The sequence below is a fragment of the Erinaceus europaeus genome, chromosome 23, assembly GCF_950295315.1.
Source record: "Erinaceus europaeus chromosome 23, mEriEur2.1, whole genome shotgun sequence".
NCBI classification, from domain to species: Eukaryota; Metazoa; Chordata; class Mammalia; order Eulipotyphla; family Erinaceidae; genus Erinaceus; species Erinaceus europaeus.
In genome coordinates this window covers 1,157,009-1,217,956 of record NC_080184.1, presented here as the reverse complement: position 1 = coordinate 1,217,956, position 60,948 = coordinate 1,157,009, and the positions used below count along the sequence as shown (strand labels likewise).

General features: G+C 58.0%; 7 protein-coding genes and 1 long non-coding RNA gene across 13 annotated transcripts; 4 read left to right on the top strand and 4 right to left on the bottom strand.

Annotated features, from left to right (window-relative positions):
* Positions 1–983: 983 nt before the first annotated feature.
* Positions 984–6,481, bottom strand: HMG20B (high mobility group 20B). Of its 2 annotated transcripts, none has more exons than XM_060182047.1 (10): positions 6,382–6,481; positions 6,079–6,134; positions 5,659–5,767; positions 3,969–4,172; positions 3,161–3,281; positions 2,980–3,026; positions 2,777–2,849; positions 2,395–2,610; positions 1,752–1,884; positions 984–1,487 (listed from the first exon to the last, which is right to left on the bottom strand). In XM_060182047.1, the coding sequence occupies exons 2-10, from the start codon at positions 6,114–6,116 to the stop codon at positions 1,460–1,462; spliced, it is 969 nt and encodes a 322-aa protein (XP_060038030.1). In that variant the 5' UTR covers positions 6,117–6,134; positions 6,382–6,481; the 3' UTR covers positions 984–1,459. The 2 variants fall into 2 exon arrangements, with proteins under 2 accessions (XP_060038030.1, XP_016044433.1); XM_016188947.2 differs by having other exon boundaries at positions 984–1,462.
* Positions 6,482–19,967: 13,486 nt separating this feature from the next.
* MFSD12 (major facilitator superfamily domain containing 12) lies at positions 19,968–25,878 on the top strand. 4 transcript variants are annotated; one of them, XM_060182011.1, is made up of 11 exons: positions 19,969–20,308; positions 21,621–21,752; positions 22,492–22,702; positions 23,064–23,202; positions 23,271–23,468; positions 24,251–24,343; positions 24,522–24,548; positions 24,628–24,798; positions 25,128–25,222; positions 25,442–25,572; positions 25,658–25,878. In XM_060182011.1, exons 1-11 carry the CDS (start codon positions 20,032–20,034, stop codon positions 25,678–25,680), a joined length of 1,497 nt encoding a protein of 498 aa, XP_060037994.1. In that variant the 5' UTR covers positions 19,969–20,031; the 3' UTR covers positions 25,681–25,878. The 4 variants fall into 4 exon arrangements, 3 of the variants coding, with proteins under 3 accessions (XP_060037994.1, XP_060037993.1, XP_007524968.1); XM_060182010.1 differs by having other exon boundaries at positions 24,456–24,548; XR_009547349.1 differs by lacking the exon at positions 25,658–25,878 and having other exon boundaries at positions 19,968–20,308; positions 24,494–24,548; positions 25,442–25,484.
* On the bottom strand, positions 20,498–21,627 carry LOC132535581 (uncharacterized). The gene is made up of 2 exons (XR_009547352.1): positions 20,959–21,627; positions 20,498–20,832 (listed from the first exon to the last, which is right to left on the bottom strand). It is a non-coding gene; the product is annotated as an uncharacterized LOC132535581 (long non-coding RNA).
* TEKTIP1 (tektin bundle interacting protein 1) lies at positions 25,877–28,380 on the bottom strand. Its single transcript, XM_007524905.2, has 4 exons — positions 28,174–28,380; positions 27,131–27,369; positions 26,241–26,366; positions 25,877–26,075 (listed from the first exon to the last, which is right to left on the bottom strand). The coding sequence occupies exons 1-4, from the start codon at positions 28,248–28,250 to the stop codon at positions 25,897–25,899; spliced, it is 621 nt and encodes a 206-aa protein (XP_007524967.1). The 5' UTR covers positions 28,251–28,380; the 3' UTR covers positions 25,877–25,896.
* A 352-nt stretch (positions 28,381–28,732) lies between these two features.
* FZR1 (fizzy and cell division cycle 20 related 1) lies at positions 28,733–32,873 on the bottom strand. Its single transcript, XM_007524816.3, has 13 exons — positions 32,781–32,873; positions 32,551–32,676; positions 32,410–32,473; positions 31,424–31,551; positions 31,262–31,344; positions 31,014–31,197; positions 30,869–30,934; positions 30,681–30,783; positions 30,421–30,605; positions 29,862–30,095; positions 29,665–29,769; positions 29,349–29,441; positions 28,733–29,254 (listed from the first exon to the last, which is right to left on the bottom strand). The coding sequence occupies exons 1-13, from the start codon at positions 32,847–32,849 to the stop codon at positions 29,213–29,215; spliced, it is 1,482 nt and encodes a 493-aa protein (XP_007524878.1). The 5' UTR covers positions 32,850–32,873; the 3' UTR covers positions 28,733–29,212.
* A 15,397-nt stretch (positions 32,874–48,270) lies between these two features.
* Positions 48,271–51,464, top strand: DOHH (deoxyhypusine hydroxylase). 2 transcript variants are annotated; one of them, XM_060182051.1, is made up of 5 exons: positions 48,271–48,385; positions 49,440–49,767; positions 50,109–50,185; positions 50,488–50,734; positions 50,912–51,464. In XM_060182051.1, exons 2-5 carry the CDS (start codon positions 49,494–49,496, stop codon positions 51,235–51,237), a joined length of 924 nt encoding a protein of 307 aa, XP_060038034.1. In that variant the 5' UTR covers positions 48,271–48,385; positions 49,440–49,493; the 3' UTR covers positions 51,238–51,464. The 2 variants fall into 2 exon arrangements, with proteins under 2 accessions (XP_060038034.1, XP_007524966.1); XM_007524904.3 differs by having other exon boundaries at positions 48,301–48,447.
* Positions 51,465–54,159: 2,695 nt separating this feature from the next.
* Positions 54,160–55,056, top strand: SMIM44 (small integral membrane protein 44). The gene is made up of 2 exons (XM_060182235.1): positions 54,160–54,352; positions 54,833–55,056. Exons 1-2 carry the CDS (start codon positions 54,163–54,165, stop codon positions 55,054–55,056), a joined length of 414 nt encoding a protein of 137 aa, XP_060038218.1. The 5' UTR covers positions 54,160–54,162.
* Positions 55,057–56,116: 1,060 nt separating this feature from the next.
* Positions 56,117–57,835, top strand: SMIM24 (small integral membrane protein 24). Its single transcript, XM_060182234.1, has 4 exons — positions 56,117–56,183; positions 56,415–56,520; positions 56,687–56,752; positions 57,438–57,835. Exons 1-4 carry the CDS (start codon positions 56,117–56,119, stop codon positions 57,559–57,561), a joined length of 363 nt encoding a protein of 120 aa, XP_060038217.1. The 3' UTR covers positions 57,562–57,835.
* The last annotated feature ends 3,113 nt before the right edge of the window (positions 57,836–60,948 follow it).

Genomic DNA, 60,948 nt, shown 5'->3' with positions numbered 1-60,948 from the left:
CAGAAGAAGCTCCCGTGTGCTGTGGCGTCTTTCCCTGGATCTGAAAGTCAGCCCAACACAGGTCCTGGCGGTGACAAAAAGACTGATTTATTTATGAGAGAGGGAGGGAGGAAGGGAGAGAAGCAGAGCCTCTCTCTGGCACATGCCATGCTAAGACGCACTCAGGACCTCAGGCAGGAGAGTCCAGCTGTACCCACTGCGCCCTCTGCTGTGACACAGAATGAAACACACATGCCCCTAAACTCAGAAGCCCTGTGCAAACAGCGACCCCTTTGGGCACACAGCTCTCAGTGGAGAAATATGCAAACTCCGTCCAGAATGACCAGCCCAGAGCAGGGTGGCACCAGCCAGCAGCACCCAGGTGACAATGTTTGTTGGCACCACCCCTTGGATGGAGCTGCTGTACCCCACAACCTCAGACTCGGGGCAGGAAAGACAGAGGTTTCTCCTCCTCATCTGATCCCCCCTCCCTCTCCTGTTTCCTTCCTGGAGGAGGTGGCCATCGTGGGCATCTCTTCGAGCCCGAGCCCCCTCCCTGTGCTGTCACGTCCAAATCTTCTTATAAGGACACCCGCCCGAGTGTCGGGCTCGGCCCCACCCAGAGCCACATGACTTCATCTTAACTAAGTATATCCACCAGATCCCAGTTTCCAAATAAGGGCGCATCTGGGGCTTGGGTGGGGGTTCAGCCACCCAGAGTTTTTCCTCAAGTCAGAAAACATTGTGACAGGGTGGTGGCCAGTGAGCCGATCTCCCTCGTCATCCTGGGACCCTCCCCACCCCAATTCAGATGAAATTGACCCCACCCACCCTGCAGCTGGGCTTCTAGAAAGAATGAAACAAATGGGAGGCCAGGCCCGGAACCTTCCAGACAGGCCACTCTGGGCAGGAAGTGGACAGATCAGCCCCCCCCCCCCACAGTTGAGACCACCCTCCAAAAAATAAATACACAGACTCACTGCTTAACATTTAAATTCCACTATCTTTTTAAATTTTTATTTAAAAAGTCCGGATTGAGCGAGCGGTGGGTGGGAAGGAGGCACGCACGCCTACCTGGGTCCCTCAGCTGGGGTGGACAGAATCAGCCCCCACCCAGTTCTGGGGCACAGAGAGTGGGCTGCTCTGGCAAGCAGAGGTCTCCACCCCTCAAGGGAGGGTGTCGCTGCTGGGTGACTGCCTGGAGGCTTGTGTCACCTGTTGGAGACCCCAGGGGAGCCCTGGGCCTCACAGCACTGGCTCTTCTCCACTGCACCCCATGTCCTGAGCTCCATACCCCCCCCAGTTCCATGTCCCCACACCCTTGGGTTCTGTGTCTTTCACGCTGCTATGGGGTAGGGTGTCAGGGAAGGTTGAAAGCTGGGGGGGGAGGGGCTGGAGCCCCCAAGGTGCAGAGTCCCAGGGTGGTCCCCAGAGCTGAGTGTCCTCCGGCTCCCTGGGTGGGGGGACCTCTCAGAGATGCTCACTGTGAAAGGAGAGAGGAGGTGGCCCTGAGGGGGACCCCAAGTTCTCAGACCCCACGCCCATTTGGGGAACCCCAGAACCCACCACTCTTGAAGCCTCCAGTTTCCATCTGTGAGAATCTAAGAGCTTCAGAGACCCCGCTGGACTGGTTAAAGGGAATGGGGGGACTGCATGGCGCCCCCCAGTGTCGGCCCACTAGAAGCCCGAGTTCAACAGCCCCATAGGGGAAGGCGTGAATGGTTAGGGCCGCCCCCATCTCCTGGTGGGGGGACCCCCTGTCGGGCACCCACCTAGCGACCTGGGCCAGGATCTCCTTGATGCGGACGATGAGCTTCTCATGCTGCGCTGGGTCTCGCTCGATGGCGCCGTGCAGCCGCGCCATGTAGAAGTCCAGGGTGCTCAGCGTGGGCGTCTCACCGGTGCCTGCGAGGGGACAGGTGGGGAGTCGGAGGTGGGGGCCAGGGAAGGTGGGTCTGGAGGGAGCGGCCAGAGGGGTGTGCCAGTGGTGGGGGGGTCAAGTCACTGGGGCGGGGCCAGCAGGCAGAGACCAGGAGGTGGGGCTGGCAGGATGGGGTGCGGCTAGGGACATGACCCAGGTTAGAATTAGCCAGCAGGATGGGAGGTGGGACTAGCAGGAGGCAAGGTTCGAGACAGGTCCAGGGCCGGATTTGCTGAGCCAGATTGGGAGGTGGAACCAGCAAGAGGGGCCATGGCCAGAGGCAGGGCCCAGGCTGGGATTGGCTGAGCATCCGAGGTGGGACTACCAGGGGGCGTGGCCAGAGATAGGACGAAGGGTGGGACTGGATGGATGAGCAGGCTCGGAGGTGGGGCTAGCAAGAAGGGGCGGGGCCAGGATACCCCGGTTCGGGAGGGTATCTGGCCAGGATACCCGGGAGCATGGCCATCCGCTGGCCCTGGACGGGGCGCCCGCACCTGGCACGGGCAGGGAGGCGAAGCTGGCAGTGAGCGCCTGGCGCACGGCCTGGAGCTGCTGCTGCAGAGCAAGTGTCCGCCGCTCCTCCAGCGCCAGCTCCTGCTCCAGGCGCTCCCGGGCGCTGCTCATGCTCTGCGTGTGCCGCTGCAGCACCGCGTTCTGCTCCTCGAATGCCACGTTCATCTTCCGCAGGCGCCGCAGCTCTGCTTCCCGCGCTGCGGGGCCGGTTTGGGAGGCGGGTCAGGGACCCGCCAAGTCGAGCAGAAGCTGAGTCTCCCTCTCTCCCCAGAGGATTCCCTCCTGACCCCCCCTTCCAGCCACTGGCTCCCCATCACCACCCACAACCCACCGCACCCCCAAACTCTGACCCAGCGCATTCACCTTTGTTTTGGTCCAAAAACTCTTCGGTGAAGATGGGGACGTCGAAAGTGGAGAAGCCATCACAGCCCCCACCCTGGGTCGACAGGACAAAACAGTGATTTTTTTTTCTTTTTAGATAAGGGGGGCTCCCTCCTTCCCAGCAGTCCCTGCCCCCTCCCCCCAGGCTTGGAGGATAGTGTGAAGGAGGGCGTGTGCGCTCTGACCTTGTGTCCGTTTAAGAGGGTGTTCATAAGTCCGGAGCCCGAGTCCTCTGGGGGTGGGGGCGGTAGGGGGAGGGCAGGGTCAATCTCCCAGGTGCCCCACCCGGAAGTAGCACCCCCCATCCCACATGTGGGGGTGTGGCCAGCCGCTGGGGGACGGGCAGGTGTGGCGGCCCCCCCCCACCTTTCTTGATCGTCTTCTCCTGCAACTTCTCGGCGCACATCTTATAGGCTTCCGACTGCTGGTAAGCCCGGAGCTCCTTCATGTACTGCTGCTTCTCGCGCTCCGCCTCGTCCAGGTACCGCTGGGGGCAGGGAGCACCAGGAGGCTCGGGGCTCTCTTCTGCCCCTGCACACAGCTCTGACCCACACACAGGGTGCAACGTGGACGCTTTTGGTTTGTCTCCCCCCACCCCAGCTGTGTTTCCTGAATATTTTGCAGTTTTCTCTTTTACTTTGTTTTGTAAATATTTGTTTATTCCCTTTTGTTGCTCTTGTTTTATTGCTGTAATTATTGTTGTTGTTATTGATGTCGTCATTGTTGGACAGGGTAGAGAGAAATGGAGAGAGGAGGGAAAGAAAGACTCCTGCAGACCTGCTTCACCGCTTCTGAAGCGCCCCCCCCCCCTGCAGGTGGGAGCCAAGGGCTGGAGCCAGGGGCTCGAACCGAGACCCTTACGCTGGGTCCTTGCGCTTTGCGCCATGTGCATCACGTGCGGTTAACTCGCTGCGCCACCGACTCCCCTTTTTTACTTTTTTTGGAGACTTGTGTATGCATGACTTCACTTCCCTAGACCTCTTGTTTTCGCCCCTTCAAATCGAGTGACGGAGGCGGCCAGACAGAGAGGGGAGAGGCCCGAGGCCGCTGCAAACCCCAGCCCAAGGCAAGGTTGGTTGACACTGGCCGGCAGGCTCTGTTCTACCCGGTTTCCTCCGATCTTTGGAGCGGGCTCAGAAGGGACAGTTAACCAGGCAGGGAGGGAACGGCCCACCTGCTTTTCGGCGGGCTGCAGCTTGCTCCACTCGGCCCCCAGCATCTTGGTGATCTCAGGGAACGGCAGGTCCGGGTGGCGAGTGCGGATCTGCTCCCGCCGCTCGTTCAGGAAGCGCACGTAGCCCGTGACCGGGGCCTTGGGCCCATTGGGCAGGATCTTCTTCCGCTTCTTGCCTTTGGGCCAGCCGCGCTTCTTCACCGGCTGTCAATTGGGGAGGTGGGGAGGTGTGAGCAGGGCTCAATGAGTGGGCGGAGTCAGAATACAAGGAGGGGCGGGAGCCGAGGGGGAGTGGGCGAAGTCAGAGTGAGCCAGAATACAGGGGCGGGGCCAGAGAAAGGATGTAGTGATATCTGTGCGGGTTCTCAAGAAAACCAGATCTGTGGGCGGGGCCTGGATGCAAGGGTAAGGCCTAGAGCGAAGTGGGCGGGGCCATAAGGTGATGTGTGGGTGTGGTAAGAATACAGGGAGGGGCGGGGCTCGGAAAGAGGGCGGAGTCTGAGAAAAGACCCATGTGTGGGCAAGGCCTCGAGAAAAACGCTAAGGGGGGGAAGCGGCGTGGCCACAGGGGCTGGATCTTAGTGTGGGCAGGGTCCTGTGCTGAGGCGGGGCCTTGACATGTAGGTGGGGCTGGGCCAGGTGAATAGGTGTGGCCTGCAAGGTGTGAGCAGGGGCGGAGGAGAGAGCCATTAGGAAAATGGGTAGGGGGGGTTGGGCTGTAGCACAGCGGGCTAAGGGCACATGGCACGAAACTCGAGGACCGGCTTAAGGATCCTAGTTCGAGGCCCCCCGCCTCCCCACCTGCAGGGGAGTCGCTTTACAAGTGGTAAAGCAGGTCTGCAGGTGTCTATCTTTCCCCATCTGTGTCTTCCCCTCTTCTCTCCATTTCTCTCTGTCCTATCCGGCAACAATAATAACCACAATAATGATAAGAACAACAAGGGCAACAAAAAAAGGAAAATAAATATTTTTTAAAAAGGAACATGGGGAAGTCGGGCGGTAGCTCATTGGGTTAAGCGCACGTGGCTCAAAGCGCAAGGATCCCGGTTCGAGCCCCCGGCTCCCCACCTGCAGGAGAGTCACTTCATAGGTGGTGAAGCAGGTCTGCAGGTGTCTATCTTTCTCTGCCCCTGTCTTCCCCTCCTCTCTCCATTTCTCTCTGTCCTATACAACAACAGCGACATCAATAACAACAATAATAATTACAACAAAACAACAAGGGCAATAAACGGGAATAAATCAATATTTTTTTTAAAAAGGAAGATGGGTAGAAGCAGGCAGAAGGATGGAGCCTGCGTGCTGTCGGTGGGGCCCCAGGGGCAGGGGTGGAGCCCCGGGACCGCTGGCGGGGCTAGAGGATAGAAGGAACCTGTCCGGGAACCTGGAAAGCTTGGAGTTATTGGTGTTGTCAGGGGGTCAGGACTAGGAGCATAAGATGGGGATCCCAGCAGGTATGAGAGATACTGGGGCTCGGTATTCAGCCCAGGGGTGGGGTTGACTGTCGTGGGCGTCGTCTCTTTCTGAGACAGGATTTAGTGAGTGGGCACCACTGGGGCTTGGCATCTGGTATGGGGAGCGGGCATCTCAGCCTGGGGAGAGATCTGGAGCCTGGGCAGGGCCACCGGGACTCAGACCCAACAAGGGCAGGGTGTCCAGGCAGGGAGGGCGGGGGAGACCCAGGGGCTCTCACCTCTTCCTCGTGCGACCCCTTCTCGCCGGCCCGCGGGCCCTCGCCGCGCTCTTGCTTGACAGCCACCACGAAGCCCCCATGCTGGCCCGGGACCTTGGCACCCGCCGGCCTGGGGACCAGATGCCAGAGTCACCGCACCCCGACGGCCAGCCTGGCAGCGAGGGACCCCGAGCGCTGGGAGGAGGGGTACGGGACGGAGGCTCTGGGGTACCCTGCGAAGGACTAGAATCCAGGAACCCCAAGCGCACCCTCACTCCCGAGGTCTGGGACAGGGGTGCTGCGCGGTGCGGCCGCTAGGGGACCCCTGGGAGGTGGGTCATGCCCCAGGTGGGGGGCGGGGGCAGTGAAGACCCTGTGTGTGGGGACCGGATCCCCCCATAGAGTGGGAGGGGCTGGGGGAGGGGAGGAGGCGGCACTCACGCGGCGGCCCCGCCTGGCTGCCTGGGGCCGTGGGACATGGCCGATCCCGGCCGCACCTGGAAGGCAGACGCGTAAAGGGGCGCCCCCAGGTGGGAGAGGGGAGCACCGAATGGGAGGGATCGGTGGCGGGAGGGGGGCTGGGAGGGACGGCGCCCCAGGGATCCTTTGTTGCGCGATCGTCCTCCCCCCCCCCCGGGAGGCCCGGGTCTGCACGCCGCTCCGGCCCGGGACGCCCCCCGGCACTCCCCGGACCCCCCTGCGCCCCCGCCCCGCCGCAGCCCCCGAGCCCGGGGCTGCTTTCACCTCCTAAGAAACTTTCCCGGACCTCCGGACCGCCGCGACGCTCCAACCTACCGCCCGTAGCCCGCCCACTCCGCACGGCCCCGCCTCCGCCCCGCCTTCTCCATGCTAATCACGGCCTCGGCCTGCGCTCCCATTGGGGGCCGCCTGTCGCGGGGACGTGGCTATTCAGATGAGGGCCGGCGCGCCGATCGGGGATTGGCTGTTCCCGCTGCGGGACCGCGTGGGAGGCAGGTTAGGGAAGCCCCGCGGCGGTGCGTCAAGTTCGGCTGCGCTTGGCCTCCCTCGTTGGACCAATCAGACTCCTCTTGGACGCCTGAAGGGGCGGAGTCTCGCTTAAAGGACCAGTCGGCACGGTGAGGACTCCTCCTCCTTGGTCTGTAGGAGAGAGGCCCCGCCCTTGCAGGCTCTGGGTACCACAGAGCCCGCCTGCCCCAGTTGCCATGGGGACAGAGCAGGATGATGCTAAGGGAAGAGGCTTAGGTTCTTCCAGGCTAAGCCTGCAGGAACATTTCCTATTTTTTCTACGTTCCTCTTCCTGCTCATTAAATGCAAGATTTTGAGATTCACTTTTTTAAAAAGATATTATTTATTTATTATTTTTTAATATTTATTTTCCCTTTTGTTGCCCTTGTTGTCTTTTATTGTTGTTGTAGTTATTGTTATTGTTGTTGTCGTTGTTAGATAGGACAGAGAGAAGTGGAGAGAGGAGGGGAAGACAGAGTGGGGGAGAGAAAGACACCTGTAGACCTGCTTCACCGCCTGTGAAGCGACTCCCCTGCAGGTGGGGGCTCGAACCGGAATCCTTATGCTGGTCCTTGCGCTTTGCGTCACGTGCACTTAATTATTTATTTATTAATGAGGAAGATAGGAGGAGAGGGAAAGAGCCAGACACCACTCTGGCACATGTGCTGCCGGGGATCGAACTCAGGACCTCATGCTTGAGAGTCCAAAGCTTAATTGCTGTGCAACCTCCCGGACCACTTGAGATTTACTTTTACAGCCATTTGCCATTTGGTGTCAAAACTGCCTTTGCTCTGTGACTATTTTCTTGTGAATGAAGAGTGTCTGCAGGCCCAGCCACCCGGCGTTCAGGCTAATTCACGCCGCATGTGCTCGTGCTCTTCCGGAACCGGGCAGAAACCCCGTTTTCATTTATATGCCCATTGATTTTCTTTTCTTTCCTAGTAATTTTGTCTTAAAGACTCCTAAGGCTTCGTTCATATGTATAGTTTGCAACTAAGTTATATTTGTGTACAGCCCACAGCATCCACCATCAAAATCCCTGTGCCCCTGTGGTTTTAAAAAATATTTATGTGGTCCAGGAGGTGGTATAGTAGATAAAGCATTGGACTCTCAAGCATGAGGTCCTGAGTTCAATTCCTGGCAGCACGTGTACGAGAGTGATGTCTGGTTCTTTCTCTCTCTCCTCCTATCTTTCTCATTAATAAATAAATTCTTTTTAAAAATTTATTTATTTATTCCCTTTTGTTGCCCTTGTTGTTTTATTGTTGTAGTTATTATTGCTATTGTTGTTGGATAGGACAGAGAGAAATGGAGAGAGGAGGGGAAGACAGAGAGGGGGAGAGAAAGACAGACACCTGCAGACCTGCTTCACCACCTGTGAAGCGACTCCCCTGCAGGTGGGGAGCCGGGGGCTTCAACCGGGATCCTTGTACTGGTCCTTGCACTTTGCGTCACCTGCATTTAACCCACTCTGCTACCGTCTGACTCCCTTATTTATAGTTTTAAGACTTGTTTACTTATTAAGAAGTGAGAGAGATTTTCTCTCCTCTCCTATCCTCTCCCGGATCAACTAGGAATACCAAAGGAGACCACCCGGACCGAAACAAGACAGGACTAGAATGACCACAGGAACCCAGTAAATCACCCGTGAGTACAAACACGCGTGGCTGGTGACAGAGAGGAGAGAGGGGCCTAAGGAGAGATTAAGTGACTGCTCACAGTTCAACAGTTTGTCAGTGGAGACACCACCTCCAGTCTGCTCCACCAACAAGGGGACAGCTGAAGGGAGGAAAGGACTCCCCAGAGACTCACCAAGTGCAACTCTGAGTCTCCATTGCTACTACCCTCAGAATCTGGAGCAGCAACAGGGAGGGACACCAGGGCACAGAGATCTAACCGGGAAACTCAGGAGAAGACCTATACCTCTGTGGCATAGCTGAGGGGCTGTGAAAGTCTCTTTGCATAACCACTGGATTATCTCTGCCACACCCTGCTTTATTTCTTGGTCAGGAGTCAGTGATTAAACAAAGAAGCCTATTGATAGTTTAAAAGCCCTCAGGCTCCCATAGCCTACAGGGGGAAAAAAAAAGGCTTTTACACCACTGAACTCCAACTCAGGGATTGAAAAAACTGTTAACTTATATAAAATGGTTAAAACAACAAGAAAAAATATTGGAGACTCGAACCAAGACAAGAGTCCAGCTAAAAGTCCTCCAGAGGGTGAAGCACAAAACAACGAGTTCAACATCCAAACATTAGCCAAGGAAATAATAACAGGAGTGAGTAAAGAATTTGAAAAAATTGTAATCAGAAATGCAGGAACAACAAATGAGAATATGGAAGAAAATTCTAATAATCTCATGGTTATTAGAGAGCTGAAAGCTGAAATCGCTGAGCTAAGAAGGCAACTAGCTGAACAAGCTAAAACAGTATCAGAGCAGGGCAACAAAATAGATGAACTCCAGAAAGCAGTAGAGGGCAGAGAGAATAGAATCAATGAGGCTGAAGACAGAATTAGCAAGATTGAGGATGAATTAGAGACAACTAAAAAAGAAGTAAGAGATCTCAAAAAGAGATTAAGAGATGCTGAAAACAACAATAGAGTCCTATGGGATGACTTCAAAAGAAACAATATACGCATTATTGGCTTACCAGAGGAAGAAAGAGAAGGGGAGGAAGAAAGCATTCTCCAGGCCATAATAGCTGAAAATTTCTCTAGTCTAGACAACACCAAAGACATAAAGATTCAAGAAGCCCAGAGGGTCCCAAACAGAATTAACCCAGACCTAAAGACACCAAGACATGTCATACTTAGATTGGAAAGGAATAAGGATAAAGAAAGGATCCTCAAGGCTGCAAGAGAAAAACAAAGAGTCACCTACAAAGGAAAACCCATAAGATTAGCAGCAGACTTCTCCATACAAACACTACATGCCAGAAGAGAATGGCAAGATATCTATCGAGTGCTCAATGAGAAAGGCTTTCAGCCAAGAATACTATATCCTGCTAGATTGTCATTCAGACTAGATGGAAGCATCAAAACCTTCTCAGACAAGCAACAGTTGAAGGAAGCAACCATCACCAAGCCTGCCTTGAAAGAAGTTCTGAAAGGTTTCCTATAAACAACCAGACCACCACAAATAGAACATATATCAAAACACTCTAAAACTCTACAAGAATGGCGTTAAAATATCTTCAATCTTTGATATCAATAAATGTGAATGGCCTGAATTCACCTATTAAAAGACACAGAGTAGGAAGATGGATCAGAAAACACAACCCAACAATATGTTGTCTACAGGAAACTCACCTAACGTAACAAGACAAACACAGACTTAAAGTGAAAGGATGGAAAACTATCATTCAAGCCAATGGCCCACAAAAAAGGGCAGGAACAGCTATTCTCATATCTGACATGATAGACTTTAAAATAGATAAGATTAAAAAAGATAGGAATGGACACTACTTAATGCTCAGAGGATCAGTCAATCAAGAGGACTTAACAATTATTAATATCTATGCACCCAATGAGAAACCATCTAAATACATCAAACTTCTACTGAAAGAGCTACAGCAATATATTAACAGTAACACAATCATAGTAGGGGACTTCAACACCCCACTCTCTCAACTTGACAGATCATCCAGGAAGAAAATCAGTAAAGACATAAGGGAGCTAAATGAAGAGATAGATAACCTAGAACTATTGGACATTTTCAGAGTCATTCAGAGCAAGTTGTGGTATATATACACAATGGAATACTACTCAGCTGTAAAAAATGGTGACTTCACCGTTTTCAGCCGATCTTGGATGGACCTTGAAAAAATCATGTTGAGTGAAATAAGTCAGAAACAGAAGGATGAATATGGGATGATCTCACTCTCAGGCTGAAGTTGAAAAACAAGATTAGAAAAGAAAACACAAGTCGAACCTGAAATGGAATTGGAGTATTACACCAAAGCAAAAGACTCTGGGGTGGGTGGGTGGGTGGGGTGAATACAGGTCCATGAAAAATGATGAATGAAATAGTGGGGGTTGTATTGCTAAATGGGAATCTGGGGAATGTTATGCATGTAAAAAAAAAAAAAAAAAAGAAGAAGTAGAAACGCAAAGCAGAAATTGACTGAGTTTGGAGTATGGCACCAAAGTAAGAAAGCAGAGGTACACTAGAGTTTGCAGTGAGTACCTCCCTAATACTTCCTCTCCACTTTTCCAAGCTTTGGGTCCATGATTGCTCAACTATTTGTTTGGCTTTGTATGTTAACTCTCTTTTCAGTCACCAGGTTCCAGGTGTCATCAGGATGCCGGCCAGACTTCCCTGGATTGAAGACACCACCAATGTGTCCTGGAGCTCAGCTTCCCCAGAGACCCATCCTACTAGGGAAAGAGAGAGGCAGACTGGGAGTATGGACCGACCAGTCAACGCCCATGTTCAGCGAGGAAGCAATTACAGAAGCCAGACCTTCTACCTTCTGCAACCCTCAATGACCCTGGGTCCATGCTCCCAGAGGGATAGAGAATGGGAAAGCTATTGGGGGAGGGGGTGGGATATGGAGATTGGGCGGTGGGAATTGTGTGGAGTTGTACCCCTCCTACCCTATGGTTTTGTTAATTAATCCTTTCTTAAATAAAAAAATAAATAAATAAATAAATAAAAAAAAAAAAAAAAAGAAGTGAGAGAGAGGGAGTTGGGCGGTAGCACAGTGGGTTAAGCGCATATGGTGCTAAGCGCAAGGACTGGCATAAGGATCCCGGTTGAGTCCTTGGCTCCCCACCTGCAGGGGAGTCACTTCACAGGCGGTGAAGCAGGTCTGCAGATGTCTGTCTTTCTCTCCCCCTCTCTGTCTTCCCCTCCTCTCTCCATTTCTCTCTGTCCTATCCAAAAATGACGACATCAACAATAATAACTACAACAACAATAAAAACAACAAGGGCAACAAAAAGGAAATAAGTAAATAAAATAAATAATTAATTAAAATGAAGTGTGAGAGAAAGAGCCAGAGCATCACTCTACCACATCTGATGCTCAAACTCGGAATCTCATGTTTGAGAGTTCAGTGCCTTATCGATTTCACCATTTCCCAGACACTGTTTATTTATTTAAGATTCCCTTTATTTGGGACCAGATGGTGGCACACCTGGTTCAGAGCACACATTTCAGTGTGTGAGAACCCAGGTTCAAGCCCATACCTGTAGGGGGGAAAGCTTCAAAAATGATGAAGCAGGCCCGAATGTGTCTCTCTCTCCATCTCTATCTTCCCCTTCCCTCTAAATGTATGTCTCTATAAAAATACTTATTTTATGTATGGGGGTGGAAGACCAGAGCTTCACTTAGGTCATTTGTATCACCTTTAGAAGTCCTGAATTCTACCATTCCTTTTAATGTTTAGCTTAGTCACCCTGCAGGAGTCACACACACACCCCATTTTTTTCTTTCTATACTGTCTTTACTTTGCAACAACAGCTCAAAACCAGTGCCTGCGCATCTGGTGAATCAAAGGCAGCTGAAGACCGAGAGCAGAGAGCAGACAGGGAGTAACTGTCCAGCATGAATAACTCCCTGACGCAAGCCTGAATGGAAGTGTGATCTTGAGTTTCTTTTAAACAACTTAGGCTGTGCTCATCAAATTGACTACTGGTGACTACAGAGAGATGACAAGACAACTGGACCCTTCCTCATGCCCAGACCCCCCTTTTTCTATGTCTACAGAATCCTAAGACCACAGAAGGGGAAAGGGGTATAGCAGGCTTTGAGAACCCAAGGCCCCAGGCTCGATCCCCAACACTGCACCCCATAGGGCCAGAGTAGTGCTCTCACTACAACCAAAATGGGTTTTGTCATATAAATAAAATAAATACAGTAAAAAACCCATTGTGGTCTGGGAGGTGGTGCAGTAGCTAAGGCACTAGACTCTCAAGCATGAGGTCCTGAGTTTGATCCCTGGCAGCACATGTACCAGAGTGATGGCTGGTTCTTTCTCTCCTCATATGTTTCTCATGAATAAATAAATAAATTCTTTTTTAAAAAGTTTAAAATAAATAAATAAATAAATAAACCCTTCCTGAGAACATGGTGGTTGCTGGAGATATGTCTCAGCCACCTGCCCCAGTAACCAGCACCTATTCAGACTTGCTTTCTTCTCTCTTAATTGTTGACTATCAAGCACCCTGCACTGGGACTTGGGGCATTTGATGACAGAGTATTCATATTTTATTTTATTTTATGAGAGTCCTGCTCAGCTCTGGACCTCAGAGCCTCAGGAATGAAAAAAAAAAAAAAACCAAGATATTATATACATTTTTGTAAATATGGAGAGAGGAGGGGAAGACAGAGAGGGGGAGAGAAAGATAGACACCTGCAGACCTGCTTCACCGCCTGGGAAGCGAATCCCCTGCAGGTGGGGAGCCGGGGGCTCGAACCGGGATCCGTAAGCTGGTCCTGTACTTCGTGCCATGTGCGCTTAACCCGCTGCGCTACCACCCAACTCCCGTTTTATATATTTATTTATTGGATAGAGACATACAGAAACCAAAGGGTAGGGGGAGATAGACGGATAGGGACATTAGCAGCCGTGCTTCACCACCTGTGAAGCTTCTTCCCTAAGGTGGGACCGGGGGCTTGAACCCAGTTCCTTGTGCACTGTAATGTGTATACTTAACCAGGTACAGCAACACCCAGCCCCATGATGGAATTTTTTTTTTACTTTCAAATATTTTTAAAATTTATTTATTTATTCCCTTTTGTTCCCCTTGTTGTTTTATTGTTGTAGTTATTATTGATGTTATTGATGTTGTTGAATAGGACAGAGAGAAATGGAAAGGGAAGGGGAAGAGAAAGATAGACACCTGCAGACCTGCTTCACCTTTTGTGAGATGATGGAAATCTTTTTACATAACCACTCTGCTATCTTCCTGGTCCCAGTCTTCATATTAAAAACAAAAACAAAAACTTCATTTTACTTATTATTTGTATATATACGTTTCAGTATTTATTTACTAATTGGATAAGGACAAATGAATTAAAAGGGAAATAAAGGGAGAGAGGGCCCATTTGGTGGTGCACCAGGTTCGAGCCCTTGGTCCCCACCTGCAGGGGGAAAGCTTTACAAGTGGTGAAGCAGGGCTGGAGTTGTCTCTCTGTCTCCATCTTCTCTCTGAATTTATTGATGTGTCTAACCAACAAATAAAGATAATAGGGGGTCAGGCGGTAGCACACTGGGTTAAGTGCTCATAGTACGAAGCACCAGGACCCAGGCAAGGATCTGGGTTCTAGTCCCCAGCTCCCCACCTGCAGGGGGGGGTCACTTCACAAGCGGTGAAGCATGTCTTCAGGTGTCTATCTTTCTCTTTCCCTCTCTATCTTCTCCCCTCAAATTCTCTCTTTCCCATCAAAAAAAATTGAAAAAAAAAAAAAAAAAGGCCACTAGAAGCAGTGGATTCGTAGATTACAGGCACCAAACCCCAGCGATAACCCTGGATGCAAAACAATAACAACAATAATAATAATAGAGGGAGAGAGGCAGAGAGACACCTGTAGCCCTGCTTCATCATTGGTGAAGCTTCTCTCCTGTAGTTGGGAAGCAGGGGCTTGAACCTGGATACTTGGCACTATAATGTGTGCACTTAACCAGGTGCACCTTAACCGGCTCCCCTGTCTTCATATTTGTATTAAGAATAGACCCTCCGGTGAACCAGAAGGTGACACAGTGCTAGAAAACCACATTTGCAGACGAGAGTTCTAAGCCAGGAACCAGCCTCTGCTTCTCTTAAGTAATAAATAATAAAGTGTAAAACAACAATGGCCCAGCAGGTGGCGCAGTGGCAGAGCTCAGGCATTACAGGCGTCAGCTCCTCAGCCTGCAGGCTGGCTCCTTCATCTTTCAAGATAGTCACTAAAATAAATCTTTAAACATTTTTTTGGCTTAGTTTTAATTTGTTTTGTTTTTTTAATTTGATTTTTATTTATGAAAAGAAAACATTGACTAAACCATAGAATAAAGAGGGGTACAACTTCACACAATTCCCACCACCAGATCTCCGTATCCCATCCCCTCTCCCTCTGTTTCTCTGTCTCTCTCTGCCTATCTTCTTCATGAGTAAATAAATAAAATATTTAAAGAGAGAGAGAGAGAGAGAGCTAGAAGTTAAGAGGGAAAAGGGTGATAGAGAGGAAGAGAGACAGAGACACCTGCAGCCCTGCTTCACCACTTGCTAAGCTTTCCCCCTGCAGGTGGGGACCAAGGACTCGAACCCGGGTCCTTGCACACTGTAACATGTGCGCTCAACCAGATGCACCACCAACCGGCCCCTCCTGCCTCTCTTTTGCTGAGGTTAATGAATTTGTCATCTTAATGCCATGTTTCAACACAGACTTGTTTATCAGGGAGAGAAGGAGAGAGAGAGAGAGAGAGAGAGTTGCAGAGTGTCAACTTGGGGCTTGTGCTTGAAAGTTCAGTCCTCCATCCAGCGTGCCCCTCCCAGGATGCTCGCTCTAGCTAAAGTAAGAAGTCAGAGACAGGGCTGGGTGGTGGCGCACACATTACCATGGGCAAGGACCCAGGTTCAAGTCCCTGGTCCCCACTTTTGGATCCCTGAAGCAGGGCTGCCGGTGGCTCTCTGTCTCTCACTCTCCTTCTCTAACTCTCCCTTCCCTTTCAATTTCTCTCTGTCTCTATGCAATCAATAAATAGCATAAAATTAAAATCAATCAATAAAGCAGAGAAACCAGGACACAGCTCCGCTGGGCTAGAGCCTCAGCACCACAAGGAGCACCCGAACAGCACTGGGAGAGCTCCCTGGAGACAGTGGAGCGTGTTGGGCTGTCTCTCCTCTCTCTGTTTGTCTCTGAGAGACATTTGGGGTTGTCATGCTTGAGGGTGCTCTGGGACCCACCGGGCTGAGGTCAGTAATACCCAGAGAGCACCCCAGGAAAGGGTGGGGACCTAGACTGCCTTCAGCTGCTGTGTCCCTGCGGCTGCATTTTCCAGAATGGGAAACTGAGGCTCAGGGGCTGATGTCCATCTTGATTGTGCTCCCTCAGCCCCTCCCGGCACACCCTGGAATCTGGGGGATTTTCTCTGGAGCTCCCCTCCCTCCAGAACTGGGATCAGAGTGGATCAAAGACAACACCCCAGGCTGGACAGGAAGGACAGCCCCCTCCACCGTTGACATCTGATCTCTGGGGAGGGGTATGCAGACCTGGCGTCTGGAGCCGCTAGGGACGCTGAGACCTCTCACCTGACCTCCCACCTGTCTGCTTGTCTGTCTGCCTCCAGCCTGTGGGCTAGGCTTCATGTCTCTGTCCCTGCACTCTCCCTGGGGCAGAGGCTCCTCTCAGCTCTCCTCTCCTAGGAATCTGTCCCCCCTCTTTCCTGAGGTTCCTTCCTCTAGGGCCCCAGCCTGAACAGCAGAGGTTTGCCTTGGAGTCACCTGTCCTCACCACCCCCTCTCCATAAGGACTCTGATTCTGACTCCCCACTGCCCTCTCTTAGAACCCTCCGTGGCTCCCCAGGGCCCTCGGGGTAAAGTCCCAGCTTATCTGCTATTCCTGAAAGTACAATGTACTTACTTTTTTATTTTCCTGGCTTATGGTGGTGCAGGGGATTGAACCTGGGACTTTGGAGCCTCAGGTATCAGAGTCTTTTTGCATAACCATTATGCTATCAACACCTGCCCCTTATCTGCTGTTCCTGTCCAGGCTCGCTGTGGGCCCAGCCCTGAGCTGGCAGAGCTGAAGGCTGAGGTGCCCTCCCCCTTCTTGGGGGGACAAGGGAGCACTGTGGCTCTAGCCTGGGCACCAGGTCCCTGGAATGAATGAATGAATGGCCACAGGTCCCAGAGCACAGGAGCTTTCCACAGCGCCCTGGCGCCTCTCATGTGGTGCCTGGGAGCTTGAACCTGAGCTGTGCACGGGGCGAAGGGTATGCTCTACAAAGTGAAGTGTCTCTCCAACCTCCAGTCAAGTACTGTTAAGGGGTGGTGCTTGGTGAAGGAGCTTCCTCGGACAGTGTGCCGCTCTGCCCTGTGCCCGACCCAGGTTTGAGCTCCTCTCCCACCACACTGAAGGAAGCTTCGCTGCTGTGGGCTCTCTCACTTTCTCTGCCTCTCTGTCTCTGTCTAGAGAGAAACCAGGGTATCACCCTGCCACCTGAGACCTCAGACAGGCTAGTCCTACACCCCACTACGGAGCAAACCACCCCCCTCGCCGCCCCCGCTCGAGAGAGCACGTCTGACAGAGAGGAATTGAGGCCGCCCTTATCAGCCCTTATCGCTGACTCTCCCCTACTGAGGACCCATTTATCGCTATCGTTCCCGAGATTTAATATCCCCCAAACTGAACTGGATGCAGCCCAGGGGTGGGGTGGTGCAGTGGACAGGCATGAGGCCCTGGGTGAAAGGAAATGTCCACCAATTCCACAGTGGACAGACAGCCGGTTACTCGCATTTCAGCAAACCTAGGCGACTAAAAATGTAACTAATCAAAGTTAAATCTTTTCTTCTTCTTTTTTTTTTTTTTTTTTTTTTTTTGCAGAAAGTCACCTGATTGTCTTTCACCGTGACTCACGATGTAACCAATCCTGTCACACCTTACTCTTGTACCACACCTGATTGGTGCACCTTGTAACCAAAGTGTAAATTTTCCAAAACCACCCTGTCCACGAGAAGGGAATATAAGCGCCTTTCCAACTCATGCAGACAGTCTAGCGTGGCAGCAAGCTGCCCTCCACGCAGTCCGGGCCTCAGACTCCTTTGGATGTGCTGCACCCTGGAGCTGAAACACCTTGGGGTTGTAACACTCGGAGCTGCACAGCTGATGGCCGATATTTCCATAACATGGGTTCCATGATCACACGGTCCAGAGGGAGGCTCTCCTCTCTTCCTCTCATTAAATTATTAAGTAAAATCTTTAGAAGAAATTGTATGGGATGCAGTTTTAAAAATTAATCTGTCAGGCTGGGGAGTCTCCTGCCTGAGGCTCTTGAGGTCCCAAGTTCCATCCCCAGCACCACCATCAGCCAGAGCTGAGCAGGGCTCTGGGCTGTTTCTCTCTCTCTCTCATTGAAATAAAGAATTTAAAACCGGGAGTCCAGCGGTAGCACAGCGGGTTAAGCTCAGGTGGCCCGAATCGCAAGGACCGGCATAAGGATCCCAATTCGAGCCCCCAGCTCCCCACATGCAGGGGGGTCGCTTCCCAGGCGGTGAAGCAGGTCTGCAGGTGTTCGTCTTTCTCTCCTCCTCTCTGTCTTCCCCTCCTCTCTCCATTTCTCTCTATCCTACCCAACAACGACTACATCAATAACAACAATAACTACAACAACAAGAACAACAAAAGGTAAAATAAATAAATAAAATAAAATAATTTAAAAACCAGGGCAGAGGGTAGATAACATAATGGCTATGCAAAGAGTCTCATGCCTGAGGTTCCAATGCCCCAGGTTCAATCCCCCATACCACCATAAACCAGAGCTGAGCAGTGCTCTGGTAAAAAAGAAAAGAAACAAACAAACAAACAAAAACAAAACAAAAAAACCTAACTTATCACTGTAATAAAAAAATTTTAAACCATAAATTCATCTGGATTTCACATTATTTTATTTTCTTTAATGCACAGCTTGGGAGTGAACCCTAGGCCTTGTGCATTTTTAATATGGCTGAGTGACCTCCCAATATTTATTCGATAAAATTTGGAGGAGGACAGGTGGTGGCGCACCTGGTTGAACGCCTGTGTTACAGTGCCCAAGTGCCCAAGGACCCGGGTCCAAGCCCCGTCCCTGCTTGCAGGGGGAAAGCTTCACGAGTGGTGAAGCAGTACTGTTTTTGTTTGTTTGTTTGTCTGTTTTGTTTTGAGGTTTTAAAACTTTTTATTTGCATATTAAGAAACTGTGCATTCCGATATTTAAAATCATTGAACAAAAAATGGCACTCTGATGTAACTGCATTTTATAGTCTGCAGGCCACCTTAGACCAACTGGATTTTGACTCTAGATTTCACGTGGTCTCCCACCCAGCTTCCTCCTCCACCATGCGAGTTCTTTCCCTTCCCTGCCTGTCACCGGGTGGGAGAGGCAGGCTCGGCCATCGTTGTCAGTAGTTCTTGGATGTGAAAAGGGGCAGCACAGTCATTTAAACTCGATCCAACCTCTGCATCTTACAAAGTTAAACAGCTAAAAGAAGTAAAATAAGAAGGCAATGCTCGTGGGATGTTCAGTGTCCATCTTGGCGACGCCTGCCTCGTTAGGATTCACCGGCTTGCTTCTCCTGTTTAATCGTTTCTTTTGAAGGCAGAGTTTTTTTTTTTTTCTCTTGCGTTTCTGTCTTCAATTTCGATTTAGCGAATTTCTCAATCTCAGCCATATCGGCTTTGTCAGACACGGTTGCGGAGGAGAGCAAGCGAGGCAAGACCTGTGCGGGTGCCTGAGTGTCCTGAAGCAGTACCTGCAGGTGTCTCTCTGTCCCTCTCTCTCTACTTCCCCCTTCCCCTCAGTTCCCGGCTGTGTCTATCCAATAAATAAATAGATAAAACAGCTTGAGGGGAAGACATCACTGCACCTCCCCTCTGAACACAAAGCTCCCCCCTGGCACCTTCCTTGATGCTCCTCCTATGGGGCGCTCTCCTGAGGGAGCCACCGGCCCCCCCGGGTTACAGGCCATAACCAGCTGCTGGAGGAGGCCTGTGGGTGGGGGTGGGGTGGCAGCCCAGTTGGAGGAACTTGAAAGCGCCTCTGGGGTCATGGGGAGCGAGCGGGTGTTGGGCCACCTGCGTCTGCCTCTCTGGGCACCCCCGGCCCAGGCGGTGTCCCCGTGTCCCCCTTTCCAGCCTGCACAGGGGAGGTGGCCAGCCCCGCCCCATCTGCGGTGAGCACCCCACGTGGGCGCGCTCGCTAGTTAAATGCCGGCTGGTGTGATTACGGGGTGAGCCTCATTATAACCCTCAGTCGCTAATTAATTAGAGCTCGTGCACGGTCTGCTGCTCCCTGGGGGCACAGGGGCGGCACGTCGATGGTGGTCCCCAGACCGGGCGAGGAGGGGGGGTTCCTTTAAATCCTCCCCAGAGCACCCCAACCCGCCCCATCTTCCTCGGCCCACATTAAGCCGATGTGCAGGAGGGTTCGGACACTGGAGGTCTGGAAGCGGGGGCCTGGGCAAGCAGGTGAAGAAGACCCCCCCCCCCCATTGCTAGGACCGGCCTGAGGTGGGCGCTAGGACCGCGCGGCGAACCGCGTGCCCGGGAGGCTGAGGCCACGCCCCCGCGTGCTGATTGGCCCGCGGGGCCCTGGGACGCTGTGGCGATTGGAGGGCGCGGCCGCCGCTCTGGTGTGGCCCCGCCCCGCCAGGGTCCCGGGCTGCGGACTGCGGGCCAGGCGGTCGGCGGCGGGCGGGCGGACTGAGCGGACGGGCCGGGCGTCATGGGACCGGGGCCGGGGGCCGGCCGCGCGCTGTCGCCGTGGGCGCGGCTGAGCTTCGCGGTGGGCCACTTCCTCAACGACCTGTGCGCGTCCATGTGGTTCACCTACCTGCTGCTCTACCTGCACTCGGTGCGCGCCTACAGCTCGCGCGGCGCGGGGCTGCTGCTGCTGCTCGGCCAGGTGGCCGACGGGCTCTGCACCCCGCTCGTGGGCGTCGAGGCCGACCGCACCGCCGCCTGCGTCCGCTACGGACCCCGCAAGGCCTGGCACCTGGTCGGTAAGTCGACTGGGCGCTGTCCGTCCGGCTGCCTGTGCCTTGCCTCCCTGTCTGTGTGCCTGCCCCTCCCTGGGCCTGTCTGTCCGTCCCTAGGCCTCTGTCTGTCTGTCTGTCTGTCTGCCTGCCTGTCCCCTCACAGGGCCTCTCTGTCTGTCCGTCTGCCTATCCTTCCCTCGGCCGGTCTGCCTGTCCCTCTCTGGGCCTGCCTGTCAGCCCCTGGCCCTGTCTGTCTGTCTGCCTATCTCTCCCTGGGCATGACTGTCTGTCCCTCCGGCTGTCTGTCCCTGGGCCTCCCTGGTCAGTACCTGTCTGTCCCTGGCCTGCCTGTCTGTCTGCTTGTTCATCCCTGGGTCTGTCTGTCCCCGAGCCTCCTTGTTCACTCCCTGTCTTTCCATCCCAGCTTATCTGTCTGTCTATCCTAGGGTCTCCCTGTCCTGTCTGTCTGTTGGCCTTTGACCCTCCCATTCCGTCTGTCTGTCCCTGGGTCTGCCTGTCAGTCCCTGGGCCTTCCTCTGTCTGTCTGTCTGCCTGTCTCTGGCCCTCCTTGTCTGTCCCATTGCCTGTCTGCCCCTGGGTCTCCTTGTCCTGTCTGTCTGTCCCTGGGCCTGTTCAGCCCCACTCCTTGTTTGGTCCTTCCTGTCTGCCTTTACCGAGGTGGCCTAGGTCTGTCTGTTCGCCCATCTGTCTAGCCACTTGTCTGCACCTCCAAGTCTGTGTGTCTGTCCCTGATTAGGGCCTCCCTCCCTCCTTCCCTGCCTGCCTGCCTGCCTGCCCACCCGCCCTCTGGCCTGGGCCTTTCTGTCTGGGTGTCTGTCTGTCCTTGGCGGCTGGAGTCTTCCCACTCTGTCTGTGTGTCTGTCCACCCTCCCTCCTCCATCTCGGGGCACCCGCCATGCAGAGGACTGGGGAGCTGCCCTGGAGCTGGGGGGAGGGGGCTGCTGAGTCTTCTGTTCCTGGGGCGTCCTGCCCGCCCTGCCCTGCCCGCACTCCCCATGAGGTGCCTTGAGGTTTGCACCCAGCCTTCCCCCAGCAGCACCCTGTCCTGGCCTTGGGGCTCCCCGGAGAACCCCCTCACTGCCAGGGTCTCTGGGGCCACCCCCTGCCCCTGCAGCAGTGATGTGGGTAGGGGTGGGGCAGCCCCAGGGTGGGGGCAGACTTCCAGGGGTCTGCTCCCCGAGTCCTTCCTGGGGGGTCCTTGGGCTGCAGTCCCCCCGGGAAGGGGAGCTGGGAACAGCGGGGACTGTGTTGTGGGGACCCTTGGCCGATGTTGGGGTCCCCCCAGGTGGCCTCCTACTCTTCCTCCCCCCACCAGACCCTGGGGAGGAACCGAGGGGCAGGAAGCCCAGGCAGGCAGCTGATAAGGTGACTCGGGTGAGAGCCGCCTCCCCTACTGCGCCCACTTCTCCATTCCTCACCTCATGCCACCCCGGGGCTGCGGGCAAGGGTGCAGAACTCACTTTTTCCCTCCGCCCTTAGCGCCGGTCAGGGTCAGGGGCTGTTGTCCCTGGGTCCCAGCTGGGGCTGACGGGGGTGTCCAGGGAAGGTCTGCAGGAAGGGGCACTTGAGCTGGGGTTTTGACGCGTGAGTAGGAGCCTGCCGTTCCGAGTGGCCCTCAGGACTTGGCGGCGAGGGGAAAAGGAAGTAGTTCCCAGAGGGGCTCAGGCCAAGGTCTCCCAGGCAGACGGCTCAGGCAATGGTTAACCAGGCCTGGCTTGACAGAACAGCGTCTGTGCCCCACCCCCATCCACCAGGAAGCGCCTCCCCCACCCCACTTCCAGAGAAATCACAGGGTGGGGGGCGGTTTGAGTTTCATTTCCTCAGATCCCAGCCAGGGGTGAGGTCACTTCTTGGCTCTGGGACGAGGAGGGGGAGGAAGCCTGTCCGCTCCAACGGGGTGTCAGGACTCGAACCCAAGTGAGAGAGAGAGAGAGAGAGAGAGAGACTAGCAGACCTGCCTCACTGAAGCTTCCCCCTGCAGGTGGGGAACGGGGCTCAAACCTGGGTCCTAGCACCTGGTAACAGGTGCGCTTAATCGGGTGCACCACCGCCTGGCCTCTCTCCCCCGCCATTCTTCTCACTCTTTCTTCAAAGACTTAATTATTCATGAGAGACACACAGAGAGAGACAGAAGCAGAGGGTCAGGGCTGGAACCTGAGGGTCCCGCATCTTGTCTGTCCGCACAGGCACCATCTGCGTCCTCTTGTCCTTCCCTTTCATCTTCAGCCCCTGCCTGGGGTGTAGCGACACCACCCCCGAGTGGGCCGCCATGCTTTACTACAGCCCGTTCATCGTAGTCTTCCAGTTCGGCTGGGCAGCCACGCAGATCGCCCACCTCAGCCTCATCCCTGTGCTGGTGACCAATGAGCACGAGAAGGTGGAGCTCACGGCACTCAGGTGGGCTTCGGGAGGGAGCTTCCCCCGGTGCTGTGGCATCTCCCCTGTGGTGCCAATGTGGCCGCCTGCCCCCCTCCCCCAGTTCCCTTTTTAGGGGTTACCCAATATCTGGCCCCCAAGGGCCCCGGCTTTTGGCTGTGGGCTGAGCTGGGCCAGCTGAGGGATGCCACGCTCTGGGGTACCCGTTGCCCTCTAGGGAGGGGGGTGCTCCTCTTCCCACTGCCAGAGAGGGAAACTGAGTCCCACAGTCAGGCGGATCATTCCGTTTTCAGACAGAGAGAGGGAGAGCTGCCCCCAGTGCTGTGGTACCTTCCATGTGGTGCCAGGATTCAGAGCTGGACCTTCCACCTCCCACCCGCAGGTACGCCTTCACTGTGGTGGCCAACATCACCGTGTATGGGGCTGCCTGGCTCCTGCTTCACCTGCAGGTCTCCCCCCAAGTGGGGGCCCCCCCGGACCTCAGAGACCAGCTGGGGGTGCAGGACGTGCCTGTCTTCCGGGTGAGTGGGACGGCTGGGGGAAAGGGGCTGACCTGGTGTCGACCTCTGACCTCTGCCCCGCCCCCCAGAACCTGGCCCTGCTGGTGGTGGGCCTGGGCGCCTTCTTCTCTTTCATCTTCCACCTGGGAACCCGGGAGGGCCGCCGACCGCCTGGCACCGGGTCCGAGCTGCCTGCCGAGGATGAGCACAGCCCTCTGCTGGCCCCCGGTGTGGCCCGGCCCCTGCTGCTCTGGAAGGACTGGCTGCGCCAACCCGCCTTCTACCAGGTCTGAGAGATGGCTTCACCCCGTCCCCACATCCCTGGACCCCCATCTCCTACAGCCCCGTCCTCTGTCCCCATCCTGTGCTCAAGTCCCCATCCGTCCCGGGCCCCCTGCCCCCTGCCCACGTCCCTGTCCTGTCCCCGTCTCCATGGCCACATCCTCATGGCCCCCATCCCTATGCCCACCTCCCATGCCCACAGCCCTGACTCTGTACCCACATTCTCATCCTGTTCCCACGTCCCTGTCCTGTCCCCATCCCATGTCCCTGACCTGTCCTCATGCCCACGTCCCTGTCCTGTGCCCATGCCCACGTCCCTGACCCATTCCCATGCCCATATCCCTATCCTGTCCCCATCCCACGTCCCTGTCCTGTCCCCATGCCCACGTTCCTGTCCTACATCCCTGACCCGTTCCCATGCCCACATCCCTGTCCTGTCCCCATCCCACATCCCTGTCCTGTGCCCATGCCCACGTCCCTGTCTCCACCTCACGTCCCTGTCCTGTCCCCATGCCCACGTCCCTCTCCTATGTCCCTGACCCGTTCCCATGCCCATGTCCCTGTCCTGTCCCCATCCCACGTCCCTGTCCTGTCCCCATCCCACGTCCCTGTCCTGTCCCCATCCCACGTCCCTGTCCTGTGCCCATGCCCACGGTCCTGTTCCCATGCCCATGGTCCTGTCCTGTGCCCATCCCACGTCCCTGTCCTGTGCCCATGCCCACGTCCCTGTCCTATGTCCCTGACCTGCTCCCATGCCCACGTCCCGTGCCCTCACCTCTCCCCGCAGGTGGGCATTCTGTACATGAGCACGAGGCTCATCGTCAACCTGTCGCAGACCTACATGGCCATGTACCTCACCTACTCCCTCAGCCTACCCAAGGTGGGGCCCGCGGCGCAGGGACGGGGAGGGCACCGGGGGAGGTCTGGGGACCTGCAGGGGCCGCCGGCGGTGGAGGGCGTCGGGGTGCCCCTCAGTGCCGCCCGCCCCGCAGAAGTTCATCGCCACCATCCCCCTGGTCATGTACGTCAGCGGCTTCGCCTCGTCCTTCCTCATGAAGCCCGTCAACAGGTGTTTGGGCCGGAACGTGAGTGACACCGCAGGGCCGGGGGCCGGGGGGCCGGGGCTGGGTGCTGGTCCGGGTCCAAGCGCCCGCTGTCCGGCAGCTCACCTACTTCTCGGGGCTGCTGGTCGTCCTGGCTTTCGCCGCTTGGGTGGCGCTGGCCGACGCGCTGGGTCCCGCGGTGTACGCGGCTGCAGTGCTGCTGGGCGTGGGTTGCGCCACCATCCTGGTCACCTCGCTTGCCATGACCGCTGACCTCATCGGGCCCCACACGGTAGGCGGGGCGGGGCCAGATCGCTGGGGAGGTGGAGCTTGGGGGCGTGGCTCGGACCAAGGGGTGTGGATATGGCCTCGGGGGCGTGGCCAGCCCTGGGGGCGTGGCTAGGGACCGGCGCTTTGGGAAAGGTCCTGGGCGGGGCTAGAATTTTGGAGGCGGGCTATCCTTCAGGGGCAGGGCTGCTGCTCAAGGGTGTGGCTAGGCTTCCGAGAGGGGCTGGGTTCCTAGCTCTGGGGGCGGGGCCAGGGGCGGGATCGAGCCTCTTGGGGGCGGGGCCGGGTCTTCCGGGAGCAGAGGACGGGGCTCAGCCCCGCGTGTCCCCCCAGCACAGCGGGGCTTTTGTGTACGGCGCCATGAGCTTCTCGGACAAGGTGGCCAACGGGCTGGCGGTGATGGCCATCCAGAGCCTGCACCCCTGCGTGTGAGCCCCCACCCCAGCCCTCCTGCACCCTCCACTCACACCCCCACCCCTTCCTGCCTTCCTGAGCCCAAGGGTCTGGCGCCGAGCGCGGGGGGGGGGGGGGGGGGCGCTTTGGGCTGAGCCCCCTGCAGGCAGAGGCGGGCGGCCCCGGGGCGCCCTATGCTGGGCGGTGGGACCCGGGGAGGACGGGCCCTGCGGGGCGCTGACTGCCACCCCCAGGTCTGAGCTGTGCTGTGCTGCCTGCGTGAATTTCTACCACTGGGTGATGGTGGCCGTGACGGGTGGCGTGGGGGTGGCGGCCACCCTCTGCCTCTGCAGCCTGCTGCTCTGGCCCATCCACCTGCGCACCTGTGAGTCTCGGACTGGGCGGGCCAGGGGCGGGCGGGCCTTCCCTGCCCCTCCCTGCCCTCCCTGCACCCGCGCCCTTCTCCACAGGGGACCCCGGAGCCCAGCCCTGAGCCCTGCCTCCACTCTGCCAGACACAGACCACTATGCACTTTGGGGTGTCCTCCCCCCAGGCTCCAGCTCCAGCATCCAGGACCTCGGGACGAGGGGGGACGAGGGAGAAGGGTTCTGGGGGCCTGTCTCCAGAGCTGGCCATGCCGTGGGGGCTTGGACCCGGAGCCGCCCGATGCGGGAATAAACAAAGGCCCAGAGGTGGCAGCAGGTGTTTATCAGCGGGGGGCCGCGAAGCGTGTTGACGGGCGCTGGCGGGTGGAGGGGCAGCGTGGCTCGAGCCCCCAGCGCCGCAGGTCCTGGGTGGTGAAGCGCGGGCGCTGCGGGGCCGACAGCCCGGGCACGTAGTCCGAGGTCCGCCACGAGGGGCTCACGCCGCAGCGGCTACGGTCCAGCACTGGGGGGACAGGCGGCGGGGAGGGGTGTCAGACCCAACCCCTGTGCTCCATCACCCTGTCTCCCACCCCTTCACCCCTGCACCCGTCACCCTGCCTCCTACCCCCCCCCCATCACCCCTGCCTCCTGCCCCATCACCCCCACCCGTTCCTCGTCCCGGCCTCACCATACTCCTTGCCCCGGACGGGCCGGTCTTTCCACAGCATGGTCCCCCAGCGTGCCTTGGGGTTCAGGTACTGAGCAGGGACCACGGGATCATACCAGGCTGAGTCCCGGAGCCGCTGAGAGTACGCTGTGGGGGGCGAGGGGCACGTGAGGTCACCTCAGGCCTGGGAGCCTGCCTGGAGGAAGTGGACTGGGAGTCCCATCCCGGGCATTGCCTGGGCTAGAGGGACGATCTTCTCTGTCTCATCAATACCTGTTTATGTCTTTCAAAAGAACAAGTGGCCTTGGTGGTAGCGCACCTGGTTGAGTGTGCACGTTCCCACACTTGAAGACCTGGGTTCAAGCTGAAGCAGGGCTGCAGGGGGATTTCTGTCTCCCCCACCCTTCACGGTTTCTGTCTGAAATCAATACTAAAAAGAGGCAGTTTGGGGGCTGGGGGGCTGATCGGTAGCAGTGGGCTAAGCACGTGGTGCCAAGCACGCAAGGACCGGCAAGGATCCTGATTTGAGCCCCCGGCTCCCCACCTGCAGGGGAGTCGCTTCACAGGTGGTGAAGCAGGCCTGCAGGGGTCTTTCCCCCTTTCCATTTCTCTGTCCTATCCAACAACAACGATAGCAGTACCGATAATAATGATACACCAGGGCAACAAAAGGCAAAAAGGACCTCCCGGAGCAGTGGCTTTGCAGTGCAGGCACCAAACCCCAGTGAGAACCCTGCACACAGATCACCAAGGTCAAGGGCCCAGGTTCAAACCCCCACTCCCAGCCTGCAGGGGGGACTTCGAGAGTGGTGCGGGGCTGCAGGTCTCTCTCATCTCTTTCTATCTCTCACCCTATAGCTGAGGTCAGGAGAAAGGAAAGGGAAATTGCCCCCTCTTTGGCCAACACTCACCGGAGGGTAAGCCGTGTTCCCTGTGAGCATGGCAGCCGCGCCAGTGGGCGTGGGCCTGGCGGCAGGGGCTGCTGGGGGGCCGTGGGGTGGAGTACCAGGCTTCTCTCGGATCCGAGTTGGTTAGGCCGGTGAACCAGAGCTGGCCGGCGGCATCTCTGCCTGTGGGCGTGTATTTCCAGCGCGTGGCCTGCTTGATGGCCGGTGCCCAGCGGGGACCCTCCAGGGACAGGTACTCATTGCTGGGGGACAGGAACACTCAACCTTGCTTGCCTCGGCATGCCCTCCAAGCCCTCCCACCCCAGCTGTCAGCCTCCTGGATGCACTGGCCACCTCCTCCAGAAAGCCCCCCTGGCTTGGAGGAGGGTCTCCAAGAGAAGTGGCTGGGACCACAGTGGAGGCAAGAACCAGCGGGGGTGCCTGAGACCCAAGAAGCACCCCCACAGCCGTGCCCTGAATGGTGGCGGAGTCAAGGTCCCAGGTTCAATTCTGGCACCAGTGGTGCTTCGGTTTCTATGTCTCACAGGTAGTAAAATCAATCTTTTATAAAAAAGTGGGGGTCGGGCAGTAGTGCAGCGGGTTAAGCGCACGTGGCGCAAAGCTCAAGGACCGGCATAAGGATCCTGGTTCGAGCCCCCGGCTCCCCACCTGCAGGGGAGTCGCTTCACAGGCGGTGAAGCAGGTCTGCAGGTGTCTGTCTTTCCTCCTCTGTCTTCCCCTCCTCTCTCCATCCAACAACGAACATCAACAATGACCACAACAAGGCTACCATAATGGCAACAAAAGGGGGAACAAATGGTCGTGGTGCAGGCACTGAGGCCCAGCAATAACCCTGGAGGCAAAAAAAAAAGTCGCAGTTGGAGCTGGGGGGCCTTTTTGCCAGCTGCCGCTGGTGGCGGAGCCCGACCCAGGCTGCACACCCCTTGTACCATCCTCCCCTATGGCGGAGGGGCCTCAGTTAGAAATAGGGGTGGAGTCTGAGGGGCCACGCCCAGGGAGGCTAAGGGGCTTCCCCAAATAGGCAGAGGCTGGGAGCTGCAGGGCACCTGTCGAGGGGTTCCGGGAAGTCCACCTCCAGGGTCCCCGAGGGGACGTAGGCCCGCTCCCGCCTGGGGCTCTGCATGTCTGCCTCTGGGGCGCCAGGGTCCCCGCCACCAGGCCAGGCCAGCAGCCACTGTTGACCGGACAGAGGCCCCGGTTACCAGGCAACGCCAGGCCCCGCCCTGCCCCCTCGGCCGAGAAGGCCCCCAGGTGAACCCCGTTGGGGTTGGGAAGCTCCCAAAGCAACGAGCTTCGCAGGTGTGGGCCAGGGAGGGGAAACTTTCCCCCACGGTGAGGCTGAAGACATTAAGAGCCACAGGATGTTCCTTTTCTCCTTTATTGTTTTCCCAGAGGCCTGCCAGGGCCCCACCTCCCCGAATGACTGCCCCACACCTGAGCCTCCAGCCCCCCCACAGGCACCGCCCCCACACCGGGTGGGCTAGGCGCTGTTTTTCCGGCCTCCTGGCCCCAGGGCCTTTGCACGGCTGTGCCCTCCTGCCAGCTCAGGCTGCTGCTGGGGCTCCCCCGGGTGCCCCCCACAGACATGGAGGCGTGGACACTGGGCCGGGCATGCAGACACCAAGGGGTTTAATGACAGCGAGAGGTACGGGGTAGCCCCCCCAGACGGAATGCTCTTCTGAGGAAAGAATCGGCCCGTGCTAGAAGATGTGCTGGGGCCGAGAACAGATGGGGAGCACAGATACGTATATACACATGCACGCGCGCAGGCGGCGTTTGGGGGCGCCAGGCACCCCAAGGCCGCATGGGTGGGACAGTGCCCAGGGGGAGCCCCGAGAGTCAGTCCTGCAGGGACAGCAAGGCGGTGAGGTCCTGGCGGTGAGCTGGGCAGTGTGGGGGCGCGGACGGGTCGCCTTCCAGTCTGTCCATGTGTCTGTCCGCCCCCGGTCCAGCCCCGCACTCAGCAGCCACAGTGCGGAGGAGGCAGTCTGTAGTCAGTGCAGGGCCGGCCGCCCACAGGTCTGTCCCTCTGTCCTGTTGCATCCGCCGGCCGGTCCTGGGCGGCGGTCCATCCCTGCAGCCGTTTTACCGGATCCTGGTGAAGAGGTTGAGGACGGACACGGACTCCTGCAACAGAGGGCAGGCTGAGTGAGCTCGGGGTGGGGTGGGGTGTCCATGGGCCTGCGGGCCCTTCAGCTCACTTCACCTCACACCTCCTCACCTTGGTGGAGCGGGTCTTGCTGAAGACGTTCCAGAAGCGCAGGGTCTCGTCTCCGGCCCCCGTGACGATGGCCTCACCGTCGGGGGACATGGCCTGTGGGTGGGAAGACCCTGGTGATGCACAGCACCCCGGGGCCGAGTCCGAGTCCACGCTCTTTCCCACAAGCCAAGCCTACTCTCTTGAGTTCCCGGGGAGACACCCAGGCTGGAAACTGTCTCTTGCGGACAGCAAGGGTATGGGGGCACCGCCCCTGCTGTGCAGCCCCGGATTCGAGCCCCATCGCGGACAGACACCCCCAGCCCCCCAGCCGCCTCACCAGGTAGAGGACGCGGTACGAGTGCCCGGTGAGCTTGGCCACCTGCGTGAGGGATGGGTACTTCCACACCAGGATCTGGTTCTGCGAGTAGCCGTGCGTGCTGACCTGGCGGAGGGTGGGTGGGTGAATGGGGCGTCCCGGGCACTCCCGCCCTCGAGACTGCCCAACTGCCCGCCCGCACCCCCCCCCCCACTCACCAGCTCGTTGGCGTGCTTGGACCAGGCGAGGTTGCAGACCTGTGAGCCCGTGTCAATGCACTGCAGCGGCTGCCCCGTGAGCGTGTTCCAGAAGCGGATGCAGCGGTCGGCTGTGCCGCCCCCAGAGGCCAGCAGCCCGTGCTGGTGTGGCGACCAAGCGATGGCCTTGACGGCCGCCAGGTGCTCTGTGTACTGCTGTGCTGGGCTCAGGCTCGAGTGGTTCCACACCAATAGCTGGGGGGGGGGGGCAGCGGCTGTCACCGTGGGGGCGGGGGGGGGGGCTGGGCCAGGGGACTTGGGGCCTGGGGAGATGAATGGGACACGGGCCAGAAACGGGGGGGCGGGGAGAGAGGACGGGGAACATGGGCCCAGGGATGTGAGGGCGGAAGACTCGGTCCCCAGGGCACCAGGGACATGGGGGGGGGGGGGCAAGGGATCGAGGGCCCAGGAGGCCAGGGACTTGGGAACGGGGAGCTGGGGGCCAGAGGACTTGGGGAACAGGGACGCGAGGCCAGGGACAGACACGGGGGCCGCCTGCAGGTCAGGGGAATGCTGGCACCTTGTTGTCGTTGCCCCCCGAGGCCAGCAGCTGGTGGTCCGTGGACCACTTGAGGCCACAGACCTCCTGGCGGTGGCCCTGCAGCCGGCGTTCGGCCTGCAGCGGGGGGGAGCGGATGTCCCGCTGCAGGATCATCCGGTCGCGGCTGCCCGACGACAGCTGGTCAGCGTTCCAGGCCAGCGCCCCTGCGGATGGGAGGGTGAGGCCCTGTGCCCCGCCGGCCGCCCCCCCGCCCCGCCCGTGCCGGCCTGCCCGCTCACCCACGCGCGCCGTGTGGCCCTCCAGCACCGCCAGCTTCTTGCCGGCCGCCGCGTCCCAGATCTGCACGAAGCCCTTGTGCGTCCCTACGGCCACCAGGTTCCCCTGCGGGGCAGGTGGGCAGGCGGGCGGCTCAGGGTCAGCTCGGTGACCGTCCCCACGTCCCCGCCCCCCCAGACAGGGCACTGACCCGCTCCGACCAGCCCACGGAGGTCACCGAGTCCCCTTCCACGGAGAGGTCACAGAGCCGCGTCACCTGCGGGGAGGGGGGGGTGCTCACCGGTTCGTCTGTCCGTCCAGCCCCAGCAGCCTCCCCCCGGCACCGTGGGTCCCACCTGGCTGGTGCAGGCGCTCCACAGGTAGACGCAGGTGCCCAGCCCCACGCTGAGCACGTTGAGCGAGGACCAGTCCACCAGGTTGAGATAGAAGTCGTCCTGCAGCTCCGGCGCGTCCAGCACCTTGAAGGGGATCTTGGAGATCTTGCGCGTGGGCTTGCGGGGCGAACGCAGCAGCTTCTGGCTGGGGGGGTGGGGGTCAGCGCGGCGGGGACCCCTCCCCCCACCCGGGGCCAGGGCCCACTCACCTCTTGTTGCTGACAGGGGACAGGGAGTAGGGGGACACGTCGTTGCCGTCGTCGGGGCTGGAGCGCTTGGCGCTCAGGGAATACTGGGGGGGCAGGTCAGGTGTCAGTCTGGGGGCGGGAGTGCCCCCTGTCCCCGCACCCCCACCCCCACCGCGGCCTCACCGTGAAGAGCCCCTTCTTCTCCGGCGTGGACGGCTGCAGCCGCCGGTCCTCTGTCTGTGGGTCCTGGACCTTCTCGATGCCGGCGCCCAGGAGCTCGTTCTTCAGCAGCGCCGAGTAGGCCAGGCCGTCTGCGGGGATGGGGGACCCCGGGATTCTGAGGGGCGCTGGGGGGCGGGACCCTGGGGGCTGGACACAGTGGGGGCCAGGGAGACACAGCAAGACCCGGGGAGCGCAGAGCCCGAGGGGCCTGGGGATGGGTGGGGGACCGGGGGAGGGCAGGGATCAGGAGTGGGGGGTCCCGGGGAGGGCAGGGGCTCGGGGTCAGGACTGGGGGTCCGGGGAGACCTGGGGCTCGGGGTCAGGACTGGGGGGGTCCCGGGGAGACCTGAGGCTCGGGGTCAGGACTGGGGATCCCAGGGAGACCTGGGGCTCGGGGTCAGGACTGGGGGGTCCCGGGGAGGGCAGGGCTCGGGGTCAGGACTGGGGTCCCGGGGAGGGCAGGGGCTCGGGGTCAGGACTGGGGGGTCCCGGGGAGGGCAGGGCTCGGGGTCAGGACTGGGGGTCCCGGGGAGGGCAGGGGCTCGGGGTCAGGACTGGGGGGTCCCGGGGAGGGCAGGGCTCGGGGTCAGGACTGGGGGTCCGGGGAGACCTGGGGCTCAGGGTCAGGACTGGGGGGGTCCCGGGGAGACCTGAGGCTCGGGGTCAGGACTGGGGGTCCCGGGGAGACCTGAGGCTCGGGGTCAGGACTGGGGATCCCAGGGAGACCTGGGGCTCGGGGTCAGGACTGGGGGGTCCCGGGGAGGGCAGGGCTCGGGGTCAGGACTGGGGGTCCCGGGGAGGGCAGGGGCTCGGGGTCAGGACTGGGGGGTCCCGGGGAGGGCAGGGCTCGGGGTCAGGACCGGGGTCCCGGGGAGGGCAGGGCTCGGGGTCAGGACTGGGGTCCCGGGGAGGGCAGGGCTCGGGGTCAGGACCGGGGGCCCGGGTACCTTTGCCGTTGTCCGAGGCGGCGTCCTTGGTCTTCCGGTTCTGGCTGGAGGATTTGTCGTTCTCCTGCGGAGGAGCAGGGCTGCAGCTCCGTGCCCGTGCCCGTGCCCCCTGCCCTCCCGCCCCCGCGTCCCGCCGCTCACATTGATGCGGTGGAAGTTGACGCTCCAGTTGGCTCCGGCCCGCGAGGGGATGAAGCGGTCGCCGTGCTTGCTGGGCGAGGACACGGGCGAGTTGGCGGGCGTCAGCGTGCGGCGCATCTCGGCCACCTGGGCGCGGGCGAAAGGGTGGGGGGCCGGCATCCTCAGCCTTCCCTTCCCACCCCGGCCCACACCTCTCCCCTCCCCTCCCCGGCCGGGCCCCGGGCACTCACGCCGGGCGCGGTGTTCTCGTTCTGCAGCACGATCTGCCGCAGCAGCCGCCGCTCGTAGTCCTGGTCCATGAGGCCGGCGCAGCGCGGGCCGCCCTAGGAGAGGGGGTGGGGGGAGAGAGGGGGGGGGGGAGAGAGAGAGAGAGAGAGAGAGAGAGAGAGCACCGGAGTAGCGGAGTAGCCTTTGGCCCGGCAAAAGGCAAGTGGCACCAGCGGCCGGGCACCTGCAGAGGCAGAGGGTCAGGTCAGGGTCGCCACAGAGTGCCAGGGGCTGGGGCCCGCGAAGGCACAACAGCCGCCCCTGAGCGCGGCCCTGCCCTGCCCTGCCCTGCGGGCTCAGAAGGGCGTGTCCCCCAGAGACGCTGACTGAGAGGCAGTGCCCACCTCAGAGGGAGAGACAGGTGCCCACCACAGTGAGAGACAGACAGAGCCCACATCAGAGACAGACAGTGCCCAACTCAGACACGGTGCCCACCTCAGAGATACGGAGACAGTGCCCAACTCAGAGATACGGAGACAGTGCCCAACTCAGAGACAGGGAGACAGTGCCCAACTCAGAGATACGGAGACAGTGCCCATCTCAGAGATACGGAGACAGTGCCCAACTCAGAGATACGGAGACAGTGCCCAACTCAGAGACAGGGAGACAGTGCCCAACTCAGAGACAGGGAGACAATGCCCAACTCAGAGATACGGAGACAGTGCTCAACTCAGAGATACGGAGATAGTGCCCAACTCAGAGATACGGAGACAGTGCCCAACTCAGAGATACGGAGACAGTGCCCAACTCAGATACGGAGACAGTGCCCAACTCAGAGATACGGAGACAGTGACCATCTCAGAGATACAGAGACAGTGCCCAACTCAGACACGGTGCCCACCTCAGAGATACAGAGACAGTGCCCAACTCAGAGATACGGAGACAGTGCCCAACTCAGAGATACGGAGACAGTGCCCAACTCAGAGATACAGAGACAGTGCCCAACTCAGAGATACGGAGATAGTGCCCAACTCAGACACGGTGCCCACCTCAGAGATACAGAGACAGTGCCCAACTCAGAGACAGGGAGACAGTGCCCAACTCAGAGATACGGAGACAGTGCCCAACTCAGAGATACGGAGACAGTGCCCAACTCAGAGATACGGAGACAGTGCCCAACTCAGAGATACAGAGACAGTGCCCAACTCAGACACGGTGCCCAACTCAGAGATACGGAGACAGTGCCCAACTCAGAGATACGGAGACAGTGCCCAACTCAGAGATACAGAGACAGTGCCCAACTCAGAGATACAGAGACAGTGCCCAGCTCAGAGATACGGAGACAGTGCCCAACTCAGAGATACAGAGACAGTGCCCAACTCAGAGACAGGGAGACAGTGCCCAACTCAGAGATACGGAGACAGTGCCCATCTCAGAGATACGGAGACAGTGCCCAACTCAGAGATACGGAGACAGTGCCCAACTCAGAGATACAGAGACAGTGCCCAACTCAGAGATACGGAGACAGTGCCCAACTCAGAGATACAGAGACAGTGCCCAACTCAGAGATACGGAGACAGTGCCCAACTCAGAGACAGGGAGACAGTGCCCAACTCAGAGATACAGAGACAGTGCCCAACTCAGAGACAGGGAGACAGTGCCCAACTCAGAGATACGGAGACAGTGCCCACCTCAGAGATACGGAGACAGTGCCCAACTCAGAGACAGGGAGACAGTGCCCACCTCAGAGACAGGGAGACAGTGCCCACCTCAGAGATACGGAGACAGTGCCCACCTCAGAGATACGGAGACAGTGCCCAACTCAGAGACAGGGAGACAGTGCCCAACTCAGAGATACGGAGACAGTGCCCATCTCAGAGATACGGAGACAGTACCCAACTCAGAGATACGGAGACAGTGCCCAACTCAGAGATACGGAGACAGTGACCATCTCAGAGATACAGAGACAGTGCCCAACTCAGACACGGTGCCCACCTCAGAGATACAGAGACAGTGCCCAACTCAGAGATACGGAGACAGTGCCCAACTCAGAGATACGGAGACAGTGCCCAACTCAGAGATACGGAGACAGTGCCCAACTCAGAGATACAGAGACAGTGCCCAACTCAGACACGGTGCCCAACTCAGAGATACGGAGACAGTGCCCAACTCAGAGATACGGAGACAGTGCCCAACTCAGAGACAGGGAGACAGTGCCCAACTCAGAGATACAGAGACAGTGCCCAACTCAGAGATACAGAGACAGTGCCCAACTCAGAGATACAGAGACAGTGCCCAGCTCAGAGATACGGAGACAGTGCCCAACTCAGAGATACGGAGATAGTGCCCAGCTCAGAGATACGGAGACAGTGCCCAACTCAGAGATACGGAGACAGTGCCCAACTCAGAGATACAGAGACAGTGCCCAACTCAGAGATACAGAGACAGTGCCCAACTCAGAGATACAGAGACAGTGCCCAACTCAGAGATATGGAGATAGTGCCCAGCTCAGAGATACGGAGACAGTGCCCAACTCAGAGACAGGGAGACAGTGCCCAACTCAGAGATACAGAGACAGTGCCCAACTCAGACACGGTGCCCACCTCAGAGATACGGAGACAGTGCCCAACTCAGAGACAGGGAGACAGTGCCCAACTCAGAGATACGGAGACAGTGCCCATCTCAGAGATACGGAGACAGTGCCCAACTCAGAGATACGGAGACAGTGACCATCTCAGAGATACAGAGACAGTGCCCAACTCAGACACGGTGCCCACCTCAGAGATACAGAGACAGTGCCCAACTCAGAGATACGGAGACAGTGCCCAACTCAGAGATACGGAGACAGTGCCCAACTCAGAGATACAGAGACAGTGCCCAACTCAGAGATACAGAGACAGTGCCCAACTCAGAGACAGGGAGACAGTGCCCAACTCAGAGATACAGAGACAGTGCCCAACTCAGAGATACGGAGACAGTGCCCAACTCAGAGATACGGAGACAGTGCCCAGCTCAGAGACAGGGAGACAGTGCCCATCTCAGAGATACGGAGACAGTGCCCAACTCAGAGATACGGAGAGAGCCCAACTCAGAGATACAGAGACAGTGCCCAACTCAGAGATACAGAGACAGTGCCCAACTCAGAGATACGGAGACAGTGCCCAACTCAGACACGGTGCCCACCTCAGAGATACAGAGACAGTGCCCAACTCAGAGATACGGAGACAGTGCCCAACTCAGAGATACGGAGACAGTGCCCAACTCAGAGATACAGAGACAGTGCCCAACTCAGAGATACAGAGACAGTGCCCAACTCAGAGACAGGGAGACAGTGCCCAACTCAGAGATACAGAGACAGTGCCCAACTCAGAGATACGGAGACAGTGCCCAACTCAGAGATACGGAGACAGTGCCCAACTCAGAGATACAGAGACAGTGCCCAACTCAGAGATACAGAGACAGTGCCCAGCTCAGAGACAGGGAGACAGTGCCCATCTCAGAGATACGGAGACAGTGCCCAACTCAGAGATACGGAGACAGAGCCCAACTCAGAGATACGGAGACAGTGCCCAACTCAGAGATACGGAGACAGAGCCCAACTCAGAGATACGGAGACAGTGCCCAACTCAGAGATACAGAGACAGTGCCCAACTCAGAGACAGGGAGACAGTGCCCAACTCAGAGATACAGAGACAGTGCCCAACTCAGAGATACAGAGACAGTGCCCAACTCAGAGATACGGAGATAGTGCCCAGCTCAGAGATACGGAGACAGTGCCCAACTCAGAGATACGGAGACAGTGCCCAACTCAGAGATACAGAGACAGTGCCCAACTCAGAGATACAGAGACAGTGCCCAACTCAGAGATATGGAGATAGTGCCCAGCTCAGAGATACGGAGACAGTGCCCAACTCAGAGACAGGGAGACAGTGCCCAACTCAGAGATACGGAGACAGTGCCCATCTCAGAGATACGGAGACAGTGCCCAACTCAGAGATACGGAGACAGTGACCATCTCAGAGATACAGAGACAGTGCCCAACTCAGACACGGTGCCCAACTCAGAGATACAGAGACAGTGCCCAACTCAGAGATACGGAGACAGTGCCCAACTCAGACACGGTGCCCACCTCAGAGATACGGAGACAGTGCCCAACTCAGAGACAGGGAGACAGTGCCCAACTCAGAGATACAGAGATAGTGCCCAACTCAGAGATACGGAGACAGAGCCCAACTCAGAGATACAGAGACAGTGCCCAACTCAGAGATACAGAGACAGTGCCCAACTCAGAGATACAGAGACAGTGCCCAACTCAGAGACAGGGAGACAGTGCCCAACTCAGAGATACGGAGACAGAGCCCAACTCAGAGATACAGAGACAGTGCCCAACTCAGAGACAGGGAGACAGTGCCCAACTCAGAGACAGGGAGACAGTGCCCAACTCAGAGATACAGAGACAGTGCCCAACTCAGAGACAGGGAGACAGAGCCCAACTCAGAGATACGGAGACAGAGCCCAACTCAGAGATACAGAGACAGTGCCCAACTCAGAGATACGGAGACAGTGCCCAACTCAGAGATACGGAGACAGTGACCATCTCAGAGATACGGAGACAGTGCCCATCTCAGAGATACGGAGACAGTGCCCAACTCAGACACGGTGCCCACCTCAGAGATACGGAGACAGTGCCCAACTCAGAGATATGGAGATAGTGCCCAGCTCAGAGATACGGAGACAGTGCCCAACTCAGAGACAGGGAGACAGTGCCCAACTCAGAGATACGGAGACAGTGCCCAACTCAGAGATACGGAGACAGTGACCATCTCAGAGATACAGAGACAGTGCCCAACTCAGACACGGTGCCCAACTCAGAGATACAGAGACAGTGCCCAACTCAGAGATACGGAGACAGTGCCCAACTCAGACACGGTGCCCACCTCAGAGATACGGAGACAGTGCCCAACTCAGAGACAGGGAGACAGTGCCCAACTCAGAGATACAGAGATAGTGCCCAACTCAGAGATACGGAGACAGAGCCCAACTCAGAGATACAGAGACAGTGCCCAACTCAGAGACAGGGAGACAGTGCCCAACTCAGAGACAGGGAGACAATGCCCAACTCAGAGATACGGAGACAGTGCTCAACTCAGAGATACGGAGACAGTGCCCAACTCAGAGATACAGAGACAGTGCCCAACTCAGAGACAGGGAGACAGTGCCCAACTCAGAGACAGGGAGACAGTGCCCAACTCAGAGATACAGAGACAGTGCCCAACTCAGAGATACGGAGACAGTGCCCAACTCAGAGATACAGAGACAGTGCCCAACTCAGAGATACAGAGACAGTGCCCAACTCAGAGACAGGGAGACAGAGCCCAACTCAGAGATACGGAGACAGAGCCCAACTCAGAGATACAGAGACAGTGCCCAACTCAGAGATACGGAGACAGTGCCCACCTCAGAGATACGGAGACAGAGCCCAACTCAGAGATACGGAGACAGAGCCCAGCTCAGAGATACAGAGACAGTGCCCAACTCAGAGATACGGAGACAGAGCCCAACTCAGAGACAGGGAGACAGAGCCCAACTCAGAGATACGGAGACAGTGCCCAACTCAGAGATACAGAGACAGTGCCCAACTCAGAGATACGGAGACAGTGCCCAACTCAGAGATACGGAGACAGTGCCCAACTCAGAGATACAGAGACAGTGCCCAACTCAGAGATACGGAGACAGAGCCCAACTCAGAGATACGGAGACAGTGCCCAACTCAGAGATACGGAGACAGTGCCCAACTCAGAGATACGGAGACAGAGCCCAACTCAGAGACAGGGAGACAGAGCCCAACTCAGAGATACGGAGACAGTGCCCAACTCAGAGATACAGAGACAGTGCCCAACTCAGAGATACGGAGACAGTGCCCAACTCAGAGATACAGAGACAGTGCCCAACTCAGAGATACAGAGACAGTGCCCAACTCAGAGACAGGGAGACAGAGCCCAACTCAGAGATACGGAGACAGAGCCCAACTCAGAGATACAGAGACAGTGCCCAACTCAGAGATACGGAGACAGTGCCCAACTCAGAGATACGGAGACAGTGACCATCTCAGAGATACGGAGACAGTGCCCAACTCAGACACGGTGCCCACCTCAGAGATACAGAGACAGTGCCCAACTCAGAGATACGGAGACAGAGCCCAACTCAGAGATACAGAGACAGTGCCCAACTCAGAGATACGGAGACAGTGCCCACCTCAGAGATACGGAGACAGAGCCCAACTCAGAGATACGGAGACAGAGCCCAGCTCAGAGATACAGAGACAGTGCCCAACTCAGAGATACGGAGACAGAGCCCAACTCAGAGACAGGGAGACAGAGCCCAACTCAGAGATACGGAGACAGTGCCCAACTCAGAGATACAGAGACAGTGCCCAACTCAGAGATACGGAGACAGTGCCCAACTCAGAGATACGGAGACAGTGCCCAACTCAGAGATACGGAGACAGAGCCCAACTCAGAGATACGGAGACAGTGCCCAACTCAGAGATACGGAGACAGTGCCCAACTCAGAGATACGGAGACAGAGCCCAACTCAGAGACAGGGAGACAGAGCCCAACTCAGAGATACGGAGACAGTGCCCAACTCAGAGATACAGAGACAGTGCCCAACTCAGAGATACGGAGACAGTGCCCAACTCAGAGATACGGAGACAGTGACCATCTCAGAGATACGGAGACAGTGCCCATCTCAGAGATACGGAGACAGTGCCCAACTCAGAGATACGGAGACAGTGACCATCTCAGAGATACGGAGACAGTGCCCAACTCAGACACGGTGCCCACCTCAGAGATACGGAGACAGAGCCCAACTCAGAGATACGGAGACAGAGCCCAACTCAGAGATACGGAGACAGTGCCCACCTCAGAGATACGGAGACAGAGCCCAACTCAGAGATACGGAGACAGAGCCCAACTCAGAGATACGGAGACAGTGCCCACCTCAGAGATACGGAGACAGAGCCCAACTCAGAGATACGGAGACAGAGCCCAACTCAGAGATACAGAGACAGTGCCCAACTCAGAGATACGGAGACAGAGCCCAACTCAGAGATACAGAGACAGTGCCCAACTCAGAGATACGGAGACAGAGCCCAACTCAGAGATACGGAGACAGAGCCCAACTCAGAGATACAGAGACAGTGCCCAACTCAGAGATACGGAGACAGAGCCCAACTCAGAGATACGGAGACAGAGCCCAACTCAGAGATACGGAGACAGTGCCCACCTCAGAGATACGGAGACAGAGCCCAACTCAGAGATACGGAGACAGAGCCCAACTCAGAGATACGGAGACAGTGCCCACCTCAGAGATACGGAGACAGAGCCCAACTCAGAGATACGGAGACAGAGCCCAACTCAGAGATACAGAGACAGTGCCCAACTCAGAGATACGGAGACAGAGCCCAACTCAGAGATACAGAGACAGTGCCCAACTCAGAGATACGGAGACAGAGCCCAACTCAGAGATACGGAGACAGAGCCCAACTCAGAGATACAGAGACAGTGCCCAACTCAGAGATACAGAGACAGTGCCCAACTCAGAGATACGGAGACAGTGACCATCTCAGAGATACGGAGACAGTGCCCATCTCAGAGATACGGAGACAGTGCCCAACTCAGAGATACGGAGACAGTGACCATCTCAGAGATACGGAGACAGTGCCCATCTCAGAGATACGGAGACAGTGCCCAACTCAGAGATACGGAGACAGTGACCATCTCAGAGATACGGAGACAGTGCCCAACTCAGACACGGTGCCCACCTCAGAGATACGGAGACAGAGCCCAACTCAGAGATACAGAGACAGAGCCCATCTCAGAGATACGGAGACAGTGCCCAACTCAGAGATACAGAGACAGTGCCCAACTCAGAGATACGGAGACAGAGCCCAGCTCAGAGATACAGAGACAGTGCCCAACTCAGAGATACGGAGACAGAGCCCAGCTCAGAGAGACGGAGCGACAGCGCCGGGGCAGGCAAGCAGGGAGCCCCGGCCCTCCCCTCTCCCCACCCCCGGCGGCAGGAGCCCCCAGCCCCGTCCCCCACCCCGACCCTCGGTCTCTGCACCCCAAGGTGGAGACCCCGGCGTCCCCCGAGCTGGGGGCGGGCAGGGGCCGACGGAGTACTACGCGGCCGTGAAAAGGAGCAGGGCTGATCCCCCCCCAAAGGACCCGCAGGCGAGGAAACTGCCGGACACGGCGACCCCGGGGCGGCCCCCAAACGCGGAGGGCGGTCGGTGCGGAGACAGCCCCACGGCCGGGGGTCGAGCCGACCGATGGGCGGCGGGGGTCAGCGGGGTCACCGGGGTCAGCGGGGTCAGGCTGACGTCACCCGGCCTCGTCGCCGGGCCGGACCCGCTCACCTGGGGGCAGGGCTCGGCCACACCCGGGAGAGGCGCCGCGGGCCTAGATCCGGGGTGCCGGGCGGGCCGCGTCGGGGGCGCCGCGACGCCGGGACCTGCGCGACCGACGGGGCCGGCGGGGGCTCGGTGCAGCCCGGCCCGGCCGGGGCGCAGAGCCGCGAAGGCCGCGCCCCGGGGTCTCGCTTTGGGGTGCGCGGGCGGCCCCCGGGGTGGGCGTCCCGGGGCGCGCAGGGGGCGGGTCCCGGCCTCACCTGGCTGGCTCGCTCGCCGCCGCCGCCGCCCGCTGGCTCCCCCGGCCCCGCCGCCCCCGCCCGAGGGCCGCTGCTCCCGGCGCCGCGCTGCCCAGGCCCCGCCGCGGCCGCCGCCGTCGGAATCGGGGTGCCGCGCTCCCTAATATGGCGGCCGTCTGCTCCGCCGCCGCCGGCGCGCGCGCCCCCGCCGCCCGGCCACGCCCCCCGCGCCGCCGCGCGCGCCCCCGTCGCCGGGCCACGCCCCCCCTGCGGCCGCCGCGCCTGCGCGCCACGGGCATCTCGGGAGGAAGTGACGCGCGGGGATTCGAATGAATACAGGAAGCGCCGCCGCCACGCGTTGCCACGGGCGACAGCGGCCGGAAGGGGCGTGGCCCAGGCTGGAGCGGCTTGGGGCCTCGCTGCGCGGCCGGGGGGGAGAGGGCGGGGCCGGCAGCCGGGTAGTCCGTCCATCCCTGCGGGGAATGCAAGGGCCATTTCGTCGGTTCGTCCGTCCCTCCGGCTCATTCGCTCGGTCACCACACGTCCACCTACCTACCGGTTCCCTCAGCCAATCTATCACTTCCATTTACTCGGCTTCGTTCATCCAGCGACTCCACCATCACTCCCCACCCACCCATCCCTCCCTCCCTCCCTCCCTCCCTCCCTCCCTCCATCTAACAGTCTTTAAAGGGCTTTTGTTTTTTTTAATTATTTTTTTTTAAATATGTATTAATGAGACATATAGGCGGGGAGAGAGAGAAAGAGAGCCAGACAGCGCTCTGGTAGTTGTGCTCCCGGGGATTGAACTCACGACCTCATGCTTGAGAGTTCAATCCTTAATCCACTGCGGCACCTCCTGGAAAAAAGGGCATTTGTATCTTATTGTAGCGAGAGAGGCAGAGAGATAACAGAGACAAAGACACAGAAAGCAAGCCCGGAGCCCTGCGGAGCTCTGGCTATTGGTGGAGCTGGGGACTGAACCCGTGGCCTCAGAGCCGCAGGCAGGAGAGTCTCTTGCAGAACCAGCCTGCTGTCGCCCCAGCCCCTCATTCCTTTATCCCTCCCTCCCTCCTACTGAATGCTTCTCCGGCCAGGAAGCACAACAATCTGTTGATTGGCCAGGGGAGGTGGCTCAGTGGGTAGAGCCTGTGAGGTCCCTGGTTCAACCGCCAGCACCATATAAGCCAGAGGATGCTCTGGTCTCCTCTTTCTGTGGGTCTCAATAAATCTTTAAAAAAAAATTTGTCCAGATAAAATAAAGCATCGGACTCTCAAGCGTGAGGTCCTGAGTTGAATCCCTGGCAGCACATGTACCAGAGTGATGTCTGGTTCTTTCTCTCTTTGCTCCAATCTTTCTCATTAATGAATAAATGAAAAACATCTTAAAAAACAAAACAAAACTTCCAGAGAGGTGGCTTCGCAGGTGGAGCACAAAACTTGACTATGAGCTCCCAAATTCCACCGCTGGCATCATGCCACTGCGATACGCTGGTGTTCTTTCTGTCTCAGGAAGATGAACAAACGAATATTCGAGAAAAAGGAGAAAGAAAAAGGTTGACCTACACTAGGCATCTCTCGCTTAGAAGCTTTCCTGGTGAGGACTGGCAGATGGCTCGCGTGGGCAGGGCACGCCTGGCCCACCCCCCCTCACACTGGAGGAAGCTTTCGTGCTGTGGTCTGTGCCCTCTGCCTCTGCCGTCCTCTATCTGGAAGAGTTGGCCTGGAGCTAACACTTTTTTTTTTTTTTTTGAATCTTTGTGAGTAACAGAGATGTAAACAGAGAAATCCTACTTGATCGCTTACTAAGACCCTTGGACCGAACCTGTAATATGTCATATAGCAAAGTGATTTTCTTGCCATCATCCCTGAGACTTTTTTTGTTAGTTTCAGTTGGAAGCTGTCCTGACCACCCTGCAAACACTCTGGGCTGCCTGGGGGGTGAGGACAGGGCCGCCAGGACAGACGTACGATCTCTCCCCACAGCTGTGGTGTGTGATTCCACACCGGGTGTCTGCCACTGCTGCTCCCCACCCCAAACCAAGGTGACCGCTTGCCAGCTTGAACCGGCTGTGGACAAGCCAACCAGGCAGCATCCAGACCAAAGGCCCAGCTGGTAGAGCTTCCGACTCCCCTGCCTGAGGTTCCGGTTCAATCCCCAGCGGGGGACTGGAGTTCTGACTTCTTTCTCCTCTTCTTCACCCAAGATGCTCTCTCTCAGCTGTAAGACATAAGGTACATCACTCTAAAATGCTTTTTACGAGACCTGTTCAGCCCTAGCTGAAAGGTGGTACCTGGCATTGTACCTGGGACTTTGGCGCTTCAGGCAGGAGAGCCCTTTGCAGATGCCCTGTGCTGCCTCCTTGCCCCCAAATCCCAGCAAAGCAGAACATACTCTGCTGGCCCTAAAATAAAGATTTGCTGTATTTCTTTTACATGAACTAAGCCATCAGGGGGAGTTGGTGCAGTGACTTGGAGTCTCAAGCATGAGGTCCTGAGTTCTATCCCCAGCATCACATGTGCCAGAGGGGAGCTCTGCTTCTCTCTCTCTCTCTCTTCCTCTGTCTCTTACAAACATCAAGTTTTTAATTAATTTAAAATATAAATCTTGGGGAGCCGGGCGGTAGCACAGCGGGTTAAGCGCATGTGGCACAAAGCACTACGACCAGCGTAAGGATCCCAGTTCGAGCCCCCCACCCCCCACCTGCAGGGGAGTCGCTTCCCAGGCGGTGAAGCAGGTCTGCAGGTGTCTGTCTTTCTCTCCCCCTCTCTGTCTTCCCCTCCTCTCTCCATTTCTCTCTGTCCTATCCAACAACAGCTATAACAAGAATAATAGTAACAACCACAACAACGATAAAACACCTGCACACCTGCTTCACTGCTTATGAAGTGACCCCCCTGCAGGTGGAGAGCCAGGGGCTCGAACCGGGATCCTTATGCCAGTCCTTGCACTGAAATTTGTATATATACCCTTTTGTTGCTCTTGTTGCTTTACTATTGTAGTTATTGATGTTGTCGTCGTTGTTGGAGAGGACAGAGAGAAATGGAGAGAGGAAGGGAAGACAGAGAGGGGGAGAGAAAGACAGACACCTGCAGACCTGCTTCACCGCCTATGAAGCGACTCCCCTGCAGGTGGGGAGCCGGGGGCTCGAACTGGAATCCTTATGCCGGTCCTTGCGCTTCGCTTAACCTGAGATTTATTCATTTATTTTTAATTTTTAAAAAAAAATTATCTACTTATTGGATAGAGACAGTCAGAAATTAAGAGTGAAGGGAGGGATAGGGAGAGTGAGAGACAGAGAGACACCTGCAGTACTGCTTCACCACTTGTGAAGCTTTTCCCCTGCAGGTGGGGACTAGGGGCTCAACCTGGGCCCTTATGCATTGTAACATGTGCGCTCAACCAGGTGCGGCACCATCCGGCCCCCCTGAAATTTATTCGAAGTGACAGAGATACAAAGAAACAGAAACAGAAAAGACCAGGACTCTTCCTGCTCAGCTCTGGCTAATGGTGGTGCTGGGGACTGAACCTGGGACCAGAGCCTCAGGCAGGTGAGTCTAGTGCAGAACCTCTGTGCTGTCTTTCCTGCCCTAAGGATGTATGGATTAGAGAGAGAGGCATGACAGGCAGGCCCCAGCCACAAGCAGAGTGGCATAAGGATGCTTGGCCAGAGAATCGAGAGAGAGAGAGAGAGAGAGAGAGAGACCCCAAACCTCTGCTGGGCCTCAAAAGCTCTGAGCCAGGAGGCACAGGGGTGCAGGGCTGGGTGTGGGCCCCCTGCAACTCCCTGCTCCTGTCTCCTCTGCGGCTATCTCCTCCTCCCAGGCAAAGAGCTGATTGCAGGCCCCCATCTTCTGCTTCCGGCAGGCGTCCCAGCCTTATCTACCTCACCAGGCATCCTGGCTGTGGATTTTTTTTTGGGGGGTGGTGGGGTCACACCTATTGAAACTTAGACACATCTGCCCCTCAGTGCCCTCAAATAGCCCGAGCTCCCTAAAAGTGGTGTGTGTATGTGGGGGGGGTGGTGGTGGTCACGCAGTTGTTCTAAGTGCGAGCCTTAAGGAACCGCTAGACTTTGCGACAGAATCACTTAACTCTAATGTTGCTTTTTTTTTTTTTTTTAACATCATGTATTTACTTATTTGAAGGTTTGTTTATCAGTGATAGAGGAGAGAGAGGCATCAGCTTGATACACGTGATGGCCAAAGCTCCGCTCTGGGCCACCACCAGGACCTGTTTGTTTATTGGTTTTTTGCCACCAGGGTTATCGCTGGGGCTCAGTGTCTACATGACTCCAACCACTCCCGGTGGTTATTTTTTTCTCTATGAGCCAGAGAAGGAGAGAGAATAGCACAGCCCTGCTGCTCGTGTCTTAGTATGCAATCTCCCCCTCTAGCTCTGACTTAGTATGCAATCTCCCCCTCTAGCTCTGACTTAGTATGCAATCTCCCCCTCTAGCACTTCCTCTCAATCTCTGTTTAAAAACAAGAGGGAGTCCGGCGGTAGCGCAGCGGGTTAAGCGCAGGTGGCGCAAAGCGCAGGGACCGGCATAAGGATCCCGGTTCGAGCCCCCGGCTCCCCACCTGCAGGGGAGTCGCTTCCCAGGCGGTGAAGCAGGTCTGCAGGTGTCTGTCTTTCTCTCCCCCTCTCTGTGTTCCCTTCTCTCTCCATTTCTCTCTGTCCTATCCAACAACGACAGCAATAATAACAAGAATAATAATGATAAACAAGGGCACCAAAGGGAAAAAATGGCCTCCAGGAGCAGTGGATTCATAGTGCAGGCACCGAGCCCCAGCAATAACCCTGGAGGCAAAAAAAAAAAAAACAAAAAAAAATTCATGGGCCAGGTGGTGGCATACCCATTTTAAGCATACATAAAAATCGCGTATAAGGACGTGAGTTCAAATTCCCAGTCCCCGCCTGCAGGGAGGAAGCTTCACAAGCAGGGATGCAGGTGTGTCTGTTTCCCTTCCCTTCTCATTTACTCTCTATTCTACCAAATAAAAAATGAGGAAAAACTAAAAACATGATAAAATAAAAAAGATGTCTTCACTGCATGAGACAGAAAGGTTCACAGATCACACAATGAAAGGGTCAGAGAACCTCTCCAGTATTTGCGGTGCCAGGGATCAAATCAGGAACCCCAGGCACTAAGTCCCATACCCTGCCTGCTGACCCATCTCCCCAGTCACCACATTTTCCTGCCAGAGAGACCATGGATTGTCAAAGAGGTCCACCGGAAGCCACCACCTTCTCGGACATCTGTGGGGACTGGAAGGCAGCTGACTCAGGGTGCTCCTGCCTTTGAAGGAGCCGGGCCACGGGACCAGGCGGGAGCCCTTCCTCAGCTGATGACGAACACAGAGGGAACAGGACCTCAAGGCTCACCCCCAAGTCCCAGCAGAACAGAGGGGCAGGGAAGAGAGAAGGAAATTGAAGGGCAGGGGGAGATAGCACAGTGGTTATGCAGAGACTCTCATGTCTGAGGCTCCAAATTCCCAGGTTCAATCCCCTGCACCACCATGAGCCAGAGCTGAGTAGTGCTTTGGTAAAAAAAAAAAAAAAAAAAAAAAAAAGAGAGAGAGAGAGAAGAAAAGAAAATTGAAAACTAGAGTGACTCTGCTTGCCTGCTTGAATGCAGACATCATGAGGCGTGCATCCCTGTGTGATTAAGGCCGGTGGCGGAGAATTCCTTAAACACTTGTTGGAAGCTTCCTCCCCTCCTCCCGTACACACAACAGGACCCGCTCTGGGACCTGCTCTCTCTCAGAGCTCCGTGGAGAGCGGCCAGGGTTTGAGCCACTCCTGGGCTTGAGTCCTCAGTTTGATGCTTTAAATCACTGAAAAGGAGGCCCAAGCGGTGGTGCAAGTGCCGGACTCTGACGCATGAGATGCAAATTTCATCTCCAGCACCACACGTGCCGGAGCGATGATCCACCTGCTTCTCTCTCCCTCTCTCAGTAATGAGTAAACCCTTCAACATAAATCATTAAAAAAAAAAGTCTACAGTTTAACATGGGGTTCAGAAAAACAGTCACACCTGACTTGCCACATGTGCGGGCTAGGCTGGACCCTGGCACCTCCTAGCAGAACTATTGCACCTGGGGAAGCTCTGGTGCTGTAGCATTTCTCCTTCTGTCTCTAAATGAGCAAACAGCCTGAGGCGGAGAAACCGCCTGTGGAAGGACCTGAATTCCCAAGCTGATGAGGAGGAGGATGATAAACAGCTCACACACTCGAAATCTATAGCTGGCGCACTGCCATTCTTTCAGTCAACGATTCCTCTACCCTCTATCTGCCCCCTGACAATCTCTGAGGTCTAGGAGGGTCCAGACTGCAGGCTGCCTTGCCCACACCGCCTGTGAACTTGGCGAAAAGAATGAATGTGGGAAAGGATGGATATTTTAATGATTAAAAAAATCTTTTAACTTGCTATCGGATAGAGACAGATTGTGAGGGGAGAGGGAGAGAGACAGAGAGACGCCTGCAGCCCTGCCTCACCACTCGGGAAGCTTTCCCCCGTGGGTGGGGAGCGGGGGCTCGAACCCGGGGCCCGGCACACTGTACTGTGAGCGGTTAACCAGGCGCGCCGCCCCAACCGCGTCCTCTTTGTGACTCCTCCCCGCCTGGCCCCGCCCCTCGCTGGTCGCCACGCCCCCGAGCCCGCGGGCGCCCCGCCCCGCCCCGCCCCGCGGCGCTGCGCTGCGCATGCTCAGAGGCTGAGGCGGCACAGACCATTCCCGCAGGGGGAGTCCTGCAATCCGCGCCTCCCGGGAGCGCCAGGGCCGGCCCTGTGCCTCCACTTAATCCTTTCCCCGTGGGACCCAGCCCACCGCGCCCTCCGCCGCTCCAGGGTCTCCTCCCGGCCGCCGTTTCCTTCCCGACTCCCCCCCAACTCTCGCGTTGGTACCGCCCGCTGCGTCACGTGGCCGGCAAGATGGCGGCGCCCAGGCCGCGTTGCCGCAGACGCGGCGGGTGAAGTCGGCGGGCGGCGGTGGCGGCAGCCGGCTGGGCGAGATCGGCCGTCGGGGAGGACGGTACGGGGCTTGGGCCTGGCGGGCGGGCCGGGGGGCGCCTCGTTGGGGTCCCTGGTTCTGGGTCGGGGTGCCCCGCATCTAAGCGAATGTCCCGAGCTGGGGGGGGGGGAACCCGTGTCTGGGGTCCCGCTGGGCTTCCCGGGGCTTCGGAGACAGTTTGCTGACCACAGAGATGTCTGCCTGCACTTACTCATCTAGTCACTTTCCCCAGAGCCCTGCCGAGCTCGGGCCGGGGCTGGGGCTCGAACACGGGACCTCAGAGCCGGGCGGGAGAGTCTGTCTGCAGAACCGCGGTGCCGTCTCCCCGGCCCGCAGATTTCCCTCGGGGAGGGGAGGGGAGGGGAGGGGAGGGGAGGGGAGGGGAGGGGAGGGGAGGGGAGGGAGAGAAGCCGAGCGCCACGGGGGCACAGCGGATGGCGGGAGTCGCACCTGTCACCTCGGGCCTGAGAGCTGGGCTCCCACCGCAGCGCCACCACTTGGGCCAACAGCTCTCTGTGGCGTATTTATTTCTTAAGTATTTCTGCTAATTTTGCTTATAATCTGAGAGGGGAGGGTGGAGAGAGAACCTGCAGCCCTGCTCCTCCGCTTGTGAAGCTTCCTCCCTGCAGGTGGGGAGGGGCGGGGCTTGAACCCAGGTCCTTGTGCGCGTTGACGTGTGCGCCCAGCCAGGTGCCAGGTGCGTCACCGCAGGCCCCCAGCCGGGACTCTATGATGTCCGATGGTGGTGGCGTGTCATCTCCTTTGATGCTGAGACACTGGCGGGCTCGCCTCGCTGGGAGCCTCAGGGCGGCTGGCATGCCCTGGCCTGCAGCCCCATCGAAAGAGAGACGCAGACAGGGTATCATTAAGGGAGCTTCCCCTGGTGCCGCGGCTCCTCCCATGTGGTGCCTGGGCCATACACAGCAGAGGAGCTCTCTTTCACACTCATCATTTAGCACAGTGTTGGGGTGTCCCCAGATACTCACAGGACCCTCCTCTCCTTCCTGTGGCAGGTCCCGGAACCCGAGACTAGAGGGAGGGGGGCCGGGCAGGCAGCCAGCGACACCATGGTGACTGAGCAGGAACTGGAGGCCATCGGGCGGACGCTGCTGGACCCTGTGCAGCCCCTGCAGGCGAGATTCCGGGCGCTGTTCACCCTGCGGGGCCTGGGGGGCCCGGCCGCCGTCGCCTGGATCAGCCGTGGCTTCGGGGACGACTCAGCGCTGCTCAAGCACGAGCTGGCCTACTGCCTGGGCCAGATGCAGGACGCGCGCGCCATCCCCACGCTGGTGGCCGTGCTGCGTGACCCCTGCCAGGAGCCCATGGTGCGCCACGAGGCCGGTGAGCGCTGGGACGTGTGACGGGAGACAGAGATGCAAAGACACCCCAGCGCTCATGAGACTCGCCCTGTGCACGGTGGTGCAGGGGGCGTCCATCCTGGTGCTGTGTGATTTCACCCCTCAGCCACACTTTCATTCAGAGAGGCACCCGCACAGTGTTGGAGCTTGCTGGGTTGCTGTAGTGCCTTCCACGTGGTGCCGGGGCTGGAACCTGCCCTTTCCACTGGGCTGTCTTTCTGGCCCACAGGCAGCGAGGGCCGCATCTGCTCCAGTCTTCGGTGGGGGGTGGCGGCGTTTCTAGGTTCGGTCGGCCCCCCCAACTGTTGTCTCCGCTTCCCGCAGGGGAGGCACTGGGGGCCATCGGGAGCCCTGAAGTCTTGGACCTTCTGAAGCAGTACTCCAGTGACCCTGTGGTTGAGGTGAGGCCCCCCGACCCCTCCCCAGGACCCACACCCTCCCCTTCCCTTCTTGTCTGAGATTCACTTACTGGTGAGAGCAGCAGAGCATCACTCTGGCACCCGGTGCTGGGGTTGGAACTCCGCCTGCTAGTCCTGTGTTCCATCTGCTGGGTGCCCTGAAGGGCCTGCTTTTAGACACAGAGAGAGGGAGACAGAGACACCCCTGCACCATCCACAGAGCTTCCCCCGTGCTGTCATAGTGTTCCCATGTGGTGTCTGGGCTCCAACTCAGGCACTACCTCACCCCCCCCTTCCCCCGGCAGGTGGCAGAGACATGTCAGTTGGCCGTGCGGAGGCTTGAGTGGCTGCAGGAGCAGGGGCAGGGCAGGCAGCCAGCCCTGGAGGGCCCCTACCTGTCAGTGGACCCGGCACCCCCGGCTGAGGAGCGGGACGTGGGGCGTCTGCGGGAGGCGCTGCTGGACGAGGCACGGCCGCTGTTCGAGCGCTACCGGGCCATGTTTGCCCTGCGGGACACCGGGGGCGAGGAAGCCGCCCTGGCGCTGGCTGAGGGTGAGGACCCCACGGGGCTGGGGGTAGCTCGGGGTTGGCGGCAGCTCAGCCGTGGGGACCCCAGGACCCCTCTGGCGCAGGCCGACAGGGTGGGCGTCCTGGTTCCCGCCCTCATGTGCCCCCCCTGCACCCCCAAAGCCCCAGTCCGGGCAATCATGCCTCTCCCCGTCTGACCAGGTCTCAGCTGCGGCAGCGCCCTGTTCCGCCACGAGGTGGGCTACGTGCTGGGGCAGATGCAGCACGAGGCTGCGGTACCCCAGTTGGCTGCGGTGCTGGCCCGGCCGGCTGAGAGCGCCATGGTGCGGCACGAGTGCGCAGAGGCCCTGGGCTCCATCGCCCGGCCCGCCTGCCTGGAGGCGCTGCGGGCACACGCCCGAGACCCCGAGCGTGTGGTGCGTGAGAGCTGCCAGGTGGCCCTGGACCTGTACGAGCACGAGAACGCCGGTGCCTTCCAGTACGCGGACGGGCTGGAGCGGCTGCAGGCGCCCCCGGGGGGACCATGAACCCTGCTCTGGGACCCGCCTTCTGCCTCCTCTGGCCGCTTGCTTCTGCCATCCTTTCACGCAGGATGGCGGGAGGGGCACTCGAGTTGCGATGGGCGCTGGGCTGCCGTGGTCCCACTTCTGGAGAGAGATTGCAGGCAGTTCCCACCGCTGTCTGCCTCGTCTCGGGTGGGCTGGGGAGGAAAGGGGGCTCCTGGGGGTGTGGGATATTAAATTATTTTTGCTCAGCGACGCCTGAGTGAGTTGGGGGGTCCAAGAAGTGGACACAGGAGGCCACTCACCAGGTCCAGGCCATGCTTGACCCTGAGGACCTGGGTGTAAGGAGCCTCAGGAGGGGTGCAGCTCTGCCGTGTGTCTGTCACTGTTTTGAAAAAAAAAGACAAAGCAGAGGGCCAGGCGGTGTTTACTTGGTTCAGCGCACAAGGACCCGGGTTTGAGCCCTGCTCCCCACCTGCAGGGGAAAGTGTTACGAGTGTGAAGCAGGGCTGCAGGTGTTTCCCTCTCTCCTCACTTTCTGTCTCTAATAAAAGTACTTAAAAAAAATTCCTAGTGAAGCCATACCTGCCAAGTCAGCTCTGAAATGAAGTCCAGCTCTGGGCTGGAGAGGGAGCTCGCCTAACTGCCACTCTCTCTCTCTGGATGAAAAAGCCTCTGGGCCAGGACATAGCTCCTCCGGTAGGGTGGACACGTCAGGCACAAAGACCTGCGTTTGAGCCCCTAGCCGCCATGTGGGGAGCTGCGTGAACATTGGAGCAGTGACAACATTGCTGACTTGGCTTTGCTCTTTCATCCTGTCAGAAAATAGAGTGCTGTGGCAGTGGACTTCTGCAGACGTGAAGCCCCAGCTGCTGGCGGCAAAATCAAACAGAAGGTGGCCGGTGCTGTGGGCTGTGAGCAGCCTCCTCGGTAGCTCTTCAGCCTGGCACAGGCACTGGGACTGCTTTTCATGCCTGTCGTGTCCACAAAACCGTGCTTCTACTCCTACAGCCTGTATTGCTGTCTGTCTCCACCACACGGTCCCCGATCCTATATTTCTGCGTTCCCCTCAGCCTGTAATAACGTCTGGGCCCACCGGAGAGCACCACTTAACCAATGTTTAACCCTGCTATTTTAGCCTCCTGGCCTGTAATACCTGGCTTGGCCACCAGAGGGTTAGAGTAGAATTAACAAAGGGTACCTTTAACTCCAGTAGCCTGCAGTACTGGTGGTGTATAGTCGAGGGTACCAAAGAACCTAGTTACACATTGCCCCATGGCTTGTCATACCTGCCATGTTCACCGGAGGGTGCCAAAAATAGGTCCGCATTACCCCATTGTCATACCTGCCATGTCCAGTGGAGGGCGCCAAAGAACCTAATTACACATTAACCCTTAGCCTGTCATATCTGCCATGTCCACCTGAGAGTGCTAAAAACCTAGTTACACATTACCACATGGCCTGTCATACCCCCGGTGTCCACTGGTGGCGCCAAAATGACCTTCCACATTGCCTATTATCCCATGGCCTGTCATAACTGGCATGTCCACTGGAGGGCACCAAAGCACCCAGTTCCACATTACATATTACCCCATAGCCTGTTCTATCCACCGTGTCCACTGGAGGGCGCCAAAGAACCTAGTTCCATATCACACATTACCCCCATAGCTTGTTATACCCGCCGTGACCACCAGAGAGCGCCAGTGGTCGTAGTTCCACATTACATAGTACCCCATGGCCTGTCATCCCCACTGTGTCCACTGGAGGGTGCTAAAAGGACCTAGTTCCACATTACACATCCCCATAGCTTGTTATACCCGCTGTGACCACCAGAGAGCGCCAATGGTCGTAGTTCCACATTACATACTACCCCATGGCCTGTCATCCCCACTCTGTCCACTGGAGGGTGCTAAAAGGACCTAGTTCCACATTACTTTTTACCCCACGGCTTGTCATATCTGCCGTGTCCACTGGAGGGTGACAAAGGACATAGTTCCACATTACATATTACCCGTGGGCTTGTCATACCCGCCGTGTCCACCGGAGGGCGCCAAAGGACCTAATTACACATTACACCATAGCTTGTTATACCCGCTGTGTCCACCGGAGGGCGCCAAAGGACCTAGTTCCACATTACATATTACCCATGGGCTTGTCATACCCGCCGTGTCCACCGGAGGGCGCCAAAGGACCTAATTACACATTACACCATAGCTTGTTATACCCGCTGTGTCCACCGGAGGGCGCCAAAGGACCTAGTTCCACATTACATATTACCCATGGGTTTGTCATACCCGCCGTGTCCACCGGAGGGCGCCAAAGGACCTAATTACACATTACACCATAGCTTGTTATACCCGCTGTGTCCACCGGAGGGCGCCAAAGGACCTAGTTCCACATTACATATTACCCGTGGGCTTGTCATACCCGCCGTGTCCACCGGAGGGCGCCAAAGGACCTAATTACACATTACACCATAGCTTGTTATACCCGCTGTGTCCACCGGAGGGCGCCAAAGGACCTAGTTCCACATTACATATTACCCATGGGCTTGTCATACCCTCCGTATCCACCGGAGGGCGCCAAAGGACCTAATTACACATTACACCATAGCTTGTTATACCCGCTGTGTCCACCGGAGGGCGCCAAAGGACCTAGTTCCACAGTACACATTACCCCATGGCCTGTCATACCCACTGTGTCCACCTGAGGGCACCTGTGGCCACATTTCTCACTCTTGTGTCCCTCCCTCTCAGTGTCCCCTCTGGGGACAGGGATTTGCGCAGCCTTGTTCTCGGTCTGGAAGCTGCCCCACCCACAGGTGGAAATCCGTGAGGGGTGACTGGGGGTTCCCAGCCTTGCAGGCTGTGAGCCTGAGGGGGGGGGTTCTGGAAGCCGGATCAGGCCGCAGGAGGCAGATCGGCTTAGGGAGCTGTGTTGCGGGTGGCCATGTCTGCCATGCCTGGGGGTGCCGATGGCCAGGAGGAGGCACTCTACGAGGAGTACCGGCCCCCCGCCCTGGATGCCGTACGGCTGCCCCGGCCTGTACTCTACCTGCTGCTGGCCGCCACGCTTGTGCTGGCTGTCGCCTACGCAATTGTCGGCCACTTGCTCAAGGACCTGGCGCACGACCTGGCGGGTGAGTGGGTGCGGGGTCAGCTGAGGTCAGGGGTCACAGGGTCAGCAGGAGTCAAATGTGGAGTCAGTTGGGGTTACCATAGGGTCGGTGGGGTTCAGCAGGAGGGATGGGGTCAGTGGGGGGCTGTTGGGGTCAGTGAGGGGGCTCTCAGGGTCATTGGGGGTCAATCGGGGAAGAGGGTCAGCTGGGGGTCAGCAGGGAGGGACTGGGGTTGGCCCTGGGTCGTGGGGTCAGTGACAGGTCACCAGGGTCAGCAGGGGGTCAGTGGGAACCATTGGGGTCAGATGGGGGGTCCGGGGTGCATAGGGTCCATCGGGATCAGGGGCGTGTGTGGTCAGTGGGGCTGAGGAGGGGGTGTGGGGTCAGAGACAGCATGGGGGTTGGGGGCTGTTGAGGCCAGCAGGGGTCACGAAGGTAAGCTTGGAGGACAGGAATGGGGGTGTCAGCTGGGGGCTGGGGGACACCGCCCGCTACCCCCAGACTGGGCATTTGGCCCGAAGCCAGAGCCAGGGGCGGCCCCCCGGGAGCTGCAGCCCAGCCTGGACGGAGAGGACCTGGAGGAGCTGGACCTCGAGCTGACGCTGCCAGAGGAGGACCCCCCCGCGGCCGGACACGGGGACCCCTGGCCCCCCCGCAACCCCCACCGCCCCTCCATCAGCTTCCAGCCCCTCCAGGCTCCCGGCTCCCTCTGGAAGCTGCGCTGAACCCCTCCCCTGCCCTCGCCCAGCCTGGACTGGGGGTCCTGCCGCCCTTCGCCCCTGGTCCACTCCCCCCCAGGGGGCTCAGGGCATGACCCGGGGATGACCCCGGGGGTGGGCAGTTCCCTGGGTGCAGCTCACTGGATCCTGCCTGAGGACCTGGGTTTGAGCCCCAGCGCCACATGGGACCACCATGCACACAGCACCAGGGGCAGCTCCCTGGAGGGTGGGCGGAGAGGGCTATGGGTGTCTCTTGTCTCCCTCTCTGTGTCTCCCGTCCCCTCTCATTAAAGACATCACAGAAACTGGGTTCAAGTCTCTGGGTTCCCTCCCTAGCATAAAAATAAAGGAAAATAAGATGAAGTCAGAGTGTCAGAACTTCAAGGACTAAGGAGACGGGTGGGGGGTCGGGAGGAGTAGTAACTCATTTAAAACTTTGTGACTGAAACCCCAGGCAGGGCCCCGTTTTATTTTGACTGGCTCGTTCTTCTGGGGGTTCAGCCAGCCAGACCCCGGCTGAAATTGGGGAGCCCCAGGCTCTCTGGACAAGCACCGAAACCTCCAAGACCAAGAGGCTGGGTTGTGGTGTTGCCTGGGGTCAAAGGGCGGGGTCCCTCACCCCCAAGGCGGCTTATCTGAGTCACCAGTTTAGGGGACCTCACCCATCCCTGTGCCACATGGGCTGCAGCTGGGAGCTGGGATGGAGCAGGGCCAGCCGGCGACCCTTGTCCCTTCTGCAGACTTTCCCCGCCAGGGTGGGGCCCCGACAACGCAGCCCAGTGGGGTGCAGAGAGATGGGGGGACGGGGCTCTAGCCCCAAAATGGGGGACGGGGTTCTAGTCCCGCTCGATTGCACTTCAGCCTGAGTGACATCCTGGACGTCTAGGGAGAGAGGCGCAGCCCCTGAGTCTGATGCCCCCAGACCTGACACGGGCCACAGGGAGGAGAGGGCTCCTCGGGTTAATCGTTACCTCGGGTCCAGAGTCTGAGCGGCAGGGAGCTGCCCCCTTATCAGGCCTGGCTCCTGCCTCACCCGTCACTCGTGGGCTGCTGGCCTCCCGGGGACATGGCCGCCTCGGGGGTGCTCCTGGCGCTCGGCGCTCTGCTGCTACCCGTCGCCGCGGCTGCCCAGGGTACGTCCAGAACTGGGGCCCCGGGGAACCTGCTCCGAGCTCGGCCGTGGCCCCTCCCGCCAAGACCCCAGGACATTTACGGGGGCGGGGGATGGGGGGCCGGGACCCTGACAGATGGAGAGGGGGGCCCCAGCTCACGCCGCCTTCCGTGGCTGCCTTCCCTCCGCCGCCGGCGGACCATCCTGGGGGTCCGTCCCCCGGCGAGGACTCCAAGCCCCCCGCTTCCTGCAGGGGTGCGCCTGCAGCCCTGGCTGGTGGGCCTGGCCGCCGTGGTGGGCTTCCTCTTCCTCGTCTTCATTCTCATGCTGGTCAACCGTGTGTGGTGCTCCAAAGCCAAGTGAGGACCCCCTGAGCCCCCAACCTGTGCCCCACCGGCCCCGCCTGGAACACGGGGTGACCCTCTCCTGAGTCTTCACCCTCTGGGGGCCCCAGACCTCCCGGTGAGACACCCCCACCTGCCTTATGCCCCTTGGCCCTGAATCACGTTTCCCACCGTCCCCCAGACCCGAGGATGAGGAGGCGTCTGACATGGTGAGGATGGAGACACACTATGAAGAGGTGGAACTGAGGTGAGACCTGTGAGGGCAGGAGAGTCGGAGACGGACAGGGACCCCACAGCCCTGCCCACCCTCCATGGGCTCCCTGGGTGCTGTCCATGGTGCTGAGAGAGGAGACACCCCACAGCCCTGCCCACCCTCCATGGGCTCCCTGGGTGCTGTGCCTGGTGCTGAGAGAGGAGAGACCCCACAGCCCTGCCCATCCTCCATGGGGCTCCCTGGGTGCTGTGCCTGGTGCTGAGAGAGGAGAGACCCCACAGCCCTGCCCACCCTCCATGGGCTCCCTGGGTGCTGTGCAGGGTGCTGAGAGAGGAGAGACCCCACAGCCCTGCCCACCCTCCATGGGGCTCCCTGGGTGCTGTGCAGGGTGCTGAGAGAGGAGAGACCCCACAGCCCTGCCCACCCTCCATGGGGCTCCCTGGGTGCTGTGCATGGTGCTGAGAGAGGAGAGACCCCACAGCCCTGCCCACCCTCCATGGGCTCCCTGGGTGCTGTGCATGGTGCTCAGACAGAAGAGACCTGAGCTTCCAGCTTCTCCTCCACCTGTACCCACAGCCTCTCCCCATCACCGCCCCCAGGTGGGACCCCCACCATATATGGTAGCAAAGGGCTTCCTGTCCCGGGGCCTGGGGACACCGTGGGTAAAGCTGTGGTCACCAGGTGTGGTCGGGTCTCACTGGCCTGTGTTTCCCTGCAGCTCCAAGGACAAGGAGAAGAAGAAGAAGAAGAAGGAGAAGGAGGAGGGAGAGACCAACCTGGCAGTGGAGCTGCATGAGGAGCTGCAGGCAGCCCAGGGAAGTGCCTCGAAGACAGCCTTCTGACACTGCCTCCAAGCAGCCCCCCCCCAAGCGTGCCCATTCACACTTGAGCAGCAGGGATCTGAAGCCACTTGAATTGGGGTTCGGAGCCCACACCCCCATGCAGAGACTTGGGGCGCACCCTGCTGCCCCTAAAGCTCTCCCTGGAGGTCTCCTGCCTGCCGACACCTCAGGGAGCAGCCCCTGCCCGTGCCGAGATGCTTCAGTGTCCCCTCCTTGGCGGCTGCATTAAAAGATCAAGGTGTCTGAGGCCTCTGGGGACTTAGTCTTCCCGGGAGGTGCTGGGGTCACCGGTGAACATGCCCCATGGACTTTGCTCTCCTGTCCCAGACATCGCCCGCTGCCATAAACACCCCGGCACCAGCCCTGACCTGGTGGGTGTGAGGTCCTGGCAGGATCTGCCCGGAGCATTTTGGGACAGGGCCCCAGCACAACAGGCGGGATCAGGGGTGGACAGTGGGCAGACGGGGGAAGGATGGCAGGATAGGTGGATGGACGGATGGATGATGGACGGATGGATGGAGGATGGATGGAGATGAACGGATAGAGGGTGGATGGATGATGGATGGATGGTGGATGATGGATGGTAGATGGATAGATGGATGGATTGAGTATGGATGGATAAGATTATGGATGGATGGAGGAGGATGGATGGATGGTGGATAAAGGAGGATGTATGATGTATGGATGGTGGATGGATGCATGCATGGTGAAGGATGGAGAAGGATAGATGGATGGATGGAGGATGGTGGATGGATGGATGGAGGATAGAGGATGGATGGTGGATGGATGGTGTATAGATGGAGGATGGATGGTGAATGGATGGATGGATGGAGGATGGATGGATGGATGGAGGATGGTGTATGGTGTATGGATGGATGGATGGAGGATGGATGGATGGATGGAGGATGGTGTATGGATGGATGGATGGAGGATGGATGGATGGATGGAGGATGGTGTATGGATGGATGGATGGAGGATGGATGGATGGATGGAGGATGGTGTATGGATGGATGGATGGATGGATGGAGGATGGTGTATGGATGGATGGATGGAGGATGGATGGATGGATGGAGGATGGTGTATGGATGGATGGATGGAGGATGGATGGATGGATGGAGGATGGTGTATGGATGGATGGATGGAGGATGGATGGAAGATGGTGGATGGATGGAGGATGGTGGATGGATGGAGGATGGATGGAGGATGGAGGATGGTGTATGGATGGATGGATGGATGGAGGATGGAGGATGGATGGAGGATGGAGGATGGTGGATGGATGGAGGATGGATGGTGGATGGATGGATGGATGGTGTATAGATGGAGGATGGATGGTGGATGGATGGAGGATGGTAGATGGATGGAGGATGGAGGATGGATGGTGGATGGAGGATGGATGGATGGATGGAGGATGGTGGATGGATGGAGGATGGATGGAGGATGGATGGATGGATGGATGGAGGATGGTGGATGGATGGAGGATGGAGGATGGTGGATGGATGGAGGATGGTGGATGGAGGATGGATGGATGGAGGATGGTGGATGGATGGTGGATGGAGGATGGTGGATGGATGGAGGATGGTGGATGGATGGAGGATGGTGGATGGAGGATGGATGGAGGATGGATGGTGGATGGAGGATGGTGGATGGATGGATGGAGGATGGATGGATGGAGGATGGAGGATGGATGGTGGATGGAGGATGGATGGTGGATGGAGGATGGAAGATGGATGGAGGATGGATGGATGGTCGAGGATGGATGGTGGATGGAGGATGGCTGGCTGGCCCATGAAGGAGGGATGAAGGAGGATGGAGAGCTCAGCTCTGCCCTGCGGTCATCTGACAAAGGCCGGGTGCAGACCCCCAGCGCTCTGCTGGACCCCAGGACCCTGGGCTGGGCCCCGACCCAGACGGAAGCTGACGCCACACTGAAGCCCTCACCCCAGCTGTGCCTCCACTTGAGTGCCCGTAGCGCTGCTGAGCCCCAAACCAGAGTCTCCCCGCACTCATGCCCTCCCCCATCTTGCCCTGGGTCTCCTCCTCCTTCTGAAGACCCTCTGCTGCCCAAATGAGCCCCCTACACAGTGTTCTCTGGCTCCAGCTACCCCCCAGCCCTTGGGAGCACCCCCCCTTTGCCTGCCCCCAGACACAGACCCGCAGGCCACAGGAAAGATGACCCACACAGCCAGAAAGAATCGAAGGATAACTTGTTTAATTTTGTACTTTTTTTTAACCTTTTATTGAATCTTTTATGGAATCCCCCCTTTTTTTAAACTTTTATTTTTATTGTTGTCATTTTGCATAGGGAAACAGACAGTAATAACAGCCAGAATCACTTTCCGTAAATGAGGCTGAAGCAGATGCGTCGATATAATATGGGTCATGAGGGCGGGGGTCCCCGAGGACTGCCCAGGGTCCCCAGGCCCTGCTGCAGGGGGCGGGGGGCAGACCCCCAGATTTGGTTTCTGAGCTGGGGTGTGTATGTGAGGGAGAGCCAGCGGGGGCCTAGCCTGTAATAGTCTGTACAATACAACACGGGAGTGTCACCTCAAAAAAAATGGGGAGAAAATGAACAGCAAAACCAGAAATACATGTTACAGAGGGGTGGGGAAGGGGTCTCCTCACCGCTGTCCCCCTTCCATCAGCTCTGTCCCCTGGTGCTGGGGGAGGGGCAGGAAGATGGGGGCCAGGCCCCCCTGGAACTGACTTTGGTTTTAGGAGGGCCTGACTGGGGTCGAGATGGAAGGAGGAAGGGGGTGTCAGCTTGGGGGCTTCCCAACAATGGGGGGACCCTTTCCTCTGGATGTGGAGGTTGTGGGTGTGAGCGGGGTGTAAGCGTGAGGCCCCCCACTTCTCCTGGAGCCCCTGGCCTCCTGAGGAGGCCTGAGAGGGGGTCCTGGGGCGTGCGGGGGCAGGTGAACCCCCCCAGCTACGCCAGCAGACCGTGAGGCACTGCTTGGGAATCTGTTTTGGTTTCTCAAATCGAGGTGCTGCTGGCGTCGCCCCGAGAGGGGGCTCTCCTCGAACCCCACTGGCTTTTCTGAGACTCAGGACAGTTGTGGGGTCCCAAGGGGCAGCGGGAGGCGGTGGGAGGGCGTAGGGCTTGAGGGCGGGTTTCGAGACCACGGTCTCGGGGACTCGTGCAGGGAGACCTGTTCTCTCTCTCCCCTGGGACTCTGGGGGGGTCCCTGGGGACCACACAGGCTGTCCGGCCAAGCTCATTGGCCTGGGGACACACAGAAGGTTCTGGAAGGTCCCCCCCAAGTCACCCTGGGCCTGCACAGATGTTTTGGGTGGAGCTCTGGGCTCAGAACGCGGCCAGACCTGGACAAAGGGGGGACCCCGGTTTCTCTTCTCTCCAAACAGGGTGCCTGCCCTCTGCATGCCCCT

Bases quoted from the DNA above. Each gene is read 5' to 3' on its own strand.
- TEKTIP1 (XM_007524905.2), bottom strand. From the start codon at position 28,250: ATGCAGAGCCCCAGGCGGGAGCGGGCCTACGTCCCCTCGGGGACCCTG. The intron at 27,370-28,173 runs GTGCCCTGCAGC...CCTGTCCCCCAG, and splicing joins TTCCCGGAACCCCTCGACAG to CAATGAGTACCTGTCCCTGG. The intron at 26,076-26,240 runs GTGAGGCCGGGA...CTGTCCCCCCAG, and splicing joins CGTCCGGGGCAAGGAGTATG to TGCTGGACCGTAGCCGCTGC.
- FZR1 (XM_007524816.3), bottom strand. From the start codon at position 32,849: ATGGACCAGGACTACGAGCGGCGGCTGCTGCGGCAGATCGTGCTGCAG. The intron at 30,784-30,868 runs GTCAGTGCCCTG...CCTGCCCCGCAG, and splicing joins CCGTGGGCTGGTCGGAGCGG to GGGAACCTGGTGGCCGTAGG. The intron at 29,442-29,664 runs GTGAGGCGGCTG...TCCCACCCACAG, and splicing joins CGTACCGCGTCCTCTACCTG to GCCATGTCCCCCGACGGTGA.
- DOHH (XM_060182051.1), top strand. From the start codon at position 49,494: ATGGTGACTGAGCAGGAACTGGAGGCCATCGGGCGGACGCTGCTGGAC. The intron at 49,768-50,108 runs GTGAGCGCTGGG...CGCTTCCCGCAG, and splicing joins CATGGTGCGCCACGAGGCCG to GGGAGGCACTGGGGGCCATC. The intron at 50,735-50,911 runs GTGAGGACCCCA...CCGTCTGACCAG, and splicing joins CGCCCTGGCGCTGGCTGAGG to GTCTCAGCTGCGGCAGCGCC.
- HMG20B (XM_060182047.1), bottom strand. From the start codon at position 6,116: ATGTCCCACGGCCCCAGGCAGCCAGGCGGGGCCGCCGC. The intron at 2,850-2,979 runs GTCAGAGCGCAC...CTGTCGACCCAG, and splicing joins CCCTCTTAAACGGACACAAG to GGTGGGGGCTGTGATGGCTT. The intron at 2,611-2,776 runs GTGAATGCGCTG...CCGGCCCCGCAG, and splicing joins GTTTTTGGACCAAAACAAAG to CGCGGGAAGCAGAGCTGCGG.
- SMIM44 (XM_060182235.1), top strand. From the start codon at position 54,163: ATGTCTGCCATGCCTGGGGGTGCCGATGGCCAGGAGGAGGCACTCTAC. The intron at 54,353-54,832 runs GTGAGTGGGTGC...CGCTACCCCCAG, and splicing joins CCTGGCGCACGACCTGGCGG to ACTGGGCATTTGGCCCGAAG.
- MFSD12 (XM_060182010.1), top strand. From the start codon at position 20,032: ATGGGACCGGGGCCGGGGGCCGGCCGCGCGCTGTCGCCGTGGGCGCGG. The intron at 20,309-21,620 runs GTAAGTCGACTG...TCCCCCCACCAG, and splicing joins CAAGGCCTGGCACCTGGTCG to ACCCTGGGGAGGAACCGAGG. The intron at 23,469-24,250 runs GTCTGAGAGATG...CTCTCCCCGCAG, and splicing joins GCCAACCCGCCTTCTACCAG to GTGGGCATTCTGTACATGAG.
- SMIM24 (XM_060182234.1), top strand. From the start codon at position 56,117: ATGGCCGCCTCGGGGGTGCTCCTGGCGCTCGGCGCTCTGCTGCTACCC. The intron at 56,184-56,414 runs GTACGTCCAGAA...CGCTTCCTGCAG, and splicing joins CGTCGCCGCGGCTGCCCAGG to GGGTGCGCCTGCAGCCCTGG. The intron at 56,521-56,686 runs GTGAGGACCCCC...ACCGTCCCCCAG, and splicing joins GTGTGGTGCTCCAAAGCCAA to ACCCGAGGATGAGGAGGCGT.